The sequence below is a fragment of the Vicia villosa genome, linkage group LG6 (assembly GCF_029867415.1).
Source record: "Vicia villosa cultivar HV-30 ecotype Madison, WI linkage group LG6, Vvil1.0, whole genome shotgun sequence".
In the NCBI taxonomy this organism is placed as follows: domain Eukaryota; kingdom Viridiplantae; phylum Streptophyta; class Magnoliopsida; order Fabales; family Fabaceae; genus Vicia; species Vicia villosa.
The window spans coordinates 19,033,274-19,101,207 of record NC_081185.1 but is presented as its reverse complement, the minus strand read 5'-3'; the positions used below and the strand labels follow the sequence as shown (position 1 = coordinate 19,101,207).

General features: G+C 32.6%; 1 pseudogene; it reads right to left on the bottom strand.

Annotated features, from left to right (window-relative positions):
• Nucleotides 1–36,291: 36,291 nt before the first annotated feature.
• On the bottom strand, nucleotides 36,292–40,786 carry LOC131613312 (uncharacterized; annotated as a pseudogene).
• Between the last annotated feature and the right edge of the window lie 27,148 nt (nucleotides 40,787–67,934).

Sequence of the window (67,934 nt, the reverse complement as noted above, 5' to 3'; positions counted from 1 at the left end):
GTAAGTCATCCAAGATTCAGATATAAAAAGGAAGTCAGGCTTATTTTTAATGATCAACCTTCTAAGATCCAATTTCGTAGGATTATTGGCCAAACCCCTAGAATTTCAATATAAACAAATCATTTAAAAGTTATCGTATGACCAGCCTTAGATCTGGTTATGTATCCATTAGCTAACTTGACTTTTTTCGTCTTATTCTTGCTCCTGACAAGAGTAAAATCGGGAGATTTTAAAGGAAAAACCTCCAAATCAGCCCTATTTTGGTCATCACTAATGTCGTTATCCGCCAAAGCCTCCCAAGAATTCTGCAAAAAAATTTAGTTTTTGATATTGCAAGTTAAGGAATTTTTTATTGTATCATTGTCATCTTCAATAATTTGACTCGTATCAACAAATTCTTTATCCAATGAATTGTCATCCGACTCTAAAGAACTCTGTAATGTGCCGCAGAGCATTGATTTTGTTGTTTAAAGGAGGAGTTTTATTGATCTCACTTATACCAACATTGCCAAACTCCATTTGGACTTTGCTGCATAACACATTTGGTTCCAAAACACCCTTTTCAACCAAGGGTCTCTTCCCACAACTAACCTCCAACAATTGTTATCCACCATGTTTATGGATTCTGAAACTTGCCCATGGACCACATTAGCCTTATCCTTATTCACCTGAACATAGAAATAACTAGGTTTTTGTTGTTGTCTTGAGCATTATTCAAGTGATCTCTCTACTGGTTTTCCCATAGGAATCTAAAGAATGACCAACAACTTTGCAAACTGAATAAAACAAAGACATATTCTCATATACGATGTTGACAAAAAACGCAAAATCTTTTATCTCCACAAGGACATTGAAAACATGAGGGGAAGCAAGATCAGTGTCAACAAGGACACGAGCAAAATGGCCAAACGGTAAATCGAACATAGACTTGAAGGCCACAAAGTCAGTGCAAATCGGCGTGCCGACACTACTAGCAATAGAAAACAGTATGTTGGAACACCAATGCTCTTTTGAAAGACCAAACAAACGAATCCAAACTTGGGAAGTGGTTGATATCTGAAGATTTGGATTGAAGTCTTTTGTCCATGAAAAAAGTTTCATAGTGCCCGACGACAAGCTCCATCCTCCGGAAGACATAACTCTCTTCGCATCTTCAAGAGAATAAAAAGACAACTCGTAGATGCCTTTCTTGAGCGATGTAGTACCCAAGCGAACCAGATTATTCCATATCAGAGATAGCTTGTTTCGAATCGCTGCAACAGTTAGCAAAGAGGATCCTTTGGGCCAAATCACTTGGCCGTGGAGATTATGCTTACACTCCTAAATCCCTGCTAATACTCATGATTTGGGATGGAAATGGCTAAGCAATCTCCCTTGTAACAAGGTTAAGGGAGATGAGAAGATGAAATTGGACACACGTTGGATTTTTGATTTAGGGCTTGAACGAAGCTTTTTTTTTGGAAATTTCTAAATTAATTTGTTGAAAAGGGTTGGAATTGGGCTTAGGAACATCAAGACATGCCCAAGTAATTTGGAAAGGGTTGTTATTCATGGTGGATGATCACCAAAAATGGAAGATACAAACACCGATGTCGGAAAAGAAGAACGTTGCTAAGAGGAGAGAGAAGAGAGCCAAATTAAGTTTCATCTATTTACATATTTTTATTTGGCTAAATCATCTCTAGGGTCCTTTAAGTTATTTAATTGTAATGATTTGGTCCTTTATTTTTTCTACAAATAGGTCCTTTAAGTTACCAAACGTCTTCAGCGTTGCCCTTCCTCACAGATTTCGTTCCAAAAAGGATGATGTGTTACTAACGTTGCTGAGGTGTCCATTAACGTTGTTGAGGTGGCACTAACGTTGCTGACTTGGAATTTTTTATTTAATTATTTTAAAGATTGATGACATGGAAATTTTTATTTAATTATTTTAAAGATTTATTTCAAATAGTTAAAATGAAATTTTTGAGCCTTTAGCCCATCCATTGCAAAGCTACTTCATTCTAGTCCAGAACCTTTTTAATCATCTAGTTTGTTTAATTAATATATACACCTAACTTTTCTATACATAAAACGATGTGGGACTAAATGGAAACTAATTTTTCCCTTCCATCTCCACATATACCACAGGTATCATCATTTGGATCATTACCATCAACATCTACTGAATGTAAACTGATTTTCCCAAAATTTTCTTATTTTTCCCACGCATCTATCTGGCATTGTAGAAGAGAAACTTCAAAATATAAATATATGTTTTGATATGGTTGTGGAAATTTGCTTCCTGCATGAAGCTCGAACTTTGAAACTGTGAGGATCTTGCTACAGCAGCCACATTGAATGCCTTCTCTTGTGATCCATCCCTCCAGCATTACTCGCTTCCTCCTGCGATACTGAACCTTTTTACTTAACCGTATTACCCCCGAGTCAACTAACCAGGAAAGCACTATTTGCTTTCCCGTATATGGAATAAAGTCATCAGATTCAGAATTCAATCCCGTGTTAGAACTACGAACTAATAGAGTGCACCTTTCAGGAAGAACTGATCGAGCTTTTCTAAGTGTATTTTTATCACCTATATCTTGTGTATTGCTATCCAGCTTATAGATGTGAGTTAAGGCTGAACATGACAAGCTAAACCCTATTCTCCCTTTGCTCTCATCCAACCACTACTACGTCAACACTTAGGGTTCTAGTTCGGAAAATCAGCTGTTGACCATGTCAATATTATTTCTGCTACCGCTTTATGACTAAGCACCCACACATCTCTAGGAGTTGTTACCAATGTTTTAAAGCATTGATTCAATACAAAACACACTATAATTTGTTCTAATCAAATGCAGTGTTACTAATTGTGAACACAACAATGACAGTGAAGGCTTTCAAACAACAACCCAACAACTTCCTTTTTTAAATAAAACCCACTCCTTTTGTGATATATTGGAACTGTTTAAACATTAAAAGAAGCATAGAAGAAATGAAACCCCTTTCTAGTTAATTTTGCTAGTCTTTTGTTCATGGCTAACGAAAGTCCCACATCGATTTTATTAGATGAAACTTAATTCTTTATATAAGTTTAAACAACATAACATTGTACATGATTTGTGGGCTATAGCAAAATTAAAAATATACGGGCTTTAAGTTCATAAAAATTCTTTTAAAATTTATATTAAATAATTTCAAAATATATTAACAAACAAATTAAATAATAAAATAGACACTTGAATTTGTTTAATTACTTAAATTGAAGTAAAAATATTCCACGTCGGAAACGTTAGTGCCACCTCAGCAACGTTAGTGACACATCATCATTCTTGGAACGAAATCGTAGCAAAAATAAGATAAAAGACCAAATCTTTACAATTAAATAACTTAAAGGACCCTAGAGGTAATTTAGCCTTTTATTTTAAACCAACTTTTCAAAATAAATCCCCATTTTTAAAAACTCTAGTACCTTTCAATTGCATTGTTGATATAAAACAATCCCCGTGGAGATGAACTTATTAAAAAAATACTATTACTTGATGATGATTTAGTACACTTTCTAAATAATCCATCAAATTTTTGGCACCATTGTCGGGGATTGTTGAAGTATTTCAACAAGACAATCAAATTGTATTTGATTTTTTATTTTATATTTATTTTAATTTTCTACTTTGAATTTTTAGTTTCTATTTTGATTTTTATTTTATTTTCACTTAAATTTTGATTTTTAATTTTATTTATTGTTATTATTTTATTGCCTGTTATTTAATAATTTTTATCTAGTTATGTGCTATTGAGGTATTTTTCTTCGGATTGTGTATGCGAGTAAAGAAGGACATGTATGATGGAGCTGACTTTCAAGTTACTCTGTTAGTCCAGTTGAAAATCATGTAGGGAATTTATCTAAACTAGTGACAACTCGATCAAATGGAGGTTCAAGTGGGAATATGTTGGATAGTCCTGAGAATGATAAAGTTGAGAGAGAAGTCAAAGATGAATGAGAAATAGTTGATGAAGGAGAAGTTGAAAAGAAAAAAGAAAAAAAATGCATACCATCAAATAAAAAAATTGAGTCCATAATTGAAGAATTTGAGGTGAAAATAGATATTGGAGAAAAGCAAGAATACTAAGTGAAGATGATCTAGTTTTGGATTCAATAATTTGTATATATATGCAAATATCCTAGAATAAAATCTTCACCAAAATAATGTCCCTAAAAGTTATTTTAGTACCAAGGAAGATGGAAGAGAAGAAACAGATAAAGTATTATATGCCATTTATGCCATGGCGGCACACATCTCTGCCTAGGCGTTGGCTTCACCGCTACTAATGGTATCCTCTAGCGTAGGAAATGAAGCCATATTGTTAACCATGATTGTGAAAGCTTTAGTATATGAATGGAGGATTACAATAAGTATGGTGATCATAACGAAGAAGGTGTAGCTCAGGTTGTAACGACCGTTTTTCTTTAATTATTTATTTATGTGAATTAATTGTGCATTATGTGTTAATTATATGTTTAATGGATTTTATGTTGTTTTATTTGGGAATTGTTAGTGAATAATATAAGTTAATAAATTAGGAGAGTTATTGGGCCTAAGTCGGTATTAGTAAGTGAGGGGTGTTAGTTAGAGCCCATTAGTAATTTAAGATAGTAAGGGTTTAACTAAAACAAGGGTTTTAGAGGAAATAGAAATTAGAAGTTCATTTTGGGGTTTTTGGTGAAAGAAGAGAAGAGAGTAGAGTGAAGAGAAAGAGGAGAATCTCAAGGTTGAAGCTAGAGTTGTCTTCAATCCAAACCTAAGGTAAGGGTGGGATTCTTTCATGCTAAAGGGATGTATGATGATATTTTGGGTGGGATATAATTGTATGTTGCATCCATGGAAGTTGTGTAGAAATTGAATAGAGATTGTTAGGGCTTATGAACAATTGCTTGATTTGATGATTTGAAATGTGTTTAAATTGATGTTATGATGTTATAAGACCCATAATATGTGTTGTATTTGTGTTTGTACAATGTACTCTGTGATTGTTCGTGATGTTTGATGTTTTCCAACTTGATTGGGTTGAGTTTAGGGGTTTTGGGATGGGTTTCGTATGCTGTTTTCTGTGTTTGGGGTTTTCTGAAAATCGCCAGTTCGCGCCGCGAACCCTTGTGCGCGCCGCGAACCCTTGTGCGCGCCGCGAACCCTTGGCGGAAACTTTAGAAATTCTGGATCTGCTCAGTTCGCGCCGCGACCCCTTGTTGGCGCCGCGAACTGCTTGGCAGAAAGTTGGGAATTTTTGGATTCGCTCAGTTGGCGCCGCGAACCCTGTTTTGCAGAATTTTTCCTAAACTTTGAAATGATGTATCTTTTGAACCGTAACTCCTTTTTAAGTGCCGTTTGAACCTACGTGAAGCCCTAATTGATGTCTTTCCATTGAATATGCTTAGTGTAACTTTAAATACTCTTGGAATCTTCTTGCATTGGATTTTGTTGACATTGGATATCCGGAATTGATTATGTCGTTTAAGTTGATCATGTCGTTTACGTGGATTGTGTTGTTCGAGTCGATTATGTCATTAAGTGTGATTATGAATGTGCATCATTGAGTCACATTCATTGCATTGTTTGAGACGGCCCTAGTGGCAAATGTTTGAGACGGCCCTTGTGGCGAATGTTTGAGACGGCCCAATGGCAATTGTTTGAGACGGGAGTTTTACTCCAATGGTACCACATGCATTTGCATTGTTCGAGTTGCATAAGTAAAGTCGTGTGATGAGTCGTATTTGAATATTTGTGTGTGCATAACATGAATGTTATCTTGTGTCGATTTGATGGTTATTTCGTTGAGCATATGTGATAAATGCCTATGTATGCCTTAATTGAGATTGATATTATTGTTGTTGGTAAGATGTTGAATGATGTGAATAGTAGTAAGTGATATATGTTGAGAAGTGGTGACCGATGTATGATTATTTCTCCGCTTTGAATATTATCATACGCTTCTTTATAATGAATGATATCTCACCCCTTCTGTTTGAATGTTGCCCTCCGTTGGTAACGTGCAGGTAATGACGCGGAGTAGTCGTGTACCTATAGCTCGAGTCGGTGTGTGTCAATGCTCTGATACGTAGCACTCGGGGAACGTTGGATTACTTGTTTACGTCTTGTTTCTTGTGTTTATCCTTGTTGAACTTTGTCCTTATGTTATGCTAAGACTTGTTAGATGTATTGAGCCGTGTTTGGCCTTGACATTATGAGTTGTATTGTTGTTGACTTATGATTTTCCGCTGCGATGCAAGTACTTGATTGGCTGACAATGATTAATGATTCCGGTATTGTTCTCCTACATGTGTGTTATGTATCTAAGTGATTGAGCATGATATACGTATGCGATGTTTGTTGTTTAAATGTGACGCTCTGAATCGTTATGTTCTAATTGTTTGGAATTTTGTACTCTGATATTCCTCTTTAATTGCGGGGTAGATTTGGGGTGTTACATTAGTGGTATCAGAGCAGGTCGGTCTTTTCCGGCCATGTGTCGTGTCGTAGTGTAGTCTAACAGGCGTATATTGTTGTTTGTGCTGATTGCTTTTGTGTCGTAGTGAAGACTTGTGATGGCTGGGAGGAATGATGCTGCAATAGATGCTGCTTTGGAAGCAATGGCTCAAGCTTTGGAGAACCAACCGAATGGTGGAGAGAGTGCTGCTTCTCGGAGTTTGGCTACCTTCCAAAGAGAGAACCCTCCTGTGTTTAAGGGAACTTATGATCCTGATGGCACATTGACATGGCTTAAGGAGATTGAGAGGATTTTCCGTGTCATGGATTGCACTCCTCAACAGAAGGTTCGGTATGGGACTCATATGCTAGCAGTTGAGGCGGATGATTGGTGGCTAGAGACCCGTAGGAGATTGGAAGCGAGTGGTGAAGAGATCTCTTGGATTGTGTTTCGCATGGAGTTCTTAAGGAAGTACTTTCCTAGAGATGTCCGTGGCAAGAAGGAAATTGAATTCCTTGAGCTAAGTCAAGGGAACAAATCTGTTGTGGAGTATGCTGCTAAGTTTGGTGAGTTGGCAAAGTTTTACCAACACTATGATGGGCCGAATGGTTATTTTTCCAAGTGCATTAAGTTTGAGAATGGGTTGCGTCTGGAGATTAAGAAAGCAATTAGTTACCAGAAGATTCGTATCTCTGCGGATTGTGTTAATCGATTGGGTCTTGTGTTGTCTGCCATGAACGGAGAGATGGTTGTCGATACTCCGGCTAAGGGTTCGGTGACCACTTCTCTTGTGTGCTTGAAGTGTCCTGTGTCGATTTTTGACAGAGACTTTCTTGTTGATTTTGTGTGCTTGCCGTTGAGAGGTTTGGATGTGATCTTGGGGATGAAGTGGTTAGAGCATAACCGTGTTCACATAAATTGCTATGATAAGTCTGTGAGGTTTTCTTCTCCTGAAGAGGAAGGCTTGGAGTTGTTATCGGCCAGACAATTTCGTTTGTTGATGAAAGAAGATGTTCAAGTGTTCGCGTTGGTTGCTTCGATGTCTGTTGAGAGTCAGGCTGTAATAGAAAGGTTGAAGGTAGTATGTGAATTTCCTGAAGTTTTCCCTGATGAAATTCCTGATGTACCACCTGAGAGAGAAGTTGAGTTCTCTATTGATCTCGTACCTGGTACTAGACCTGTGTCTATGGCACCGTATAGGATGTCTGCATCTGAATTGTCTGAATTGAAGAAGCAGTTGGAAGAATTGCTTGAGAAGAGGTTTGTGAGACCTAGTGTGTCGCCGTGGGGAGCTCCAGTGTTATTGGTTAAGAAGAAAGATGGAAGTATGAGACTTTGTATTGATTATAGTCAGTTGAATAAGGTGACTATCAAGAACAAGTATCCACTTCCAAGAATTGATGACTTGATGGATCAATTGGTTGGTGCTCGTGTGTTTAGCAAGATCGATTTGAGGTCGGGTTACCATCAGATTAAAGTGAAAGATGAGGATATGCAGAAGACGGCTTTCAGAACACGTTATGGACATTATGAGTATTCCGTGATGCCCTTTGGTGTTACTAATGCACCTGGAGTATTTATGGAGTACATGAACCGCATTTTTCATGAGTATCTGGATCGTTTTGTGGTGGTGTTCATTGATGACATTTTGATTTACTCTAAATCAGAATCAGATCATGCTGAGCATTTGAAGTTGGCATTGCAAGTCTTGAAAGAGAAGAAGTTGTATGCTAAGTTATCCAAGTGTGGGTTCTGGCTGAAGGAAGTTAGTTTTCTGGGGCATGTCATTTCTGGTGATGGCATTGTTGTGGATCCGTCTAAAGTTGATGCCGTGTTGAGATGGGATACTCCTAAGTCGGCTACCGAGATTCGAAGCTTTTTGGGACTAGCTGGTTATTATAGAAGGTTCATTGAAGGTTTCTCTAAGTTAGCCCTTCTGTTGACTAAGTTGACTTGTAAGGGTAAGGCTTTCGTGTGGGATGTTTCTTGTGAAGATAGTTTTACCGAGTTGAAGAAAAGGTTGACGTCGGCACCGATTTTGATATTGCCTAATCCGGAAGAATCGTTCGCGGTCTATTGTGATGCTTCTAAGATGGGTTTATGAGGTGTGCTCATGCAAAATGGTAAAGTTGTTGCTTATGCATCGAGACAGTTGAGAGTTCATGAGAAGAACTATCCTACACATGATTTGGAACTTGCTGTTGTAGTGTTTGTGTTGAAGATTTGGAGACATTATCTTTATGGTTCTAGATTTGAAGTCTTTAGCGACCATAAGAGTTTGAAGTATCTGCTTGATCAGAAGGAATTGAATATGAGACAACGAAGGTGGTTAGAACTGTTGAAGGATTATGATTTCAGTTTGAATTATCATCCAGGAAAAGCTAATGTTGTTGCTGATGCCTTAAGTCGCAAGACTTTGCATATGTCGGCAATGATGGTTAAGGAGTTGGAATTAATTGAGCAATCTCGAGATATGAGTTTGGTATGTGAAGTGACTCCTACGAGTGTTCGATTGGGTATGTTGAAGATTAACAATGATTTTCTGGATAGTGTCAGAGAGGCCCAGAAGTTGGATGTGAAATCGGTTGATTCGATGATTGGAGTCGATCAAGCTGAGAATGGTGATTTCAAGTTAGATGCGCACATTGTGTTGAGCTTCCGTGATCGGATTTGTATACCTGATGATGTGGATTTGAAAAGATCTATTCTTGAGGAAGGTCATAGGAGTAATTTGAGTATTCATCCCGGAGCTACAAAGATGTACCAAGATTTGAAGAATTTGTTTTGGTGGCCTGGAATGAAGCGTGACATAGCTCAGTTTGTGTATGCATGTTTGACTTGTCAGAAGTCGAAGGTTGAACATCAGAAGCTTGCTGGTTTAATGCAACCGTTGGAAGTCCCGGAATGGAAATGGGATAGTATTTCCATGGATTTTGTGACAGGTTTGCCGAATACCGTGAGAGGACATGATTCGATTTGGGTGATTGTTGATAAGCTTACGAAGTCGGCTCATTTCATACCTATTAACATCACTTATCCGGTTGCGAGGTTGGCAGAGATTTATGTCCGTGTGATTGTGAAGTTGCATGGTGTTCCTTTGTGTATTGTTTCGGATAGAGATCTGAGGTTCACTTCAGATTTTTGGAAGAGTTTGCAAGAGGCGTTGGGTTCTAAGTTGAGGTTGAGTTTGGCGTATCATCCTCAGACCGATGGTCAAACGGAGAGAACGATTCAATCTTTGGAGGATTTGTTGAGATCGTGTGTTCTTGAGCAGGGAGGTACGTGGGATACTTATCTTCCATTGATAGAGTTCACATACAACAATAGTTACCATTCGAGTACTGGGATGGCACCTTTTGAGGCGTTGTATGGTCAGAGGTGTAGGACTCCGTTGTGTTGGCATGAAACGGGTGAGAGTGTAGTACTTGGACCTGAGATTGTTCGAGAAACTACCGAGAAGGTTAAGTTGATCCGTGAGAAGATGAAGACTTCGCAAAGTAGGAAGAAGAGTTACCATGATAAGAGGAGGAAGGATTTGGAATTCCAAGCTGGTGATCATGTATCTCTAAGAGTTACGCCAACGACTGGTGTGGGAAGAGCCTTGAAGTCGAAGAAGCTCACTCCTCGTTTTATTGGACCATATCAGATTTCTGAGAGAGTTGGGAATGTGGCATATAGAGTGGCCTTACCGCCTAATCTTTCGAATTTGCATGACGTGTTTCATGTGTCGCAACTTCGGAAGTATGTTTCGGATCCTTCGCATGTGATTCATATGGACGATGTGCAAGTGCGGGATAATCTCACGGTGGAGACTATGCCTATAAGGATTGAGGATCGCGAGACGAAGACGCTTAGAGGCAAAGAGATTTCTTTGGTGAAAGTCGTTAGGTCGGGTGCTACCGGTGAAAGTATGACGTGGGAATTGGAGAGCAAGATGCGCGAGTCGTATCCTAGGTTATTCGATTGAGGTAATTTTCGAGGACGAAAATATTCTAAGTGGGGGAGAGTTGTAACCACCGTTTTTCTTTAATTATTTATTTATGTGAATTAATTGTGCATTATGTGTTAATTATATGTTTAATGGATTTTATGTTGTTTTATTTGGGAATTGTTAGTGAATAATATAAGTTAATAAATTAGGAGAGTTATTGGGCCTAAGTCGGTATTAGTAAGTGAGGGGTGTTAGTTAGAGCCCATTAGTAATTTAAGATAGTAAGGGTTTAACTAAAACAAGGGTTTTAGAGGAAATAGAAATTAGAAGTTCATTTTGGGGTTTTTGGTGAAAGAAGAGAAGAGAGTAGAGTGAAGAGAAAGAGGAGAATCTCAAGGTTGAAGCTAGAGTTGTCTTCAATCCAAACCTAAGGTAAGGGTGAGATTCTTTCATGCTAAAGGGGTGTATGATGATGTTTTGGGTGGGATTTAATTGTATGTTGCATCCATGGAAGTTGTGTAGAAATTGAATAGAGATTGTTAGGGTTTATGAACAATTGCTTGATTTGATGATTTGAAATGTGTTTAAATTGATGTTATGATGTTATAAGACCCATAATATGTGTTGTATTTGTGTTTATACCATGTACTCTGTGATTGTTCGTGATGTTTGATGTTTTCCAACTTGATTGGGTTGAGTTTAGGGGTTTTGGGATGGGTTTCGTATGCTGTTTTCTGTGTTTGGGGTTTTCTGAAAATCGCCAGTTCGCGCCGCGAACCCTTGTGCGCGCCGCGAACCCTTGGCAGAAACTTTAGAAATTCTAGATCTGCTCAGTTCACGCCGCGACCCCTTGTTGGCGCCGCGAACTGCTTGGCAGAAAGTTGGGAATTTTTGGATTCGCTCAGTTCGCGCCGCGAACCCTGTTGGCGCCGCGAACCCTGTTTTGCAGAAATTTTTCCTAAACTTTGAAATGATGTATCTTTTGAACCGTAACTCCTTTTTAAGTGCCGTTTGAACCTACGTGAAGCCCTAATTGATGTCTTTCCATTGAATATGCTTAGTGTAACTTTGAATACTCTTGGAATCTTCTTGCATTGGATTTTGTTGACATTGGATATCCGTAATTGATTATGTCGTTTAAGTTGATCATGTCGTTTACGTGGATTGTGTTGTTCGAGTCGATTATGTCGTTAAGTGTGATTGTGAATGTGCATCATTGAGTCACATTCATTGCATTGTATGAGACGGCCCTAGTGGCAAATGTTTGAGACGGCCCTTGTGGCGAATGTTTGAGACGGCCCAATGGCAATTGTTTGAGACGGGAGTTTTACTCCAATGGTACCACATGCATTTGCATTGTTCGAGTTGCATAAGTAAAGTCGTGTGATGAGTCGTATTTGAATATTTGTGTGTGCATAACATGAATGTTATCTTGTGTCGATTTGATGGTTGTTTCGTTGAGCATATGTGATAAATGCCTATGTATGCCTTAATTGAGATTGATATTATTGTTGTTGGTAGGATGTTGAATGATGTGAATAGTAGTAAGTGATATATGTTGAGAAGTGGTGACCGATGTATGATTATTTCTCCGCTTTGAATATTATCATACGCTTCTTTATAATGAATGATATCTCACCCCTTCTGTTTGAATGTTGCCCTCCGTTGGTAACGTGCAGGTAATGACGCGGAGTAGTCGTGTACCTATAGCTCGAGTCGGTGTGTGTCAATGCTCTGATACGTAGCACTCGGGGAACGTTGGATTACTTGTTTACGTCTTGTTTCTTGTGTTTATCCTTGTTGAACTTTGTCCTTATGTTATGCTAAGACTTGTTAGATGTATTGAGCCGTGTTTGGCCTTGACATTATGAGTTGTATTGTTGTTGACTTATGATTTTCCGCTGAGATGCAAGTACTTGATTGGCTGACAATGATTAATGATTCCGATATTGTTCTCCTACATGTGTGTTATGTATCTAAGTGATTAAGCATGATATACGTATGCGATGTTTGTTGTTTAAATGTGACGCTCCAAATCGTTATGTTCTAATTGTTTGGAATTTTGTACTCTGATATTCCTCCTTAATTGCGGGGTAGATTTGGGGTGTTACACAGGTTAGTTTTACCTAGGCTCCACGGTGGGCACCACTGTACTGGTTAAAAAGTATAGGTGTGCATGTTACCCCTACAAGGATCGGGGTACTCAGAGGTCTTAGTAGGTTTATAACACTTTGTGATGGTAAGAGCTTGCCCACGACAGCGAGAAGCTCTGTATGGTAATTTTACGGTGGTTTTAGAGGATCTCCTCACATGAGGTGAAATGCTTTGTATCTTAGTATGATGGTTAGGTATAAGTGTGTGAATTAGGATATTTTATTTCCTCCTATTGGAAGAGAAGTATTTATAGAGGCCTTTTAGGCCTAGTGTTTAGGAAACTCTATTGGAAGCAAGTGTTCTTCCATGATTAAGGAAGACTGATGACTACCTATTTCTCATGGAGTCTTTGTATGACTCCTGCTCACATAAGTAATGGGAGATAGTGGTACTATACACGTTATCTATCCCAAGGGTGAGCCCCACATGTTCTGTGTAGATGTCACCTGAGCCACATCATTCTAGGTGGGGACCCTAGAGTCATCCTTGTTTGGGACTCTCACAAATATACCTCTACAACACCATTTCTTGGCCTATAAATAGATAGATCCTCTATCATTTCAAGTCATTCAAATGATCCTAGGGTGATTTTTTTAGTATTTTCTATATTTAGGTTGTTGGATTAAGCTTAGGGGTGAGTATCTTTTGATTTTCCGCATTGTTGTTTGGCCCATCTGGAAAGACCGTAATGATGTTATTGTTAACAGGATCACAAAAACAATGAAGGAGAGAAGTAATTTTTTGCTCTAGAAAAAACTTGTAGGAAAATCAGGAGTGAACTCTTGCACCTTTACTGAATGGCTTCAAAATCTTATCCTCTACATGCACCTATAACGGATCAAGTGTTTGTCATTGCTTTGAGGTAGGTTTTGGTATGTGGTTTTTTCTTGGTGCACTTTTGTTGTTATTTGATCTATCGATGATAGATCTAGTGGTTTTAGATCTAACGTGCTGCCACCGAGGTGAATTTTAGTAGTTTGATTTTTTTCTGTAGAATTTGTCTTGCGTGATTTGTAGGCAAGATTGGTTATGTTGTTCCAATATCTAAAAAGAAAAGTTTTAAAAAACCAGAAAATTTTATTCTTTGCCCATTTTAAGAGAGGTACTCACTCGTCTTAGTAATTTAATTTTCTTTTTTTTTTTTACTTTTTACTTTTTTTCTTAATTTGGATTATTCCCTTTAGACTTTTTTTTTATTATCTAATGATATTTTCTTTATTTAAAAAAAAAACATAAATTAATTATTACTTTTAAAAACTACAAATTTATGATGATACGATAGTTACATTTTTGCAATCATAAAATATTTATGATTATTTATAATATCACAATTTTACTATAGTCTAAAAACATATAATTTTAATGTAACCTTATTCATACAATATTTATGTATTTGCTAAGCATATAACTTATTTATTTTATATGAATCATACTATAATTTTAAATACAAAAATAATTGTTACAATTTTTTTTATAGAAATAAATCCAAACATTTTTTTGTATAAGTAAGAGTTTTAAGTGTTCTTTGTACTTATTTTGAGTTTGTTCTCTGAATTTTGAAATATGTTTAGCTAAATATATATCAAATTTCAATCATATTTATTTCAAGAACATTTCACATATTTATCACATATAAATATAATAAATAAAAAACTAAGTTCAATTGTCTAAAAACAAAGATTGTTTATATTTTTTTAAATATTGAACTTTTACATGAACATTAACATAATGTATTATATAAAAATTAAAACACCAAATGTTTGGAGAATCCTTAAAACTAATGTATTTTTTATGTATTTTTTTTTGTGTGTACATTTTGGTCTAAATTAAATCTCACTTGAATCAAATAACTCACTTTTATTTATATATATATATATATTGTAAATACAAGATATGCACAAATTAACACCAGACACAATTTTAAATATATTGTAATGAAGAAACATTGTAAATTTTTTTGAAACAAATTTTTCTCCGAGTTCTTAAAGAGGGTACAATCTTAAACAATATATATCGCTTGTCCTTTTGTTAAATTAATTGTGTTTATAATTTTAATTTTTGAAATCAATCTTATAATTAATTGATCTTTAAGCTAATAGTTTAAGGAGATGTATGTCAACACTATCCATATGAAGATTATTCATAAGTTACTAGTCAATTATTATTTTGATGTAAGATTTCTTCGATTTGATTTACAAAGAATATTGTGTGAAAGAGACACACATTGAAATATTTGAAAGAAATTGCATAAAGTATTCGAAACGTAGTTATTTTGTTAAATAAAATAAGAGAAGAGAGACGAATAAAAATTGTTTATTAGTCTACCATAAATATGTATCAAAAGGAATATGGAAATAAGAGAATTAGAAAGTGTAACTATAACCAGTGTTTTAAAAACCGGACCGGACCGGCCGGTCGGACCGGTCGAACCGGGAACTGGCCAGGTAACCGGTCTGGTTCAATAGTCAGATCGGGAAAACCGGAAAACCGGCGGTCTAATTGCTTTTTTTTTGTTTTTTTTAAAACTTTTTTTAAACTTTTTTTTTTAATTTTTTTTTAAACTTTTTTTTTAACATTTCTTTTAAACTTTTTTTTTATTTTTTTTTTAATATATTTAGTAGTGTATTACTTAAATAGCATTCTCACATAGTTTTTTTCGTTAGTGACAAATTAAAAACTTTATTGTCTATTTGTTATCTTTGCTAATAAATTTTCTTAAATAGCATAAATATATTAAATTTTATTTGATTTTCTTTTTAGGAGGATCCTATTTTGAATTAAATTTGGTACACATTGGAGATATTTTGTTATAAACTATTCAATTAGATTATGTTGTAATTAGACTTTGTTTGCAATTAGACTTTGTAATTTTTTACTATTTTATTATGTGTGATACCTTTGTTTAAAATTTGAATTTAAGTTATGAATTTGTGAATTTATATATGATATTTTTAAAAAATTTAAAAGCTAGTTATATTTTTTTAGAGACTGAATCATCCGGTTCGACCGGTTTTATACCTATATAATGACAGGTCTATTCAACCGAGTTATCCGGTTTAATCCGGTTTGGTCGTGCGGTTCGACCAGTGACCCAGTGGTTTGACCGATAAACCAGTGACCCAGTACCCTCACCGGTTCGATGACCGGTCCGGTTTTTAAAACACTGACTATAACTCATAGAGTTGATCGATATGATTCACGGCTTTGATAGTGATGGAGATGAAAATATATATCTCATTGATCTTTTTGAAGATGGTTGTTCAGTTCAACATGATAACTAATCATTGTTAAATGTACATTTCTAATAGAATATTATAGATTGTTAGTATTTTTTCTATATGATATCTCAAAATTGTTCTTCAACTTCTTTTTGGTTTGACAAACTTAACATTTTAATATAATAAGTTTAAATTTTAGTTTGTGGTTTCTTTGAAAAATAATATCAATAGAAAGTTCAATATAATTATTTTTGAATTATGATTTTTTGAAAAAAAGAATAAAACAAATTAGAACACATTTTGTATGAATCAATCAAACTAACCAATTCTATTGTCTATTCCAATAAATGAAAAAATAGATTAGATGGACTTTAACATTTTTTTCCTATCAATATTATTGAGAAATTATAAGTAATGATATTACTAATTTTCTTCTTAAAGTCCTCAACCATGGTATTAATATTTATTGTATTAATCAAACCTTCGTCTATCTTATTCCTAAGGTATACCTGCAACACTGCCATGCCATCTGATTATTGCCAAGTCTCCATTTTTGTAATGTTCTTTTAGAATTTGTAAGTAAAACTATAGTCAACATTATTAAACATTATCTGAATGATATTGTTCATCCTTTTCAAAGTGCTTTTGTATTGGATAGACTTATAACTCATAGCATTATTCTTGCTCATGACTACTTTCACACCCTCAACAATAACAAGAATAAGTCCAAGGGTTATGTACGCCTCAAACATGACATGGACTCCCCCACAAACTTAATTAAAACTATTATTCATTTATAAAATATGGATAAAAATAATTGATAGGGGTAACAACGTGTAGAAATCACACTTAGTTTATGAGACTTTCCACCCCTATGATATCATGAGGATTAACCAACTTCCTATAGGAAATTCTGATAATGAGGATACTCTCATATGGATGAGAACAAAAGATGGCATATAGAGTGTTGAGTTAGAACATAGCTTTATCCATGATAGGAAAACTAGCAACGACCTTAATTCTTCCAATAGAAGTCTTAATGATAGTACTTGGAAAACGTTTTGGAATCTAAAGTCTAAACCTAAAATCAAGGCTGTTATTTGGTGAATCCTAAAAAGGTCCATCGTGATTAGAGTTGAGTGAAACAAAAGAGGCATTAATTATCCTATATTATTTCCTATGCTTCTTCTCCACTCTGAAACAATGGATCACATTTTCAAAAACTGCATTTGGTCGACTTAAATTTGGTTTAAGTCTAGCTTATCCATTAAGTTTTTTTATTGTCCTAATGTTACTATTGTTACCCATATGATTTCAAACACGGGAGAGGGGTGAATTGATATATATATATATATATATATATATATATATATATATATATATATATATATATATATATATATATATATATATATATATATATATATATATATATATATATATATATATTTTAAAGATTTTAAAAATTTAAATCAATTTTAAAGTTATTTTGAAGGACATGGATAGAAGATGAAGATGTGGGTCTATGTGCTTGCAAGTATAACTAATTGCAAGCCTTAGATTATATTGTTGGTTTTAATGATGACATCATTTTATGTCAAATGAAATTCAAGTGAAGTATTTATCTATCAAAGCAGTTTAACAATCAAGTTATTCTTTAAGATGACAAATGTCAAGCCACGTCAATGATGACAACACCTTAAGTCAAATTCCATTTGGTGAAGTCCTTGATGACAACTATTTAACAATGTCTAATAATGACATTAGATCAGGAAGAAATATCTCAAGCCTCATCATTTAGAAGAGTCAAATTCCAATTAAAGTGCTAAGTCAACTTTGAATCTAGCAAAGGAACATGAAGCTCCAAAGTTACGAAAGAGAGGAAGTATTAAACCTTGTTGGGTCCTACGTTTAACGCATGTATGAGTGATCAGTTAAATGTAAATGAATAAGAGTAATTTTCGAGATACTAAGATAGCACACATACATACATTCAAAGTCTTTTAAAAAAACGTCTCTTGTTTTATAAAACACCTAAAAATATTAGCCTACGTGTCCTTAAGGCAATTTGGGAGACCGGGGAGTGTTGGAAGTGTCAATAGGCCAAATGTTCAGGATCCAAGAGACCTTGGCACTACATATCCATCCAAAATACTAAAGCAATTTAGGTATGGTTCACCTATCTTTTAAACCCAACATTTCCTCCATTTCTAGTCGGTGTGGGACTTTATCACTTACACACTTGAACCCCAACAATCTTTCTCACAAGTGTGAGCCACCCACATCACTAGCCTTATAGGTCTTCATGAGTGATAAGTGCCAAAATGTTGTTATTTTGAGTATATGATTGTGGCACTTATCGATTCTATTCATTCCGTTTTTTGTAATAAAATCCCAACTTTTGTGTATATATTCACATTATTTAGTTTTTATATGTTTTATATACCGTTTAATAGTTTTTCCTTTGTTTTTATAGGTATTCATGCTTATTGGAGCCTCGAGGAATAAAGTGTCGAAGGCACGGCTCCGATTGCGCGATTTTGGATCAAATAAGCAAGTTTTATGCAGAGAGCACCGCTGAGCGGCGTGTAAGCGCGCTTTCCAGGGGCGAACCAATTTTCCTGGCCGCTAAGCGGTAACTCTGGCCGCTAAGCGGAGGCCTGTTTACTGTTCTTGATATTTTTGTAATCCGTGTAGTCCGCTAAGCGAGATTTGGCCGCTAAGCGGCCGTAGCAGAAATTATGTTTATATTCTTTCATTTGAACCATTTTAGGGTTATGGTTTTGGGAAAGTTTTAGTTCCAACTCCATCATTTTCATTCTTAGATTAGGATTAGCTTAGAAAACAACACCGGGTCATGCACTTGGAAGATCAGAGGTGGATTTCTCATCAACCGGAGCTGACAACCCGCGAGATGTTTGGTTTATCTTCTCTATTCTCTGTGTATTTCTTTGTGTTGGGTTTGTTTGTATAGTTACTTGAATCTTATGTATATTTACCGATTATAATGTTATGTTTAACTTGCTTTACAAATCTGTGTTGATGTTATCCTGGATTTTTGCTCTATGCTGGGGATTTGGGGTGCTTTAGAGATAAACTCCTTGAATCTTTATCTAGGATGATTATCTGTTGATTCTGAACTCTAGAGATAGATTTAGAGCTAGCATTCACTGTGGGTATCTGTACGTAATGCTTTCGTGTTTGAGCGGCGCGCGAGAGATCGCCGACGCGAGAATACGGATGTTCTCGTGGCTTTGCGTTAGAGATAACCTTAGTTGTGAGATGATCTCGTTTGTGCTCCAGAGATGGACGCTTATGTGAGAGATACGTGATGACATAGATGAGTATCGTAGGTTAAATATAACGGGTTGGTAAGTGTATGTTTGTGAAGAGTGAATATATTTACATTCCTGATAAGTTATTTCTCTTCTAAGAATGTGTTTATTCTTTTCCTGTCTATATCTTTGTTTACTTTTTTCTCATTCAAACCCAAGCTTGAAACCGTAGAAACTGTTGAATGGCATCTCTCCATCTCTGAGGACGATAATTCCCGGATCAATATTTCCAAATCTCTTTTGTTGCTTGCCGCTATGCCTGCTTCAACAAAATGGCGCCGTTGCCGGGGATGGTTGTGATTGCATCGCAATAGTTTCCGTGGTCTTGAGCTTTGTATATAACGTATATATTGTATAGTTTCACTTGTATATTTTCACTTGTATATGTTTACTTGTTTACATTCACCAATTTTCTCTTTTTGTATGATAATAATTGTATTTGTTCCATACTTGTACATATGTGTTTGTTTGTGCATATAGTTGTATACTTTTGTTTTTATGTTCGTTTAATCATTATATATATTTGTACTCGTAATGTTTGTTGAGTGGTTGGTTAGGACATTTTCTTTAGGCTTGTGCGGTGAGATGTCACCATGGCATGGCGGGAGGAAGCTACTTTCCAAACACCAAAACAATAAAGGCGTCGAGCTAACGACGTAAAACAAGCGCTTGTTGGGAGGCACCCCAACGGTTGTAAATTTTGTTTATTTTTATGTTTAAGAGGAATTTAGGTGAAGTGGAAGAAAATTTGAACAGCTGGTGCAGTTCTGATTTTTCTGGTTTTTCTGTCATCCGCTAAGCGAGCCTAGCTCCGCTAAACGATGACAGCAAAATTCTGTTTTCTTGCTTTGTACCAGTGGGGTTCCCATTCCACTCGGTTCACTCCTTTTTCCCACTTTCACCAAGGCTATTTAGTAGTAGATACTAGTGTTATTTTTCTAATTCTTTTATTGGTTGTTTGTACTTGAATTTTGTCGGTGATTCGAAGATTTTTGAGGTGATTTTCCAAAGCTTGAGTGTTTCAACTTGCGGATGTATGGTAGGATATTATTTTTGAAGTTGTATCATTCAAGGTACTCATTTATCACTTTCTATAACATAACATGTTTAGGAAACTTTTCATTTGTACAATTACCATACCATTCATTCTTTTGCATTACTTGCTTGTTGATTGAATCACATTAGTTCCCAAACCATTAATGTGAGGAAGCTTTCCATTGTTCATATATGCTGGAGGCCACAATCTTTGTTTTAACTGGATTTTATTATGCTTAATCTTTTTTTTTATGTTGATTTTATGAAAGCATGAAAAGGATCAAGGCATTTTGTTTCATTTTGAGCACAACCACCATAGCCAAATAGTTAAATTCACCTTGTGAGTGTGTGATCATTTGTTAACCATTTTGAGCCTTTTTGTCAATGTCCATGTTGTTTTTGCTAAATGCTTATCTTTGAGTGTTTAGTTCTCATTTTTGCATGGATGGTTGATTCTTTGTTTTCTTGAACCCTCAACCATGATTTTTGGTATGAATTTTTACCTTGCCTTAGAAAGTAGGGAGTATTCACATGATGATGTGGTTGAATTCAAGTTGGGGAGAAGAATGATTATGTACTTATTTGGTTGTTGCTATGAGGTTGAAAAAAAAGAAAAAGAAAAAAAAAAGTGAAAAAAAAGTGAAAAGAAAAAGAAAGAAAAAATGTGAAAAAGTTTTGAAAAAGAAAAAGAAAAAGAAAAGAGAAGCGAATAATTGTGCTAATAAGTAGTATATATTGGTTTGAGAAACTTGTGGTTAAGGAAGAAGTTTAATCGAGATTTTGTTGCTTAGGACTTTGGTGGATTGATCACTCCCTTAGGTTTAGGCAAGTTTTTGTTTCGATTAGCCTTAGGATATATCCCTTGTTTGTTAACCAAGCCACATTACAACCTTGAAAAGTCCTTGTGATTCTTGCTTTTGTATCTTCAATGTGATTTTTGGATGAATGCATAATTTAATCTTTTGTTTGCAAGATTGTTGGATGAGTGTTAAAAGTCCTTCACCTTTGTGTGTTCTTCATCCATTGATGAAATTTTGCTAGGTGTGATTCATGAGATAGCATGTATTGGTTTAGAATGTTTTGTATGCTTTTTGTGCTTAGGATTCGTTTCATTTACATGTTGTCGTTGTAGTATAGTGGTAAGTATTTACTTTGTTTATATGTTTTTGTATTGAGCCATACATTTGTTTTTGGTTTTCAAAACTTGTTGATTCACAATTCTTTGGTTTATTACTTTTGATTCTTTGATTTATTTGACATTGTTTGAGGACAAACAAAGTTTTAAGTTGGGGAGAGTTTGATAAGTGCCAAAATGTTGTTATTTTGAGTATATGATTGTGGCACTTATCGATTCTATTCATTCCGTTTTTTGTAATAAAATTCCCACTTTTGTGTATATATTCACATTATTTAGTTTTTATATGTTTTATATACCGTTTAATTGTTTTTCCTTTGTTTTTATAGGTATTCATGCTTATTGGAGCCTCGAGGAATAAAGTGTCGAAGGCACGGCTCCGATTGCGCGATTTTGCAGAGAGCGCCGCTGAGCGGCGTGTAAGCGCGCTTTCCAGGGGCGAACCAATTTTCCTGGCCGCTAAGCGGTAACTCTGGCCGCTAAGCGGAGGCCTGTTTACTGTTCTTGATATTTTTGTAATCCGTGTAGTCCGCTAAGCGAGATTTGGCCGCTAAGCGGCCGTAGCAGAAATTATGTTTATATTTTTTCATTTGAACCATTTTAGGGTTATGGTTTTGGGAAAGTTTTAGTTCCAACTCCATCATTTTCATTCTTAGATTAGGATTAGCTTAGAAAACAACACCGGGTCATGCACTTGGAAGATCAGAGGTGGATTTCTCATCAACTGGAGCTGACAACCCGCGAGATGTTTGGTTTATCTTCTCTATTCTCTGTGTATTTCTTTGTGTTGGGTTTGTTTGTATAGTTACTTGAATCTTATGTATATTTACCGATTATAATGTTATGTTTAACTTACTTTACAAATCAGTGTTGATGTTATCCTGGATTTTTGCTCTATGCTGGGGATTTGGGGTGCTTTAGAGATAAACTCCTTGAATCTTTATCTAGGATGATTATCTGTTGGTTCTGAACTCTAGAGATAGATTTAGAGCTAGCATTCACTGTGGGTATCTGTACGTAATGCTTTCGTGTTTGAGCGGCGCGCGAGAGATCGCCGACGCGAGAATACGGATGTTCTCGTGGCTTTGCGTTAGAGATAACCTTAGTTGTGAGATGATCTCGTTTGTGCTCCAGAGATGGACGCTTATGTGAGAGATACGTGATGAAATAGATGAGTGTCGTAGGTTAAATATAACGGGTTGGTAAGTGTATGTTTGTGAAGAGTGAATATATTTACATTCCTGATAAGTTATTTCTCTTCTAAGAATGTGTTTATTCTTTTCCTGTCTATATCTTTGTTTACTTTTTTCTCATTCAAACCCAAGCTTGAAACCGTAGAAACTGTTGAATGGCATCTCTCCATCTCTGAGGACGATAATTCCCGGATCAATATTTCCAAATCTCTTTTGTTGCTTGCCGCTATGCCTGCTTCAACAATGAGGAGCATCCACACTGGGTCAAGAGAAACACAAAAGTGAATGAGACACCATATATTCACCTAAAAACTTAAGGTAATGGGGGTATGGGTCACCTTTCTTATATATCCAACATTTCCTCTATTCCTGGTCGATGTGGGGCTTTAGCACTTTCAAACTTGACCCCCAATATATGGATATCCCATAACCGAGCAAGGTGATGTATTAATCATGGATCAAGATGAGTATGTAACCTACCAAGAGACCATCATTGTTCGTGACCTGAGAAGTACCAAGAGTCCATGAAATCTGAAATGGATTCCATGTACACAAACCCGATTTAGACCTAGGTAGAGCCTCCTAGAGGAATCGTTCCTATAGATTGCAAGTGGATCTTTAAAAAGAAGTCTGGCATGGATGGTAAGATAAATACCTATAAGGCACGACTGGTTGCTAATTGCTAAAGAAAATTCATGTTGTAAATTATGATTAAACCTTTTCAATATTTGCAATATTTAAATTTGTTCAGATTTTTCTCGTTATCGCTGCATATCATGATTATTAATAATGACAAAAGAATGTCAAGTCTGGTTTCTTTCAAAGATATCATGATTATTAACATATTCTGAAGGTTTGGCATTGCAAAATAAGCCAAAATGGTATGCAAGTTAAAGTGGCCAGTATGTGAATTGAAGCAAGCTTCCAAAAGCTAGAATATGCATTTTGATAAAATTGTAAAACCAGGACCGTCTTTGAGGGCAGGCAAGACGGGCTACCTCACAGGGCTTCAGATTTTCCAAGGTTAAGCAATAGATAAATAGGGCCTCATAAAATATTTATCAGGTTAAATCAATATTAAATATGGCCTCTATTTGTTTTTCCATAGTTAAATTGTGGCTAACCTACACGGAGCCTCCAAAAACTTGAGACGACTCTGTGTAAAACTAATTGGATTCATAAAAATTAATTATGAACATTGTGTCTACAAGAAAGTTAGTGAGATCATGATCATGTTTTTGATATTATATTTAGATAATTAGAAATGATGTACATACCTTGAAGTAAGTGAAAATGTGGCTAGGGAAATGATTTTTTTTATAAAGGATCGGGGTGAAATAGCCTATATATATTAGGAATCATGATCTATAGGGATAGATCAGAAAACCTATATGGCCTAAGTCAAGGTACATACATTGAAAAAGTGTTGAGACTCTTTAATAAGTATGATTTCGAGAAAGGATTCATTCATATGAAAAATAACTTGTTTCTATCGCAAACACAATCCTCTTCAACTAAGGAAGAAAAGCACTACAAGAAAATGATGATTTACAACACATAATCTGCAAAAATTCAATTAAAACCGCCCTCCCTCATATGTTGCGATAGTTTGCACGATGACTTTCTCCCGCTGCCTCAAATTTTTGAAATAATTGGCAAAAACTATTGACGGTTAACTTTCCAACCACCCTAATAATGATTTGCGACGGTTAGCCTCGAACCTACCCAAAAAATCTTCAATTTTGGTTTTCAATTGTCTTTCATTTGTTTCCCTGAATTGTTTTTCGTCATAATAAAAATTCATTCTTTTAATTTTCTAACACTTTGCCATCTCACTTTTCAACACAGACCTTAAACCTTACGTTCATTGTCATTATCCCATTAAAATAAATAAAACATGGAGACAACTTCTCTACCCATCATAAAAAGTTGAGTAGTGTATCTTCGACCAATCACAAGATTCCATTTAATTTTAACATATTTAATTAATTCTAAAATATTACAATTATTTATTTTTTCCAAGACATTTTACACTGAAGGCAACTTTACCCAACTTTTTGAGTTGGATAGATAAGAATTCATCATAAAACATTTCATCACATGTTTCTCCCTCCCCTATCTTTCTCGTTCTCACTCACAGCAACAACACCATCACTACCAACATCGTCATTATGATACTTCGATGATTATTTATCATTGAAGCCACAGATCTCGTCATAGTAATTGAAATAGACAATAAATGGGGGATCTGATAGGCATAGATCTATTAACATGATATATGATTATAATAACATCAATGTCTCTCTTTTCTCACACGTTATCAACTACATATCATCCTCTACTTCTCCATTCTTCACTAAACAATTTGCATCCTCATCATGTTTGTCGAAGTCATCAACATAATATCATAATATGTGGTTGTTGCTTCACTTTAGTGGAGCATAGTCAAATACTACATCCATGTTATTCAAGTATTGATAATGTGACGGCGCCTATCAATCGATGCAAGCTTGAAAAATCAAAAGACGAGAGCATTTTCATTGAATGTGGATTTGCTGGAACTGTTGAAATTGTTAGAATTGTACTATGGAATTAAGTTATGAAATGATACATACATCCTAAAGATGATGGAGGAAAGAATATTGACCAATTCACAATGAATCTTGAGAAAAATAAAGCTCTTAAGTTGCATCATAAAGCTAGAAGTTTTCTTATGATAAGATGACTTATGATGAGTAAAAAAAAGTATATCTTTGATTCTTTGTGTCATAACTATGAAAAAAACAAACTAATAAAATAATTCAAAGTGAATGCTTTGATAAAGAAATTTGAGATGTTCCAAAAAAGTGAAGATGAATATGTGGAAACTTTGTTTTCTAGATTTTAAACTTTATTCTCTAGACTTAAAGTTTTGAATAAAAGCTACAATATAATAGATCATATTAAGAAAATCCTTAGGATTTTTTCAAAGAAATTGAGACAAAAAATAATTGATATTTGTTTAAGCAAAAGATCTCAATACCATGGCTCTTTAAGATCTAATTAGTTCCCTTTGGTAGAACTAAAGGGAAATGAACCTTAGAGGAAGTCAAAATCTATTTCTTGTAAATATAAAAGCAAGACGGCCAAGGTTAAGGCCCTCCATGATGGAGAATCTATTTATGACAATTATGATGAAGCAAGAGATGATGATGAATGTCTATGGAGCATACATAAAGAAAAAAATTCCTCAACAAGAAGTTCAAAAATTTAATAAACAAAAGGAAGTTGACAAAAAGGTTTTTTGTTATGTGTGAAAAGAACCATGACACTCAAGAATGAATGTCCAAGATGGAGAAAGAAATACCCATGAAGATGAAGATGATGATAAGGTAATTTCTAACTTATCTTGTGATGAACTTGTTAATACCTAGAGATAGTTATTTGGTAAGATAGTTACTTGGTAATTTCTATAAATCCAAGTCATCTCTCAAGTACTTGAAGTTAATACGATGTTGACACTATAGATCTCATAAGGGACACATCACCCGAATAATATTGATAGATTTTCTCACGTGGAAGTTCCAAAACTGTTGCACATTTGTGTTCATAAATCTATATTCTCAAGCATGACAAAGTGGTTTATTGTAAGTAAAACTCCATTATATCCATACCTCATTATTACTTTCATTTATTGTAGTTATTAGTTTTCATGAATTGGTTTATAAAAAAACTCATCCACTGCTACACATATTTTCACATCTTCCCACACTTTGAATAGTCTATCTTGTAAGACCCTAAAACTCAATAAACATTCACCTTTTGCAAAAATGGATCTTCAAAAAAGAGTTCCAACTTTGAATAAGGATTCCTAAAAACTCGTCATTCTTTGTGAAGGCATTGTGAATTTCAAGAATCTTGATCTTGTACGTTGATAATGGCTATGATGTTATAGTCCTATATTCAGTAGAATGGGATGGGAAAACTACTTTGAATATGTAAGGAAACTTTTCTACATTATATATATATATATATATATATATATATATATATATATATATATATATATATATATATATATATATATATATATATATATATATATATATATAGATAGATAGAAGGAATATTGAAATTGATTCAAGAGCTTGAGTCAAAAAGGATATTCTTTGAGGTAGATTGTCGTCAAATTGGTTTGAAGATTCAAATCTTGTGGGAAAACTCCGAAAAAATTCTAATGCATTGATTTACTACAAGAAAAATGATGATTATCTGGGTGAGTTTGTCGAGTGACAAATACCACGCAAATTATTACTGTTGCGGGGTGCAAACCGCCTCGCAACCCAGTTTTTTTTTTTAAAAAATATATAAATATTTTTCCATCTCGCAATGGAGGAAGCGAAGTTTGAAATTTTGGAAAAATATTTACAGATGGTTAAACACCCTGCAACAATGTTTTAAAAAAGTTATTGGGAAATTAAATATTATATTTACTGAGAAGTCATCATGGCAGGTGACCGTTTGTTGATTTTATTACACAAAAGTTGCGAAGTATATACCACCCCGCAAGTGTCAACACCTTTGTACGTTGCGAGGTGAGGAACACTTTGCTAGTTTTTTTTTGAAAATTTTGAAGAAAAATATATCTGACAATTAATGATGGCACAATGTAGCAGGGGTGGTTTGTCAGTCACATATGTTACGGGGTGGAATGCACTATGCAACGTGTAACGTGTCTTTAAATTGCGGAGTGAGGACCACTTTGCAACTTTTCTAATAAAATTGGGGGAAAATAGATCTGGAACTTAATGATGGTACAAAGTAGTAAGTACATGTGCCACACACGGAGGTTGCGGGGTGAGAAGCACGCCGCAAGTGTCAACGACAATAATGTTTGCTGGGTATTTCTCATCTCGGAAAATTTCTTTAATACCACGTTTCCATTTCCATTTCCCACACTCAGTACACACCAACACCACCGCAAATCTCATTCTCTCTCTCTCTTTTTCCCCCAACAAGCCACCGCAAACCACCCAAAAAAACCCTAAAAATCCCATTTTTTTTACAAATCAACACATCAAGACTCAAAGTAAAGTTGATGGGTTCAAGTTTCCTTTTGTTGTTGGGTTCAAACTATAATAGTTGCTGGATTTGTTTTCATTTTCTTCATCCAACCCATTATTAAGGTACACATATGAATTAGTTTATTTGTAATTGATTGTAAGAAGTAGTTTAAATTATTCATTTTTATTGAAGTTTATATGAATGAACTGGTTGTATGAACTGATTTGGGTATGATATTTTAGAAATTTGTTGATGAAATTTGTATGATTTTGTTTATAAATATGTTAAAATGTTAGAATATTATCACTATTTTAATTTAGGGTTTTTTAATTAGAAAGGTGGATATGATAATTTTGTTTAAGAAGTTAAGAAGAGCAGAAAAATGTCTGGTAGAAGTAGAAGGATTGTGAATTTCTTCAACCAGTTCAGCTTTTTATTTGGATTTTGTTTAAGTTTGCTTCAACCTGTTCACACTGCCATTTTGGTCAAAAACCTGGTTTATGGAAGCTTTATTTGCACATACACTCTTGTTAAGATGAAAATCTATAACAAGGGTAGCATTTTGAGTCTGACAGGAATAAACAAGATGTTGGATCCTCTTCACAAGCTTTTGATCGACATGTTATTGATGAATATTTCCTAACTATTACTCAATTGAAAAATGGTGAAGTAATAAATAAATATATCATAAACCAAACGGAGATTTTCACTGACAATCTCACAAATCAAATAAGAGTTCTAACTGGTTTATCTCACGAACCATACAATAATTTCTCATAAGGTATATTACAGAAGATATAATTTATTCTTGCATAAATTACAACACTAACCCCGACATCAGAACAAACAAAACAAACTCTCTTGATATTTTTTATTCTCAAAGCACTAATGCAATATAATGAAAAAAAGAAAGAAATGAAAATGGAAAGAGTAAGAGTAAGAAAGTGAGAAAGAATGTTAGAATACAATTTTGAAGTGTTTTGAAAGTGAAGGGAAGCTCTCTATTTATAGGTGAAAATTTTGTCTCAAAAAGAAAAAAGATGCATGGATTTGTAAATGTTATAATCAATATACCATAGAGTTAATAGATTATGAACTCCAAAAAAAATGACAACCCTAATTTCTAAAAGTAAACCCTACAACAACTAGTGTCTTAATCGATTATGAGTGTTCTTAATTGATCATGAAGTTTTATGCCTTGCTTTAATCGACTAGTTAAGGGTCTTAATCAATTAGACAATGTATATAAGATTCTTAAATGTTTAGGAACATATTTGATTAGTCCCAAAAAGCACTTTAATGGTTCTTCTAAAGTTTTTAAGGTATTTTAAGCAAGTGCAAACCCTTAGAAATTTAAGAATTACTCATATATCTTTACAATACTTATATCACTTAGACACAGACTAAGCAAGCTTTCACATTTCCTATCTTCACAATATTTGAAGCTTCGATATCCCTTGCTTGATTCAACACTTCATTAAGAACTTAACTTTTTTTTATATGATGAGGCTTGATATAGCTTTTTTGGTAGACACCAACATCAAAGGTTGCTTGACCATAAACTTTCAATGACTCCACCAAACATCAGTTGCCATCAGGTGTTGTCATCAAGAAAGATAGGATTTGACGTCTTGATCTCACAATCAGAATCATCTTGATCTTCTTAATCATAACTTGAGATAAAGACCACATCATAGCGTTGTCATCATCAAAATCATTGAGATCGTATGAATGTTGCAGACATTGTACCTGCAAGCAGATATATGCATATCCCCCCTTTATGATGACAATGAGGATCTATGTGCTTGCAGATATTGTCAAGATGAACCGAAGTTGTGGAGTTTGTTGATAGAAAAGTTGCAATCAATTGTTTGGTTTTCATAATGACAACACCTAATATCCCATGATATCTATTTAAGGCCTAATTTCTTAACGATATATATTGAAGTCCTTATTATCAAGCTATTACTTTATCTTTTTGAGGTAAACTTTGTGAATCAACAATTTTCAAGTGAAGACTTATGTTTCAAGGTTATCTGGTGGTTTGGTCTCTGAAATCTATGATGATGGTAAAGAAATTGAAGACATATTAAGCATCATCAAACTATACGATTAAAATTATTGTGTGATGTGAAAGTCAAGATAATGATATAAAGACTTAAAGCTTTTGAGTTGTGAAAGTGAGGAAGTGTGAAAGCTCGTCAAATCATGTCTATTTGAGTGAGAATTGTCTTGAAAAGCCACAAGGGTATATTTGGAATCACAAAGGTAAAATCACACACACACACATACACACACTTAAAATCATTGAGAAACCTTTCTGAATTTGTTAAAACCAATTAAAAATATTTTTAAGACCTAACTAATTGGTTAGGGAATTGTATGATCAATTGGATGCACATTCTACAAAGTATAATTCAATTATCCTTAGTGTTATAATCTATTATTTCAATTTGTAATGCTCACAATTGATTGGAACAAGTCTTTTAATGGTTGGTAACAACTAGAAATCAAAATATTTCATTTTTAGATCCAATAATTGATAAGCATAATCAATTATGAGAGTTATTTCACCCATGGAATGTTTCCAAATTTAAACCTTATTTTGGCCTATAAATAGAGAGATTTTATACCATTTCAAATAACTCAAATGCGATCTTTAATCCTACTTTCTCACTCTCTGTTTTTTTCACTTGATATTTACCTTGGTGCTTAAAGAATGTTATTGTACTTCGTGAGGATAGTTTTTATGATTGAAGGGAATATTTGTAATTTATGCAAGAATTTATTGTATCTTTAGTAAAATAGCTTCTATAAGAAGTTGTTTGGTTATGAGCTAAACCAATAAAAGCTCTTGTTTGGTTTGGGAATTATCATAAGGAGTCTTTGTTTGGTTTGTGAGTTAAGCTTGTTGCGGGAGATATCTTTTGGTTTATGAAGATAAACCATTAAAATATTCACAAAGGTTGCTAAGTTCATCCTAGTGTAAAAGCTCTGTCGATTTGAGATCAGCTCGTCTTAAAATTTCGGCTCAGTTAGGATGTTAATCTACGTAAAACCTCAGTTTAATTTAGAGGATAGCCAAGATAAAACTCCATTTAAGTTCGGAGGATAGAGAGTATAAAAGTATATCTCGATTCAGAGGATAGCCACTCAAAACTCTATTTTTTGTTTGGTTGGAAGTTAGTCATTAAAAAACTTTAAATCCTTGTAAAAAGAGGTTTATGGGGATATCCTGCTAAAAGCTCTCAAGATAGTGGAAACTCTCAAGAAGAATTCCTGGAGAGAGGATTAGGTAAGATTCCCTTTGACCAAATCTATATAATTTGTTGGTATCATTATTTTTCCCTTATCTCTTTTTCTTTCCTCTGTTTTTCCATTTGTTTTCTTTATTCAACACTTATTTCTTTATTTGTTTAACAAATGAATTTAAACTTTGATTTTCCCAAATATTTTATTTTTAATAAATGTTTTTCAAACATCCACAATTCAACTCCCCCTCTTATTCTTGGATTCACATGTCCAATAAATGGTATCAAAACATAACTCCTGTTTAAAGATTAATTTTCTTAGAAGGATAATGAAGTCAACAAATTCTTATAACTTGGGGACTGTCCTAAACACACTTCCATTGTTTAATAGTGATAGGTTTGATATATAGAAAAATATTGTCCTTAATTATTATTCCACCAAGGAAGTGTGGAACACTATACATGATCTACGGAGTCTCTCCAAGTATCAAAAAAGAGGGAATATACACACGAGTTCAAGAAGTTGAAACACCAAATAACTATGGATGTTATCTTCATAGATGGTATTCAACCATTCAAGTTTTGGAGTACATGTTAGTACTTTTATTGCCAAAAAATATCTTAGAGTTAGAAATTGAAATCAGACACGTGATCTAATCCTTAAATCGAGAAATGTAAGTGTTTGTGAATTTCATGAAAAATCTAGGAAGGCAGAAGTCCTCGAAAAACTTAACTAGTTAATTCAATTTTTGAAAGATAAAGAAATGAGCTCAAAAAACCTAGAATAATCATTAGCAACATCAAAAAATTATTTTGAAGAAGAAGAAAAGTCAATTCTGGTAATTTCATTTTAAAGAAAATTATAGGTAGACAGGCGATCCATAGAAAATTTGTCATATGATAACGAAGAAACTTCATCAATAAGAATATTTGCTTCAATCAATGAAGAAGATGAATAAGCTTCATCAAGTGGAATCTTTGAAAGAAGATATGAGGATGAGGTCTCAATAAGCAAAATCTTAAGAGACTCAATTTCAAGAAGAACTCTTGAAAAATCAACTTTTGGAATAATCTTTAGAGATTGTTTATATCTAGTATCTGGCAAAGAGGATGAACATATTTTCTTAAAAGTCTCTGACGAAGAAGATGGTTGTGAGGTAACAACTTTGTCATACAAGTAATTATTTAACTAAAGGCTAATTTAATCAGGTACCATGATAAGATTGAAAATAGCAATGCAAATCTTAAAGATTATATTAAGTTTCTAGAGAATAGTAATGAAATGCTAAGGTATGAAATTGCTAATATTAAAAACCAAACTAATAATTGTGAAACTTGTGTTTCAATGAAGAGGGAGGTGAAATATTTTCATGAAAACCTAAGTAGATTTACTTAGGGGAAAGAAAACGTAGATTTAATTCTATCAAATCAAAGGTCTTCCTTAAATAAAAATGGATTATGGTTTAAACCAAATAGATAACTTAATAAAGGCTTCAATAATATGAAGAAATTGAATCTTCCTATCCATAAATACTCTATTTATAATAAGTTTGGTCACATATAGCCATTTTTCTATGATATACTAGAACGTCTAAATGGGATAACTCTAGACCTATTAGATCTACTAATGCACCATGACCCAAAAGTATTTGGATATCAAAGGTGAAATCCTGATTTGTGTTTGCAGGAATTATTTGTAACTTTAATTAAGCCTTAGTGAAATTTAAATAAAGATATTCAAATCAAGGTGTATACCTTGTGTTTACAAGAGAATATCTTTCTTGATGTTGTTTGATGATCATGATGCCTGTGGTCAAATTTTTCTCATTGATAGTGTTTTCAACGGACGTGATCAAGGTATTTTCATTGAGGGTGTTTCTCAACATCTATAATGATATTGGTTTAACCTCTTGATAGGTGGATATGATAAGTTTGTAATGGATTTAACAGACTTCAATTTTGAACAAACCCTCGTGTCAAACAATTTACAGGCCTCAAAAGAGGGAGTTCTCTTAAATTGACTTGAGGTTTAAGGTAGTACACTTTGTAAAGGTTTAAAAATCACAATATTGTTACTAACCCTTTTTATAAGAAGTTTATTAATTTCCTAGTCAATTTAAAATATTTTTACTAATGTTTTTGTTGAGTTTTGATCATGAATGCAAAGAAATGGAGAAAGGGGTGTTGAGAGCAAAATGCTAAAGCCAAATGTGAATCCAAGGACCAAAATACCATGGATGCTAAAAATACAACAAATAATCGATTATACCTAATGGAATAATAGACTAGATACGTTTAAAAATTCAAATGTTGCACGCTCTAATCGATTAGACCTAAAGAGATAATCGATAATAGTCTTGAAACCAACAAGTCGCCCACTATAACATCACCCAACTCATTACATTTATGACATAATCAATTAGAGGCTCATATAATTGATTATATGTTTCCTATTTAAAGGTAATCCTTTGTCCTTGCATCTCATATAACATTCATCTCTTACTTGTGTGCTTCTTTGTGAGTGTTAGAGCAAATACTATTATTTCTCACCGTCATCTTCAATAGATCCCAGAAGATCTCGCACTTTTGATGGATCCTCCTTATATTACTACTCATATTTCTTCTCCTTTCAAAATCAAGAGGATCATTGCAACCAAAAATGTTAAACAAGGGAGATTCTTAATTCATATCACTTGGAAGAAAAGGTGTACAAAGATTGCGTCTTCCTCAAGTTGTTTTCATATGCGCAATTGGAAATTTTCATTGACGACATCCCTGCTGAAATATTTCCAACTTTAGTGAGAATTTTCTACTTAAACCTCAATTACGAGGTGGGGTGCTCACTTTCAAAGCCAGTAAACATCTAATATGATTGTTTCTTGAAGAATGTGTCGGCATCTGCTACCTTCCTTCCACTCACTCCTACTATAATGGCATCGAAGAAGGTGGTGACTTTTGTTTTTCAATTGTTGCTTCCTTATTCCTGTCAGATATACACTTTGGCATTCCTACTTCTTTCATTGTTGGCTTGGTGCACCAAGAGATTTGCCTTATTCACTATGTGGCCAAACACATTATTTTCCCAAGGAAAAGAAACTTTATTCTTTTTACCAAATTTGATGTTGTTGCAGTAAGTTTTCTGTCTAATAAAGTTGAAAAGAATTGAGTTAGAGTAATGATTCATCACATGATGGAGAACAAAAATAAAAATATGAGTTTACTATATAGTGGAATAATCACAAAAATCTTGGAGCATGTTGGCTTACACCTAGAGGAGGATGAATCATAAAATGGATACACGAGAATAGGAAACAACAACTTGGGGATGATGAAGTTGAAGATCAACAATGGAGTGTTGATTCAGATACATCCAAAAACAAGAAAAGAACTCCTACAAGTAAGGACATATGCAAGAGTCCGTCACTTGGCTCACGAGCTCGCTGAAATTGGAATTGAATTTATGACTTCTCCATAATTGTTCAACAATGATGATGAGAAAACTAATTAGTTTTGCTTGCTTTTTTTTCTTGCTTTGATGTTTCCTTATCCCTGTTGCGACTTTTCCCTTACTACTTTTTTCTTAAATCAATGAAGTAATGTTTATCTTTTTCTAGTAAATTATGTGTGAATAATGTGAACTATGTGCATTCTTATTTATCATTCTATTATTGCATATTTTTCTCTCTTTTTAATTATGCCAAAGAGAGATAAGTATATTCACAAGGGGATTAGAATATACTCTCTACTCATGTGAACTCATGTGAGGGAGAGTTTAAACACTCCAAATTTTACCATTTTGTTATCTCTTTTACCACTTCTCAAAGAGATGTGTTGCATCATCAAAAAAAGAAGAATGTGGATCTATGTACTTGCAAGTACTGTCAAGGTGATAATAAGTGTTAGGGTTTGTTGATAGCATATCTACAATTAACTGTTTGGTTTTGATTATGCAAACATATAATATCCAACATATTTAGTGAAGTCCTTATTACTTAAAGTTAGCTCAAGAGGTCAAAGATGTTTTTATCAAGATATCAAGTTATCTCTTAGAAGTTAATTTTATCATCCAACTATGTTCAAGTGAAGACTTCTGTTTCAAAGTTTTCATGTGGTTTGATCTCTCAACTCTCTGATGATGGTAATCAATTTGAAGACACTTAAAGCCTCGTCAATCTAGAAGATTCAAAGTTATTGTGTGATGCTACATTCAAAGTTAATGATGTCGAGACTTGGAGCTTCAGAGTTGTGAAAGAGAGAAAGTGTGAAAATTCTCCTGGTTGTGTCTATCTGAGTGACTAGTGTCTTGTAAATGCACAAGGATATTATTGGAGTTACTAAGGAAAAATCATACGCAAACACTAAAAACCTATCAGAAACCTATTTTGATTTGTTAAAACCACCTAAAAATGTTCTTAAGGCTTAGCTATAATCGATTATTTCAATTTGTAATGATCACAATTGATTGGAACAAGTCTCTTAATAGTTGGCAACGACTAGAAATCAAAACATTTTATTTTTGGGACAAATAATCGATTAGCATAATCGATTAAGTGAGTTATTTCGCCCATGAAATGTTTTCACACTTAATCCTCATTTGAGCCTTTAAATATAGAGTTTATCAACCATTTCATACAACTCTGAAAATGATCTTTGATCATACTTACTCACTCTCTCATATTTTTCTATAAATATCTCTTGAAATTTTACCTTAGTGCTTTTAAGAGTATTCTTGTGCTTAGTAGGGATCTTTGTTGTGAGTGAAAGACATATTTGTAATTTACCCAAGAGTATATTATCTCTTGAGTGGATGAACTTGATTACCTTTAGTTTGAAGATGCTAATGAGGACAAGTTCGTTGGATGTGGAAGAGAACGTTGTTAGGGTTTTGTTAAGATAATGACGGTTATTCTGAGGGAAAGGTTGATAACTTCACTTATATATATATATATATATATATATATATATATATATATATATGTATATATATATATATATATATATATATATATATATATATAAGTAAAACTTATCATCACGATTGTTAAAATAAATCGTGATAATATGTAGGTGTTAATCACAATAGTTTCTGGTATTAAACGTGATTATAAGTATTTTTTATTTTAATAAATTTATAAGAGTATAATGACAATCCCTTTTTGTAACGAAAAGAAAAAAAAATTATTAGTGTTGAGAGTCAAAGCAAGTAACCTTTAATATATCATAAGAATTGTGTTGAATGACTGTGATTAAATATATTTTAATAAAATATTAAAAATTAATGTGAGCAAATATCAGTTATTACTACAGTTATTTAGAAATCGGTAATAATATATATTTTTATCAAATATATATTTTACTAGATTACCGACCCGTGCTTCGCACGGATATGTTAGAAATAATTATTTAATAATAGTTGATATTTATTTGTTATTTGCATAAAATTATTTTATACATCAAATAGATTATATTTGCAAGTATACTATTAATTATTTAGAATGTATAAATTAGAAGAAAGAAAAATTAAGTAACTAAAGAATATTATTAAATATTTCTTTGTAAACTACATTTGATGTTGTATCTATATCTTCACCTTCATCATTAGTCACCAATATCTTCAACCCTTTTTTTGAAGTGACCCGTGATATGGCAACATATAGTTGTCCATGAGAGAAAATTGGTTGTGGTAGATATACTCCAACATGTCTGAGTGACTGTCCTTGACTTTTATTGATAGTCATTGCAAATGAAACAGCTAAAGGAAATTGGCGCCGTTGGAATTTGAAAGGGATTCTCTTATCAGAAGGAGTCAGTGATAACCTTGGAATATAAACTTTTTGACCAATATTGCTTCCTGAAATGACCTTTGCTTCAACGACATATTTTCCCATTTTTGTAATTATTAATCGTGTTCCATTACACAAACCTAAAGATTGTTCAATATTTCTCAATAACATTACTGGTACTCCAACTTTTAATCTTAACTTGTGATTTGGAAGTCCAGAAGAAATAATTGTGTTCAAAAATTCAGGAGTGTGTATATCATTTGGGATGTCAACATCTGAGTTTTTATAATACGGAGAATCAAAACTCAAATATATTATTTCTTTTCCACTTACTAAATCCAGCATGTAATCATTGATTGAGTCAACAATTGTATTCTTAGGAGCTAATATAGCCCTATCTTGAAAAAATGTCTGGTCACTCATATTTTGGAAAAGATTTGGATATGTGTTTTGAACAATAGCGGCAAGTGGATCACCAAAACTTGGAATTAGAAAATTGTTTGGTATATTGATTGTGATATTTTCATCATTAGTTTCTCCAATACTTCCATCACCAATTCCCAAAATCCACCGAGAAAATTCCGTTCTTTCTTCAATATCAGACGTTGAACTTCCAGTTAGAAGTCTCATGTTTGTAGTTAATGTAAGAACTTCACAAAAATTCCAAAGATAGGAAGAATTGATAGTAGCATGAACAACGTCTTATCTAGTTCCTTTAGGTATGACAGGAAGGATTTGGCGAAAATCTCCACCCAAAACAACTACTTTTCCACCAAATGGGATATCTAAACTTCCATTATTATAAGATCGAAGAATATCCCTTAAAGTGCGATCAACAACTTCAAAACAATGCTTATACATCATTGGTGCTTCATCCCATATGATCATCTTTGCCTTGGCTATTAAATCGGCCAAATCACTTTTTGGAGTTATTTCGCATGTTGAGCATTCATCAACATTTATAGGTATGCAAAACCTTGAGTGTGCAGTTCTCCCTCCTGGAATAAGCAATGCAGCTATCCCACTTGAAGCTACAGTTATAACAATCTCACCCTTTGATCTTAATGCTGCAGACATTGATCTCCAAATATAATTTTTTCCAGTTCCTCCATATCCATAAAGGAAAAAAAATCCTGGTTTATTTTCATTTACCCTTTTCATGATACGATCATATATTCCTTTTTGTTCAACAGTCATTGTTGACATTAATATACGATGCTCCTCAACCAAAGATTTTCTGTCATAGTTCAACTCATCATAAATCAATGTATTATTTCTCTTGGGTATTAATGACACATCTGCTTGAGGCATTTCAGGATAATCTTCCAAACTCTTGTTATTAATTTGTAAGAATGTCTCTATTTCAGCTAAAGCGTAGCTTTTCAGTTGATCGGGAGTCAAGACCAGATATATAATTTTAATGGAATATGTAATTAATTAAAAGAAATTAATTATTAAGCACAAAACATAATACATACAAAAATAAAAAGTGCAGTTTAAATTAATATGCAAATTACCTTCAATGTGCAAAAGGCGTCGTTGCTTATGTAAAATATCATCACACAAATACTCCCAAGTGTTATTCCAAACAAAATCTGGGCGAGATATTTGCTTTGACAATAATAAAGTTGCAAACAATAGGCGCAAATATTCTCCTGTACCCTATTGGCTTGCCTCCACAATTGCATCTATGTATTCCTTATCATCATCCAAAAATCCCAATGCATAGCAAGCCTCCTTAAAAGTCTTCTTTGTATCATTATTAACTGTTTTTATTTCTTCAAAAGATGTAGGACCCTTCACATAATTTAGCAAAGTTCTCAAATAAAATATCTCACCAGATCCAGGGGGAACAAAATGAAGTCTTCCAATTGCAAATCCTTGTTTTCGTGGAGCCCATTTATGTTCTTCAACTTTCCACACAAACTTTGTTGGAAATTGACTGTATGTAAGATTTTTTGCTTCAGGATACATTTTGTTGGCATCCATCCATGCCAAAAATTTTGTACAATGAACATATTTTTTGTTCACAACATCCTAAATGCCAGCATAATCATCATATATCACATGTTGCTCATTCTTTAAATGAAAATTTAGTCGTTCCACTGATGGTTCTCTATAATTAATATCAAAAGAAAATATTCTCCAAACAGCTTCACATGCTGACAAATATCTACAGTCGTAGTACATCTTTATTTCATCCAAACAATCAGATTTATTTTGCTCATTTCCAGTGCTATAAAAGGCAACAGTGACTCGATCATGCCCTTTGTTGACATATTTAAAAAGATATTTAATTGACCGTGACTGATTGCACCACTCCACATTTATATGAGCATTATACTTCAATAACAAATGTTTATTATAAGGAACCACAAACCTGTTATCTACAAATGAGTCACCTTTTTGAATAAACACATCATTGTCTCTCCTTTTATATACCGGATATCCATCTTCATCAATAACGGTAGAATCAGCAAATTTTTTTGGAAAATGTTTTGAACAATTTCCATTATGCATGCATGGAGATTTTTTATTTTGAGCGCCGCATGGACCATGAATCATCAATGAAGATACCACTTTAAACAACTCAGGCTCTTTATCTTTATCTGGAATCTCGGCAGATATTATTTTGTCAATATCATTAGGACAGACACACTTATAATTAGTTTGAAGAAAAACCAATATGTGAGCATGTGGGAGTCCACGCTTTTGAAACTCAATAGTGTATATTACTGCAAGTTTGAAGTAAATAAGTTCAATTAATATTAAATGTTAGATAAAAATACATTTGAGTAATAATTATATAAAAAATATTAGATGAGGAATGAAAGTACATATAAGGTTACCTGATTTGACTTTTCCAAAAATAGTGCCTTTCTTCAGTCAAATCCACATTTTCCTCAGTCATCCTATTGAATTAAATTGTTAAATATCTACTTATAAAGCAAAGAATAATAAATGACAGGTGAATTGAAAAACAAATTTACCTCAATTTATAGTCGTTAATAGCAGGTATATCAACATTCAACAACATTTTTGTTCCAAAAAATGAGTTAGACACACCCATTTTGCCTATGTTAAAATAAGAATATCACTTATTATATTATTCATTTATATATAAAGTTGAAATGTATTAAATAGTAAATATATATATTTATAGTCGTACCGTAATATTTCTTCAACTTGCAGATTTGCAGTATGATGATGACACTATGTGAAGAGTCATGTTTTTCCAAAAATTGTTCCATCATTTCAGCAAATTCACTGCACAAAGTACAATGAATTTTATTGTTACTGCATTATATATGAATGAAATTATATTATTTTACATGGTTATAATACACGATAATAAAAAAAAATAGTTATTCTCCATATAAAAAACTCACTCCAAATCTTCAAGTGTAATATCCATAACTTTGCTGCCATTTTTTTCGATTTCTTTGATATTGTTTTTCTCTACGACATGGCCAATAATATCTAATAAACAAATTTTAAAAAATTAATATAAGTTATAATTTAAGGATATGAAAATATTATATCACACAAATAATAATAAATCTCACCTAGTAATTTATCCTCTTTTGTTGAAGACAGGATATCAAGAAATGACATAAATTCAAAATGATGAATAGGTATTTCCGGGGCATTCACTTTGAATAAATTTGTAGATCCCATAAAATTGAGCTTATACTTATGGTTTGTGGTTCTGAATGAAACATCATTCAGAGCAACCAAAAATTTTTCAAAAACATACGTAGAACCTTCTAAAATTTTATCCTTAAATTGTGGCATGAGATTTTTTCGAATTGTTGCATGAATTTTTCCACACTGTTGATAAATAAAAGGAAAAATAAACATGTTAGTATATATATATATATATATATATATATATATATATATATATATATATATATATATATATATATATATATATATATAATAAAAGATTTTTTTAGATCATATAGAGTAATTCAAATAATACCTTTTCATCCAATAAGAGCATATGGAGACTTCCATTCTCTGCTGAATTTATGCGATCCGGTATAATCCAAAGATGAATTACTCTAACCTTCAAATTAATTTCAATTTTGCCACCACAAATTTGAGCTACAGGAGTTATCATGGAAGGGATATCTACAAACAAAAAACATAAATTTAATTAGGTAAAAAATTACATTACAAAATATAGTAAAGTGATTGAAGAGTGAAAAATATAGTAGTGCATGTATAAACCCATATCAAATTTGGTTGAATGAAGAGTGAAGAGTGAAGAATGAGTAGTATGTGTTGTTATTGAAAAAAGAGATTTTGTTTTGTTTTTTAAAGAATTTTAAGTTGCTTATATTATAAAAGAAATGAAATATAGTAATAATTGTTACTAATTTTATGTTTAGTAACTGAAATAATAAATTAATTATAATAGTAACTGAAATATATAAATAATTAATTTTATTATTTTTTAAAGTTTATAAGTTTTGAATTTGCAAATTTGTTTTTTACGGTAAAAAACAAATTGAATGCCTTAAACAAATTGAATGCCTTAAATTGAATTTGCAAGATTGCTAATTTAATGCTTTAATTTTATATTAAAAAAATTATTGTCAATTTAATGCGTTGGTTTTTAAATATCATTCTTAAAGTTTTGAATTTGCAAGTCTGTTTTTTACGGTAAAAAACAAATTGAATGCCTTAAACAAATTGAATGCCTTAAATTGAATTTGCAAGATTGCTAATTTAATGCTTTAATTTTATATTAAAAAAATTATTGTCAATTTAATGCGTTGGTTTTTAAATATCATTCTTAATTTAATGTGTTGATTCTATACATAATTTATATAAAAATAATTATCAATTTAATGCGTTTATTTTATACAAATGATTATGATTTATTAAAAGTAGTAATTTATCTTCTAAATTTTTATTTTGAAAATGTATTATTACTTTAAAAAAAAAATAGTAAAAAATGTGGGTATTTCAAATAATTATAACTTATTTTTATATTAAAACATAACTTAAAAAAGAATAATTGATGTCAATATAGTAAATATTTTTTAATTGTCATGAAATCATAATAGGAAGTTTTTATACAAAATTTTTTTAATCCGTAGAAACCTTCTGTTTCAACCCCGTTTGTTTCAACCCTCTCTCTATCTGATGGTATTCTTGGCGGCACCCACTGAGTGTTTGGTCAATCATAATAGGGGCTGAAGTTAGTTCTTCTTCAAGTACGATCTGGGAACAATTTTGACAGTATTACTCCGAAGGTGCTTTCAACCACGGGAGTTTTCCTTTTGTTTTCACAGGTTTGCTTTAATTTTCGTTTCGGATTGCGGAAGTGGAAGAAGTGTTTGTTTCAACCCCGTTTGTTTCAACCCTCTCTCTATCTGATGGTATTCTTGGCGGCACCCACTGAGTGTTTGGTCAATCATAATAGGGGCTGAAGTTAATTCTTCTTCAAGTACGATCTGGGAACAATTTTGACAGTATTACTCCAAAGGTGCTTTCAACCACGAAAGTTTCCCTTTTGTTTTCACAGGTTTGCTTTAATTTTTCAGAGTTGTTATTATTCTGAATTTTATTTTTTTTATGGTTTAGTATTTTTTTTTTAATATTTAATTTTATTGAAGTGTGAATGTTTTGAAATCAGGAGTGAAATCTATTTTCATTGATCTGAATCAAAGGAAGATAATAGTTGTTGCTGTGAATCCTATGAAATCTATCCTTAGAGAAGGAAGAAGTACTCAAAAAATCAGAAGCGTCAGAATGCTCCTTTCAACATCAGGAATTCGCGCAGAGATCACATCACTAAAGTAATATAGATTGTCCTCAATTTCATCTACAGCCGCCGTAATGGTAGCCTTTGAGTATGGGCCTGAATTTCTGTCTCAGCAACCATAATATTTTATTAATATTATTATTATTATTATTATTATTATTATTATTATTATTATTATTATTATTATTATTATTATTATTATTATTATTAGGTGTATGACATGTAGGTTTTATTCTCATGAATTAATATTATTATCAAGGTTTTATTCTCATGAATTATTATTATTATTATTATTATTATTATTATTATTATTATTATTATTATTATTATTATTATTATTATTATTATTATTAAGTTTTATTCTCATGATGACACGTGGTCTAGATTGTTGTTAGGATGACATGTGGCTAGGGTTGCCATCATGACATCTTTACATTTATATTAAGTAGATAGTAATGGGGGATGGTTTCCATTTTATACATGGGTGTTAATCAATTATTTTTCCTGATAATCTCTTTTATAGAAAACGGTAATAATATACTCTCTCCGTCCCACAATGAGTGATCCATTTGGAATAATATGATATCCCAAAATGAGTGATCCATTTCAGTTTCCAATACATTTTTTTCAATTTTACCCTTTAATTAGTAAAAAGTTCACAATTCCCAATACATGATAAGGGTACTATAGTATAAACAATATTCTCTCTTTTATTTTCTTACACTTTTCTTAATCTGTGTGAAATAGTGTGCTGGATCACTCATTGTGGGACAGATGGAGTATATTTTTATCAAATATATATTTTATAGTAGTGGGGGATGGTTTCCATTTTATACATTGGTGCTAATCAATTATTTTGCCTGATAATCTCTTTTATATTTTCTCATTTCGTTATGTCTTCTCATTCTTCTGACTTTTCTTTTTTTAGTTATACAAATCCAACATTACCAAACGTTTACCAACATAAATAACTAACTAGAAAAGAAAAACACTACAAAATGAAGAAAATAATCAAATCAAATAATGAATCAAAAGTCAAATTTCCTACCATAACTATCATAAACATCCACCATGTATTTCATTATCTAAAATACATTAATTTATTTATTAAGATAAAAAATTAAGGCTTAGATTCCATAAATTCATTACATATCTATGGTCCTTTCCCATACTCTTAATGCTTCCCATTTCACACCTTCTCATATCTTCATAAATATTCATCATTTATTTCCTCTTCCTTCTCTCTCTCTCTCTCTCTCTCTCTCTCTCTCTCTCTCTCTCTCTCTCTCTCTCTCATACATCACAATTTACATATATTTAATATTATATATACTCATCATATAGACCCTTTTCTCTTCCATCCTAAAGTATCAATTTTTTAAAAACTTTTGGTTCCCTTCATAAGTGGAGTGAAGAGTGTTCTTTTCCAAAACACAACAATACAACAAGGTTTGTTTCTCTTCCTCAATCTCTCCACTTCCACATTTTTTTCAATAAAATTTTCTCCTTATATATCTTTCACTCTTTTGAGCAGAAACATCAAGAAAGTGATTATGGGTCTTGGAAGATTAGTAGGCACCTTAAAGTCCAAAATAAAGTCATTGAAATTGAAGAAACCTTACAACAAGGTGGAGAAGAGTGAGAGCATGAGAGTGGAGATAAAGAGCAGAAAAGCAAGAAAGCTTATTGAAGAAACTCTCAAAATTGCTGATTCACCAAAGACAAAATCTTTCAACTTCTGATCCTAGTATCTATCTACCTTAACCTTAATCATGTTTCAAAGTATGTAACAAACCTTTTAAGGTTCTTGTCTTATTTTTGTATGTAATCTAATATAAATTTCAATAAAATAAATAATTAGTTTTCATTTTTTTTCTTCTATTTCCAAATTTTTCCATCAAAAACATGCATCCAACAATTGCTATCTTTGACTTGTTAAAATCAATTTTTGTTACTCTTATTGTGAGATTGTGAGATTGTGAGATTGATGTGAAAGATGAAAAAGTTTGTTTAACATGGTTGAATTTAGTTTGACATGCTTTATGTTTAGATAAAAATGGAAGGTGGAAAGTAAGAGACAATAAAATGGAAATGAAAAGGTAAAAAAAAGTGGAGAAAAATATTTGTTTTTTATTGTGTGGAGAGTGGATATTGATTCAGCACCGATCGTTTTCAAATTTATTGCGTATTAACATCAGGTCTGTTTTGGTTGGACCATCTAGAAAGAATAGGACAGAGGTAATTATGTCACATTAACTCCTTTTATGGTTTATTTTACCGAGTGTGAAATAAATGTGTTTGTTTTTTTTATTAATATTTCTTTGAATTAACCAACGTTATAAAAATTGAATTGAATTGGCTGTGTATAAATGTTATCAAATAACTAGATATATGGCCCGTGCGCTGCACGGGTTTGATTAGCATTTTTACCTTAATATATTTTAAATGAAAAATTTTAACATTATGAAAATACTTAATGATTTATATATAAAAAAATTCAATTATGTTTTTTAAATTTGAAAGATAAGTCATATTTACGTGAATAATGCAATATTTTAAAATAGTGTTATATTAAATTATTTGTATATATTATTTGTCATTAATCATTAAATTTAAAATACGTATAAAAGTAGATAAATTTAAATTTCAATTATTCAATTATAACATTATATTTAATTTTATTTTGCAATTTTATTTTCTGTAAATAATTATATAATTTAAAAGGATATATAGAGATAGTTAATAATTATTATCATATTAATAACAATAGTATAATAATAATAATAATAATAATAATAATAATAATAATAATAATAATAATAATAATAATAATAATAATAATAATAATAATAATAATATAATTTATACAATTTAATTGATGTGTAAAATAAAATAGAAATTATACCTATTAAACTAAAAAAAATTCTTAAATTTTCACTGTTATTACAATATTTTATCCTTTATGTGCAATTAAATGTAATTTTTAGTATATTAATATAATAAATATTTGAAATAGTCAGTAATATGCTTTATCAAAGAAAAGAGCACTGAAATAAAAATTATGTAAATTAAATATATGTCATAAATATTAATAGACTATTAAGTTGGAAGTGTGAAAATTAAAGAGTTTATAATGAATATTTAATGTAATAACAGTTTTCTTTTTAATGAATTTTTAATATTGTTAGAAAATGAAGATTCTTTTAATTAATTTTTAGTACACTAAGTTAGAAATTAAAGAGTGTTTTACGGAATTTTTAATCTTAAATTTTTCATTATTTTAATTGTGAAACACTCAAAATTAATTCAATATAAATTTTTAAATAAGAAATAATTATATTCTAAAATTATATATTAAATTTAGATTTTTATAAACTCTATTTTTATTTTATTAGATACCCTTAATAATTGGAATAGGAATCTAAACATTTTTATAAGTTTTATTTTATATATTAAATTTAGATTTTTATAAACTCTATTTTTATTTTATTAGATACCCTTAATAATTGGAATAGGAATCTAAACATTTTTATAAGTTTTATTTTTCTATTTTATATTTATAATTGGAATAGAAATATATCAATAATAATAATTGTTATTATTCATAACTCATAACTCAATTATAATACATAAAATTAATAATAATAATTAAGATATTTATTAATATTTATTAATTATTTATTAATTATTTATTATAATAAATTAAAAATTTAATTTACTAAACTATATATTTGAAAAAATATTTTTATTATATTTCATAATTACAATTTTAATTATATTAAATTAAATATATTATTTAGTCACTAATAAAATTGAAACAAAATCTTCTTATAATTTTTATAACTTATCAAGATTTTATATTTTTTATTTGTATTTATTATTTTGAAAAACTAAGTAATTCAAAATTTAAATAAAAATATGAATAAGGTAGTAAATAATTTTATTCTTATTTAATTTCTTTTATTTTATACTTTTGATGAATAATAATCATTAATGTATTTTTGATGAAATAAAATTTTAGTGATTATTAAAATAAAATTCATTAAAATAATTTTTATATTTGTAATTTGTATTTATTATTTTAAAAAACTAAGTAATTCAAAATTTATATTAAAATATGAATAAGGTAATAAATAATTTATTTTTATTTAATTTCTTTTATTTTATATTTTTGATGAATAATAATCATTAATGTATTTAATTTTCTATGTTTTACTTTTTATATTGTCATAATTGCAGTGTATTATTAGAATAAAATTGTAGTGATTATTAAAATAAAATTTATTAAATATTTTATTTTTTGAATTAAAATAAAAATAATAAAGAGTTTTATGAATTTTATTATTTTTAAATATAATTGGAATTGAAATAAAAATATGAATAGTATTATTATCATTATTATTATTATCCATAACTCATAAAATATATCAATATTAAGAAATTATAATTATATCAATTTATTAATTTTTTTTTAGTATATTGATATTAAGTACATTGAAAATATGTGAGGTTAACACATAAGCATATTACTAATATTTTATAAATTGTTATTAAGAAGCATATTGTCATGTGTAATTTTTCATTGTTTATGATATCTTCAATTCTAATATTTTCAATTCTAATATTATAATTTGTAATTTATAAATTTTTCATAAAGAATAATAAATAAATTGACAAATCTTATTAAAGTAAATCCGGTGACCGCCTTAATTTAGGTCCTAAGCTTAGACCACATATAGCTAACCTTTTAATGCCTTAATTTAGATTTGTTTCTCTTGTCTTTTGAGGGCTGAATTCTAGCGATCGCCTTGTACCTTTCCTGTTTTTGAATTAATACAATTTTGATTAAAAAAAACTGGTGATTATGAAAAAAAATACATAGATAGAAGAAAATACTATGATATAATAAAAAAAATTAAGATGATGTATTAGTTGGTCATTGTCATGTATACATTCAATCATTTATATAGTGATAAAAACATTTTACTTGAATTGGTAGTAGAATTTACTTCTATTTGAAATAAGCTTTTATAATATTTGTTTAGACCTTCATATTATAGTGATCATAGATCTAGAAAACTCACAAATTGAGTTAGAGAAAAAAGTTATCATTCAATGAAAATATAATACTAATCATTATAAAAGTATAAAAATATATCTTTGCAAACATAATTAGTGCTCATGAATTTTATATTCTAAATATTTTAAATTAAGTTGTACAAAACTATTAACAAAATTAATAAAAATGTAAGAAAAAACACACGTCATCTGTAAAAAGAACAAAAAAATAAATATAAGTATTTTTAGATGAAGAATATAATATTGGTAATAAATGATGTATTATCTAAAAAAATCCTCTACATATCTATTGTAATTATAAAGATGAATGGAAATATACAATTGATTATTATGAAGTGCATAATAAAAGAGAGCATAGAACAAATATATGCTTTCACAAAGAAGAATGAAAGAAACTGGTGTGGTGCAAATGGGTCAATATAGTTGTTATCACTTCTACGCGACTACTTATATAAGATTATGAGAAAATAGAAAATAGAAACGTTTACACATATAGAAAACATTCAATGAATTGAATTAGATATTATCAACAATTATCAATATTTAATTGAATTAAATATATTATGCACAATTATTAGTGTACGGTTACAACTTTATTTTAATTTAACAGTTATAAATTTTTATTAATTTAAAAGTTACAAATTTAACTTGACTGTTACAAATATTTTCAAATAATTAATTATCCAAATTTATTATATCAATATTTATTTAAAAAATAATCTTAAATTAATTTTTTTAAATCAATTTATAAATTAAAATTTATCATTAATATAATGGGTAAATGTATGATCATAGTTAGAAAGCAGATGAAATAGTAGTTAAAAGAATGTTGATATAAAAAAGAAAATACTAAAAACATCTAATATTTAAGTAATAGAAAAAATTACCAAAATTAATAGTTTTAATAAATAAAAAATTACTTTAATAAATGAAATATATTTAGGTTTCTTATACCTGCAAAATTATAGGCAAATACAATTTATCTCATAAATTTATTAGATATTTTATATTTGACAAAAAAAGTATTAGTTATCTCACGCTTAAAATATTTTTTTACTTTTTATTTTTATTGAAATTAATATTAAATTTAATTGCATTGCAATAATTAATAAATAATAATAATTTAGATAAATCATACTATTTTTAATAGTGATTGCTAGATATTATGTTATTATTATTATTTTATTTTATTATTATGATTAGCTAAATATGAAATTATTATTTATTATTTTTTTATTATTATATTATATTATTAATACAATGTTATTAAGTTGTGATAGTAATATTATTATTAATAGTAGTGGTTGAATATTATATTATTATTATTATTATTATTTTATTATTATGATAATTATTATTAATTTTCAAATATATAATTTATCCCAAATTTATTATATCAATATTTTATTTAAATAATAAACTTAAATTAAGTTTTTAAAATCAATTTATAAATTAAAATTTAACATTAATATAATGGGTAAATGCATGATCATAGTTAGAAAGTAGATGAAATAGTAGTTAAAAGGATGTTGATATAAAAAATAAAATACTAAAAAATATAATATTAAAGTAATGGACAAAATTACCAAAATTAATAGTTGTAATAAATAAAAAATTACTTGGTTGAATATTATTTTATTATTATTATTATTGTTATTATTTTATTATTATTATTATGATATTAGTTATATATTATATTAATATTACTATTATTAGTGATGGTTTAGTTTTATTATTATTATTATAATTATATTTATTTTATTATTTATTTTAATATATAGTTTGTATAATTAGAATTTGTATTTAGAATTATTACCAAATGACATGTGGCGAAGACTGTTACCAAGATGACATGTGGCTAGGGTTGCCATCATGACTTCTTTGGATTTATATTAAGTAGATATATGATTTAAATAAGTCTTTATATAAGAGAGCAGCGTTTTAAAAACTGGACCGGACATTAAATCGGTAAGGGTATTGGGTCACTTGTTTGTTGGCCGAACCACTGGATCATTGGTCGAACCGCATGACTAAACCGGATTAAACCGAATAACTTGATTGAATAGACCGGTCGTTATAACAAAACTATATAGGTATAAAACATGTAGAACATAATGATTCAGTCTTTACAATACATAACTGACACTTAAATTTTTTAAAAATACCATATCCTAAATAAATTTACAAGTTCATAATTTAAATTTAAATTTTAAACATAGGTATCACAATAATAAAATAGTACAAAATTATAAAGTATATATTTGCAAACAAAATTTAATCGCAAAATAATGTAATTGAATAAATTATAATAAAGTAACTTCGTTGTTTATAAAATTTAATTTCAAAGAAAAAATTATTTCAATGTTGGTATCTCCTTCTTCAATATCAAAATCATCTGCAACAAAATTAATCGTATTTGAAACATCTTTATTTTTATTTAAATTTTCTTTTTTTTCTTTTTTATTTTTTACTTTAATTTTTCATTAAAATAATTAAAATAATGATGTTTTAAGTTTTTAAAATAAAAAAAATTAAAAATGCATTTAAACCACCGGTTCTGGAAAACCACCGGTTTTGACCGGTTCACACCGGTTTAATGACATATTCGATCCAGCAATCGATTCAGACCAGTTACCTGGCCGGTTCCCGGTTCAACCGGTCCGACCGGCCGGTCCGATTCGGTTTTTAAAACACTGTATAAGAGGAATAAAATATAACGAAAAATAGTGTTCTTAATTCAAAAATTATGAATTATTGGGTATGATGAATTGTGGGTCCTCTATTCTACAGTGCCTTATGTACTGCAGCGTCTCTCGTGCCTCCTTATTATGACATTTATAACGTCCCTCACTGAAAATAGTTTGTGGTCTAGATACGTCTGCCTAATATACACAATACGGTAACATTTAGACAACATATTAGTCATAGCATGCTCCTCATCTAATATCTTCTTATGAGCTGGCCAAGGTGGATTTTCCAGAGTACCTGGTACCATATAAGGATGTGACACCCTGAAATACAATCGATGTAGCCGAATACAACACTCCACTCACTAGAAGCTAGGGTACTCTATGCCTCATTCGGTACCATATGAAAAAGATAATCATGAGACATGGTATCCATATCTCGACGTCTCATACTCGGAAGAGAGACTGTGAAGGGTCTATGGGAACAAGATGCATGTAGCTAAACTGCCTCTTGACACGCTCAGGCAAATGAGGATACGTGAAACGTGAACCGCAAGCCAACCAACTAGAGTAAAAAACAATGTCGTCCAAGGAACACGTCTCACGGTGAAGGACATACGCGTGGAATTGTATAATATCCGCTACTACCAGGAGGTCAAGATACACTTTGTATGGATGTGTCGCTTCTTTCCTTTAGAGCGAGGCGAATGCCATAGTACGTGGCATATCCTTAGTGTAGGAGAAAATACCATGAGTCAGTTTCAGATATGTATATCCGAAATATGCTCTAAGTCCTTCCTTTTTAAACACAACAACATTACATTGTTACAATCGGAGCGTCATAGTAACTAAAATTAGTACCTCATATTATCCGACAAAATGTTATGGAAATAAAAAATATGTAGACTAGAGTAAAAAAACGATATCATAATATAAAAATATTTGTTCGGATAAGTGCAAAATGTCGAAATATTACAACACTGAAAAAAGTCATAAATAAACATAGACTACTACAACTACTGACTATGTCTAATGTGAACTCCCTGCAACCTTCTCTGCCTCCTATACGCCGTCGCACCATACGCCTCACTGACCATCCTCTACACAATGGCAACCGCCTCTGGACCTCCATCCTCAATGATCCCTCTCTCCAATTCGTCATGCCCAATAAATTGTATCTGCGGGCATATCGGCAGGAGATTAGTGGCATGGTCATCTTTGACCTGTTGATTCTCTAAGAGCTCGTCGTGCGTTGGCCTAGGGGGACACCCTGGAGCATCGAGTGTCATGATAGGATGTGACACCTGATAAAACCATGTCACGTACCCATCTATACAGTTCCAGTTCTGGGTGTCCCGCATGCTCAGATACTCATCTGGCACCATGTGATCCGCCCAATCCTGAAAGATAATAGTGAGATCTCGGCGGGTAACTGGGTCGAGAGTAGCCTCAAATGGAGATCTCGGTATATCTGCACATGTCCAAACTACCTCATGCACCGCTCCAGTATATATATGACCATGGTGTTGGCCCCACATGCCAACCATCTGAAATATAATGCGATGCGATCGAATGGGACAACATCATCAAAATCACTAAAGGGCGTCCTCCTAGTGTCATCGTGAGCAGTAAGGTCGAGGGATACATGATATGGCTCCACTTTCTGATCCCCCCTATGGAGGACGTATCATGCCCCTGGGCATGGCGTCAGTGTACAACGGATCACGATCGTAGCCGTGGATGCAATGGAAGTAAGAGATGATCTAGCTCTGAAATACAAATACGATAATATGTTAGTACACGTCAATAAATAACATATTAAATGTGATATAATTAAAAATAAATGTATCATAAGGAGTGTGCAAAAGCCACTCAACTGTCTGGTCCTCCAGTTGCATGCTTCATTCAGCTTCTGGTATAGGTATACCAGAATGGCGGCCCCCTAGTTCCACTCGTGAACTGTAGTAAAATCAATAAAGTACCGGAGGTATGTTATGTCCATGTAGTTTTCACTTTTGTCGACAAAGAGAGATATGCCAACCAAGAACATGAATCAACACCGCAAGGCGCAAATTCGGTGGTACTCCATAAAAACACCATTACCCTCATCCTCTGACTCCGCTGCCGCCACCATGTGGTTCTCATAAAGCTCTTTCAGGCTTGAGAACCGGATATGCATCCCCATTAGTTGTTTTGCACTTAACATCAGCCTTATATGGATTCATACCCAAATAATCCACCATCCACTCGATGACTTCAACCCTCTGTATTCGAAAATGGTCCAATAACCTCGCTCTAATAGGCAGGTGGAGCAAACAAGCCACGTGTCGTAGTGTGACTGTCAACTCCCCAACAAGAAAGCGGAAAGACGACGTCTCCTTGTGCCACCTTTCGACAAATTCCCCCTGTATGTCGTGGCTAATAGTGACATATCCGGTACAGCATAATCTGCCAAGACCGGATCCGGCAACAACATCATTAAACCACTGAGCCTGCGGTTTAAAGAGATCATATATTTTTCTCGAATGGTTCACGGATTTTGTGGACATCCGTGCCTGTAACAACAAAAAAACAACATTGTCATATCCGCAATAAACCTTTTATATTCATTTCAACTATTTGTAATTAAAACGGTTAAATTAGAAAGTGCGATGAAAAAACAATCTCGACATTCTAAATATGTCGAGCGGCATGTTCATGATAGTATATCAAGATAAACATGTCTGAAGGCCCTCCCGGGTAGCCGCCCTCTTGTGCGTCCTGAGCATCCTCGTCGTGCTCGGGGTGAACCTCAGGTACCTCATCCTCCTCATGTACCACCTCCTCCACCTCACGAGAGAAAGACACCCGAGATAGTCGACTCCTCGGTGCAAATGAGGATCCTGTAGGCGCCTCATCCATTTGGACTCGGACTCGACCCTGTCCCCAAGTCACTCCTTGCTGCGCATAGAGCTGTCAAATGGGTCGGCCCGGCCCAGTCCGCTTCGGCCCGGGAAGCCAAAACATATAAAGGGGCTGAAGTGGGTCGGCCCGATTACTTCATGGGCTGCAAAAAATGAGCCAAGCCCAGTTACTAATAGGCCCGATGGACCTGTCAGTCATTTATTTCATTATTATAGTTTTAAATTTATAAAAATTATGTAATGGATAAAAGCTACATAAAATAAGTAGAGAGTAATAATAAACTTAGTTAAGTTATATTTAAAATATTCATCAAATCAACATCCATATATACGGATCTCACGAAGATATCTATGTAAAGTAGTGAGAAACTGAATATTATCTCTAATACTTATCAAAATTTCTCTTTATCTCATAACTATTTCTTTAACCATATCATCTTAAAACATATCTTCATTCTCTTTAAATTTTCTTTTTCAATTGAAATACTCTTAAGCAATTATACCTTAGCTCAATATTTTTCTCCAAAATTAACTAAAATTATTTTAAAATTTTATTTTTAAGGGGCCAGCCCGAAGCCCGCTTGGCCAGCCTGGCCCGACCCATGAAAAACATAAGCCCGGTGGGTTGGCCCAAAAAGATAGGATTGTGTTTTTTAAAGATTTTTTGCAGCCCGACCCACGATAAAATATAGGGCTCTTGGTCCGACCGAATGAGTCAAGCCCATTTTGACAGCTCTAATTGCGCGGCTCTCTCGCGCCGAGTGATAAGTGCCAAAATGTTGTTATTTTGAGTATATAATTGTGGCACTTATCGATTCTATTCATTCTGTTTTTGTAATAAAATCCTCACTTTTGTGTATATATTCACATTATTTAGTTTTTATATGTTTTATATACCGTTTAATAGTTTTTCCTTTGTTTTTATAGGTATTCATGCTTATTGGAGCCTCGAGGAATAAAGTGTCGAAGGCACGGCTCCGATTGCGCGATTTTGGATCAAATAAGCAAGTTTTGTGCAGAGAGCGCCGCTGAGCGGCGTGTAAGCGCGCTTTCCAGGGGCGAACCAAATTTTTCTGGCCGCTAAGCGGTGACTCTGGCCGCTAAGCGGAGGCCTGTTTACTGTTCTTGATATTTTTGTAATACGTGTAGTCCGCTAAGCGAGATTTGGCCGCTAAGCGGCCGTAGCAGAAAATGTGTTTATATTCTTTCATTTGAACCATTTTAGGGTTATGGTTTTGGAGAGTTTTTGGTTCCAACTCCATCATTTTCATTCTTAGAGTAGGATTAGCTTAGAAAACAACACCGGGTCATGCACTTGGAAGATCGGAGGTGGATTTCTCATCAACCGGAGCTGACAACCCGCGAGATGTTTGGTTTTTCTTCTCTATTCTTTGTGTATTTCTTTTGTGTTGGGTTTGTTTGTATATTTACTTGAATCTTATGTATATTTACCGATTATAATGTTATGTTTAACTTGCTTTACAAATCTGTGTTGATGTTATCCTGGATTTTTGCTCTATGCTGGGGATTTGGGGTGCTTTAGAGATAAACTTCTTGAATCCTTATCTAGGATGATAATCTGTTGGTTCTGAACTCTAGAGATAGATTTAGAGCTAGCATTCACTGTTTGTATCTGTACTTAATGCTTTCGTGTTTGAGCGGCGCGCGAGAGATCGCCGACGCGAGAATACGGATGTTCTCGCGACTTTGCGTTAGAGATAACCTTAGTTGTGAGATGATCTCGTTTGTGCTCCAGAGATGGACGCTTATGTGAGAGATATGTGATAACATAGATGAGTATCGTAGGTTGAGTATAACGGGTTGGTAAATGTATGTTTGTGAAGAGTGAATATATTTACATGCCTGATAAGTTATTTCTCTTCTAAGAATGTGTTTATTCTTTTCCTGTCTATATCTTTGTTTACTTTTTGCTCATTCAATCCCGAGCTCGAAACCATAGAAACTATTGAATGGCATCTCTCCATCTCTGTGGACGATAATTCCCGGATCAATATTTCCAATCTTTCTTTTGTTGCTTGCCCTATACTGCATTCAACAAAATGGCGCCGTTGCCGGGGATGGTTGAATTGCATCGCAATAGTTTCCGTGGTTTTGAACTTTGTATATTACGTATATATTGTATAGTTTCACGTGTATATATTTACTTGTACATGTTTACTTGTTTATGTTCACCATATAGTTACTTGTATATGTTTGCATACAAGTATACTTTGTTGGTGAATATTGGTGAAACACGTTGAGATCGGACCAGTTCGTTATTCAAAATCTTCACTTTTCAACTTGTGAATTCAACATTCACCAATTTTCTCTTTTTGTATGATAATAATTGTATTTGTTCCATACTTGTACATATGTGTTTGTTTGTGTATATAGTTGTATACTTTCGTTTTTATGTTCGTTTAATCATTGTATATATTTGTACCCGTAACGTTTGTTTACTGGTTGGTTAGGACACTTTCTTTAGGCTTGTGCGGTGAGACGTCACCATGGCATGACGAGAGGAAGCTACTTTCCAAACACCGAAACAATAAAGGCGTCGAGCTAACGACGTAAAACAAGCGCTTGTTGGGAGGCACCCCAACGGTTGTAAATGTTGTTTATATTTCTGTTTATGAGGTATTTAGGTGAAGTGGTGAGTGATTAGAACAGCTATTTCTGTTCTGATTTTTCTGGTTTTTTCTGTCATCGCTAAGCGAGCCTAGCTCCGCTAAGCGATGACAGCAAAATTCTGTCTTCTTGCTTTGTACCAGTGGGATTCCCATTCCACTTGGTTCACTCATTTTTCCCACTTTCACCAAGGCTAATTAGTAGTATATATTAGTTTTCTTTTTCTAATTCTTTTATTGGTTGTTTGTACTCAAATTTTGTTCGGTAATTCGAAGATTTTTGAGGTGATTTTCCAAAGCTTGAGTGTTTCAACCTGCGGATGTATGGTAGGATATTGTTTTTGAAGTTGTATCATTCAAGGTACTCATTTATCGCTTTCTATAGCATAGCATGTTTAGGAAACTTTTCATTTGTACAATTACCATACCATTCATTCTTTTGCATTACTTGCTTATTGATTGAATCACTTTAGTTCCCAAACCATAAATGTGAGGAAGCTTTCCATTGTTTACATATGCTGGAGGCCACAATCTTTGTTTTAACTGGATTTTATTATGCTTAATCTTTTGTTTATGTTGATTTTATGAAAGCATGAAAAGGATCAAGGCATTTTGTTTCATTTTGAGCACAACCACCATAACCAAATAGTCAATTCACCTTGTGAGTGTGTGATCATTTGTTAACCCTTTTGAGCTTTTTTGTCAATGTCCATGTTGTATTTGCTAAATGCTTATCTTTGAGTGTTTAGTTCTCATTTTTGCATGGATGATTGATTCTTTGTTTTCTTTAACCCTCAACCATGATTTTTGGTATGAATTTTTACCTTGCCTTAGAAAGTAGGGAGTATTCATATGATGGTGTGGTTGAATTCAAGTTGGGGAGAGAAATGGTTGTGTACTTATTTGGTTGTTGCTATGAGGTTGAAAAGAAAGAAAAAGAAGAAAATGTGAAAAGAAAAGAAAAAAAAAAGAGAAAAAGTTTTGAAAAATAAAAAGAAAAGAGAAGTGAATAATTGTGCTAATAAGTATTGTGATTGGTTTGAGAAACTTGTGGTTAAGGAAGAAGTTTAATCGAGATTTTGTTGTTTGAATCTTTGGTGGATTGATCACTCCCTTAGGTTTAGGCAAGTTTTTGTTTCGATTAGCCTTAGGACATATCCCTTGTTTGTTAACCAAGCCACATTACAACCTTGAAAAGCCCTTGTGATTCTTGCTTTTATATCTTCAATGTGATTTTTGGATGAATGCATAATTTAATCTTTTGTTTGCAAGATTGTTGGATGAGTGTTAAAAGCCCTTCACCTTTGTGTGTTTTTCATTCATTTATGAAATTTTTGCTAGGTGTGATTCATGATGTGAGCATGTATTGTGTTAGAATGTTTTGTATGCTTTTTGTGCTTAGGATGCGTTTCGTTTACATGTTGTCGTTGTAGGATAGTGGTAAGTACTTACTTTGTTTATACGTTTTTGTGTGAGCCATACATTTGTTTTTGGTTTTTCTAAACTTGTTGATTCACAATTCTTTGGTTTATTACTTTTGATTCTTTGATTTATTTGACATTGTTTGAGGACAAACAAAGTTTTAAGTTGGGGAGAGTTTGATAAGTGCCAAAATGTTGTTATTTTGAGTATATAATTGTGGCACTTATCGATTCTATTCATTCTGTTTTTGTAATAAAATCCTCACTTTTGTGTATATATTCACATTATTTAGTTTTTATATGTTTTATATACCGTTTAATAGTTTTTCCTTTGTTTTTATAGGTATTCATGCTTATTGGAGCCTCGAGGAATAAAGTGTCGAAGGCACGGCTCCGATTGCGCGATTTTGGATCAAATAAGCAAGTTTTGTGCAGAGAGCGCCGCTGAGCGGCGTGTAAGCGCGCTTTCCAGGGGCGAACCAAATTTTTCTGGCCGCTAAGCGGTGACTCTGGCCGCTAAGCGGAGGCCTGTTTACTGTTCTTGATATTTTTGTAATACGTGTAGTCCGCTAAGCGAGATTTGGCCGCTAAGCGGCCGTAGCAGAAAATGTGTTTATATTCTTTCATTTGAACCATTTTAGGGTTATGGTTTTGGAGAGTTTTTGGTTCCAACTCCATCATTTTCATTCTTAGAGTAGGATTAGCTTAGAAAACAACACCGGGTCATGCACTTGGAAGATCGGAGGTGGATTTCTCATCAACCGGAGCTGACAACCCGCGAGATGTTTGGTTTTTCTTCTCTATTCTTTGTGTATTTCTTTTGTGTTGGGTTTGTTTGTATATTTACTTGAATCTTATGTATATTTACCGATTATAATGTTATGTTTAACTTGCTTTACAAATCTGTGTTGATGTTATCCTGGATTTTTGCTCTATGCTGGGGATTTGGGGTGCTTTAGAGATAAACTTCTTGAATCCTTATCTAGGATGATAATCTGTTGGTTCTGAACTCTAGAGATAGATTTAGAGCTAGCATTCACTGTTTGTATCTGTACTTAATGCTTTCGTGTTTGAGCGGCGCGCGAGAGATCGCCGACGCGAGAATACGGATGTTCTCGCGACTTTGCGTTAGAGATAACCTTAGTTGTGAGATGATCTCGTTTGTGCTCCAGAGATGGACGCTTATGTGAGAGATATGTGATAACATAGATGAGTATCGTAGGTTGAGTATAACGGGTTGGTAAATGTATGTTTGTGAAGAGTGAATATATTTACATGCCTGATAAGTTATTTCTCTTCTAAGAATGTGTTTATTCTTTTCCTGTCTATATCTTTGTTTACTTTTTGCTCATTCAATCCCGAGCTCGAAACCATAGAAACTATTGAATGGCATCTCTCCATCTCTGTGGACGATAATTCCCGGATCAATATTTCCAATCTTTCTTTTGTTGCTTGCCCTATACTGCATTCAACACCGAGCTGAGGCTGTCTGTGTCTGCCTCCCCTGTCTAAGTCGATAGGTCGGTGCCTGTTTGTCAGCCATTTTCCTGAAAAATTGTCACTAGTAAGAGTATGATAAAAACAAATTTGAAAATTAAAAAAAAAACAACTCAGAGCCAATTTCGGAAGTGCATATCCGAAACTGGTCAGAGGTGATTTCGGATATGCACTTCCGAAATTACATGCGAACGGCCATTTTTGGCAGACTTCCATTTCTTATCCTAACTCATCCAAAATCCAATTTTTTTCCATCTTAAAACTATCATTGAACTACAATAACTTCAACCTACAACATTATCCTAATTTCTAACAGCCATAATAACATTTCGAAGCTAGAGTGGAAAGTTATGGAAACTTACAATTTCTTGAAGTTTTGAGTACAACTTTAATAGAGCTTTGAACCTCTAAGAATGCTTGGATGGGAGTTGTAGAGTAGGAATGCTTTGAATAGAATTTGGTACAAATGGCTTTGAAGTAAAAAATTTGTATTTAAGAGAATAAAAACAGAAGGAGGAGGTTGTTTGTGTTTTGTGAAAAACCCTAGAATATTTTGGATATGCATATACGAAGACATTTTTTTAAAAAAAAAGGTGATTTCAGAGATGCGTATCTGAAGACACCTTTTTTTATAAAAAAAAAAGTGATTTCAGATATGCATATCCGAAATAAAGGGGTATTTTGGGGTTTTCACCGCTGGTATGTGAGTATGTATATGGGTGCAATGAGAATTTCCCTAATATGAATTATGGGTTTAGTTACAGATGTGGGTTTCCCTTGAGTTTCATGTTGACTGGCCACATCAACTTTGACTGAATCCTCTTGTAATGGATCCAGACGGAAATGGGACATAGCTAAAGCGTGTTCTTACCCGATTTCTTCCTTCAAACATTGAGTAAACATGTTCTCCTCAACAAGTAACCTTCTTGTTACCTCCTCTTCATTCTTTGTCTGAGAAGCCGAAGTAACACTAGACTCCTTCACCTTCTCTGCCGCAATTCCAAGAGCCATATTTTGAATATGTTGTTTTCCATTTTTGGCCACGAAAATCAATTGAGACAGATCTGGATTGAAATTCGGAGATAAATCCTTGGTTATAATGGTGTTGTAGTATAGTTGAAAAAAACTACGAGGATGTTTTATAACTTAGAAGTTTGTGAGGTCGTAGAATAAACAATAATTTTTTTTATTAAGAAGAAATATATCTTAAGTTTTAATACCGACAAAATGTACTTTTCAAACAAGAATTAAAAATAAAAAATAGTCAACAACATGTATTTTTTTTAACCAGATGATTTTATAAAATCGGCTTCAATTCTTTAATTCAAATAGATTTGAACTATTCAATCCAATTTTTCTGATTTTACATTGGTTTTGGCCAACAACAATTTTGCCAGGTTGGTCAAGCCAAACTCAGTCTCGATTTATGGCTCAATCGGTCAAATCAAATGATCCGGTCCAATTTTTAAAACATTAGTTTTAATCCTCGACTTTTGGAAAATACATTTTAATAATCAATTAAAAATTAAATAAAATTTGATCATGATTATTGTAGCTAAAATTTAAAAATTAGGGTTTTTTTAGCAATGTGTTTAACTAAAATTCAATAACTACTTATTCTCTCACTTAGTTGAAATGGAAGAAAAAAAATCTGTTTTTTCTCAAACAGGGAAATAATGTTTTTGTTCTTATTATTAGAAAATGAGAAGTGTGACATATTTTCTGCATGCATGTATATAGACGTATTAAATTCAATGGTTGAGAATTTTCTAAGTCTCATCAGTTTTGGTAGTGGTTAATGGTTAGAGATAGAATTAATGATCCTATCAAAGAAAAAACGCATTATAATTAATGTAGAAAAAAATATTATATTAGGATTATCAGATGATTTTACAGCATTCTTAGGCATTAATCTTTTTGTTTATAATAAAGATATTAAAAAAAAATTAGTTAAAATAATTTATAAACTAGGAAACTAAAATTGCCATAATTTAAATTCATAAATTATTATTTATATTTTAAAAAATTAAGTAAGAAAATTCACACATAAAATATAAATTATAATTATTGCAAATTTAAAACTGTACTCCTTCATCACCAAAAATCTCGGCAATCAATTTATGTTAAGTCATGCTAGTTGTAGAGAAGTGTGAGAAATGCATTCTTATCACTTGATAACTACATATTTGGACTTGTTAATTATTATTTTTTACAATTATATGCATTTTAGCCAATCAATCGCTTTATGCTTGACTAGATATTTTTGAATGAAATTGGCTTATTAAAAGAAACCGGCAACTCTTGTCAAAAAAGAAATTGACATTACATGCACTTAGGAGATCGATCTTATATTACTCTCTCCGTCTCAAAATAATTTTTACATTTAGAAAAAAAATTTGTTTTAAAATACTTGTTACTTTAGATTACCAATGCACTTTTATATTTAATCTTCTAATTGTATCATTTAACAAATACTCTTAATTTATTGTTTTTTACTTAACATTAATGTTAATTTGAATACACCAATAATTATTCAGGATAATTTTATAAAGTCACTATTCTCTCTTTTATTTTAATATTGTTTCTTAATCTATATGAAATATTTAATTGCGACAACTAATATGGGACGAAGGGAGTATCACTTATCTTTTGGTTAGTGTTTTGGATCGGTCAAAAGTTCAAGAAAAGTCTAAAGAAGCATGTCCAATTTTTTTTTTGTGTAATCAAGATATATTAACGAGAGAACTAAGGGTTCTCCAGCCTGTTTACACGAGAACACGGGATACCAACCCGACAAAAAAACTAAGAAAAAGCTAGAAATTACCAATCAATTGAATTATGAAAGAAATCCCAAAGGATCCTTAAAGAATTCATAAAAATTATAATTAGATTTGGTAATTTCTCCCATTAACGACCATTTCCAAACTAAAACCTTTACATTTCAAACTGTATTACTAACATTCCAACCTTCATTCCGGAAACAAATCATGTTCCGAATTAACCATATGGACCAAGAAATGGCCAAGCAAAACACACCATATTTCTTCTCCCTAACTTTATTGCTCTTGCAAAACAAAAACCATTCCATAAAATTGGCATAACATTCCTACAACAACCGGTTTGGCATAAACATGTCCAATAACAAGAGTTCAATCTAGGGTGTTATCACTAAACCTGTTAATAAAACTAACATTATATTATTTTAAATATAATACATTTTTAAGTACTATATTATCTCTTATATATACTATAACGTGCTTCTAAATACAATACATGTCTAAATTGTATAAAGTAATACTTGAATATTTAACATAACAGAAAAACTAATATAATACGATGAAAGAATGTTGATTATATTAATGTATAATATTTAAAAGAGAAAGATTGAATAGAATAGAGACAAAATTTAGGGAGGTGAGAAAAATCAATGTGCTATTTTGGAGTAAGACAATATAAATATTAATATATATTTTTAAAATTTATAATTACGCAGGATTAACGGGCAACTCACGGCCCATATGAGCTAACCCTAATGGATAGCGAACTTTTCAAGGTTGGGCTAAAAAAGCCCTGAAACATATGGGCTCTAATTTTAAGGCCTAAGCCTTGTGATTTTTTGGGACTTGCAGACCAGTCTATATAGGTTAGTCCATTTTGACAACTCTAATTATCACGAAAGACAAGTGTTTTGATCCAGCCACCGATACATCAGCTATTGTTAGATTTGATTGGATAAGTCTTCGCATCTCATGTCAAGTTAGATAAAAAGGGTTATAATCGCCTGTCATATATAAGTCTTACAATGGACTATAACATATATTATCTCACTCTCACTCTTACAAATTACATTTCCCTGACTTCACTGACTTGGACGTTGGAGTGTTAATCTTGCATGTTCACCCAACTTCAACACGCATGAGAATCTTACTATCACATTGGAATAACTAAATTTTTTTCGTGACCGATTTAGTGACTCTTAAAATTGGCTCATAAATATCAAATTTTGGTGGCTAATTCGGTCACTACAGTGACCGAAATTTAGGTCACTAAATTTTGGTCTCTAAATCGGTGACTGATTAATTTAGTGACCGATAAAGTGACCTCTTTAAATTGGCTCATGAATATCATATTTCGATGGCTAATTCGGTGACTACAGTGACCAAAATTTTTTGGTCACTAAATCGGTCACTAAAAGCGAATTTTCTAGTAGTGTTATCTAATTCTCGTTCCACCATAGAACAGCGGAGCCGCCTGTGGAAATTAACTTTTGATTCCCTCGAATTTCGGCGAGAAACCATCCCCTCTTCATTTCTATTGGGTAACAGATGTTGCACGCTCGAGGAAAAAAAAAACCTTGAACAACAGAGTCGCCGCCGAACTTTATTTATCCACAGAGTGAAGGGAAACATCGAGAAGACCCAAAAGAAAGGAATGATAAGAAAAAGTGTTACGACCAAAAATCGGGTAAGGAAGTCGGTTATGCAAGGGGAAGGTATCAGCACCTCTCACGTCTATGGTACTCCCCAGGATCCGCTTAAGTTTATTCTAATCTAAGGGTGTAATCTATGAGTCTAAAACTTAACACTAAAAGGGAATGCATGCAAAAGAAAATACGGGGAAAAGAAGGAAGATTTACAAAATTGTGCTTGCTTAGATCCCGCGACCTAATGCCTACGTATCCTTTTTAAGGATTCAGAACACCGTAGTTCGGCTCAAAATTTTCTATTTGTTTGTATTTTTAGTGGACGAAATCACATTCGCATTCTAGCATTAGGATAGCTGCTCATTGAGTGAAGTATTATGCACTATCTGTCTGCTATTGAAATGAAGTAACATGTCCGATTAAGGAAAAAAAATTGAATTGATTGATGTTTTTGGTGTAAATAATTGTGAATTAATTCCGTCACAGCGGAGAAGATAGAATGGTTTGTATACTGATGTATTGGCTATGTATTTTTCTTTTCATGCAAGTGGTGTAATATTTGTATACGTAAGTTTGGAAATTGTTTCCATGCTGAGAAGAAACGTGACATGAGAATATGGCTTTATGGCTCACTTAAAGACAAACAAGGCTTGTAAAATATGGTTTGAAGTAGTCAAATGATTTAGGACAAATGGGTCTGCAAACTTGAACCAAACATGAAATGAAATGGACCTTCAATCTCTTGCACACCTTTTGTAATGGGCACCTATTAAAAATAAAAGAAAAATACAAAAACAAAATATAGCAAAATATATTTAACTTAAACATTAATTAAAATTCAATCTAAAAATTAAATTGAATTTTAATTAATATTTAAATCAAAAAATTAATAAAAATAAATAAAATACATATATATATATATATATATATATATATATATATATATATATATATATATATATATATAATTTTTTATTTCTCTTGAAAGGATGCAAAGTTGTGTTAATGTCCTAATTGAAGTGTGCAAATGAATGCAAAACCTAATCTAGTTAGAAGTAATATTAGGAGGACGAATTTTGGGTTAAGACAATAGTCGATCTTCTTCCTACTCTAATATTCTATAGGTTTTGTGCAAATTATGGAACATCTAAGTCTGATTAACTAACCGCCCATCATAACATTGTCGTTATCGCGATAGTTAATGTTCATGATCTCGTGAGAGAGGCTCGACCTCCTCCAACATGAGAAGTTAATCTACTCCTAGTAACTTCTCCTCTTATTTCAACTTCTCAGGTTCATGTTCCACTAGATATCGCCCAAAGCACGTTCTTGGTTCTACCATCCTTTCAGCCTTTCCAACAAATGCTTTAAGGTCAAACTTCCAAATAGCCGCCACCGCAACCATAGATCCCTGGACTAGAGATGCTCCATAACCTCCAACAACTCCAACCCAATCTAGGCATGGAAGGTCTGAGTGACCTCAACAAGCTTTTAGAGAAAATGGCGATCAATCAGCATAATGGAGGATCAGCATCTCCCAACATGTACAACATGAATTGTTCCAAATTGGTGAATGCGTATGAGATGGCCAAAAAATAGTATGAGGTTTATTCTTATAGAAGAAATCAACTAACAACACTGACACAATATAGAGCTTGCGATAATAGACCAAGCCATGACCACTTAGACTAATAAAACAATTACTAGGTCGTTTTGGTTATGTACTTTTAATACAAAAGCTCGGGTTATCATGTAATCTTTTCTTCCAACAATGAATAAAATTTTCATTAAATTTTCTTCTTTATTGTTATGCATAGATATTTATCTCTAAGGGGTGTTATCATAAACTTAGTGAGTGTAAGACTAAAGCAATCAAAACCCTGCAATGAAAGTCACGCGAATAAATACAACAAACCACACAAAAATGGTGATTCAGGTTCTCTGACCTCTTGGTAGGTAGCCACTCCAAAGCAGAGAAGGTGAGTATCCATTACGTCAGTCTCAAACATAGTGTAAACTTGGGGTCAAGGAAGAAGAGTGAACCCTTGGTCAGGCGCACTTCTCAGAGACGTCTAATAAAACTTCTGAGCACAACCTCGGGCAGTGGTTAGATCCTAGAAAAGCTAATATGGGAGCTGCATTAGCAATCTTTGAAGGTAATACCATGATAACCGAATAAATAAATATAACCTCACAACGAGATAAATACAATAATGCGCATTCACAAAATGCACAATCATTCCTTCAAATAGTACCCATACAAGGATAGCCCATCATAAAAAAAAACTACAAGTTTGGCTCTTCGCCAAGATTCACATGATCTTGTCTATTATATCTTGCTCAAAATGAATATTATCCATTGGTATTTGCACTCGATGGTGGAAAAACTACACCTACTTCTAAGCCTTCTCAAAAGATGCTTGCATTATAGAGTGACCATGTTCCACTACCTTAGTATACTCTATTGACAGGTCGACATTTTCATATAACATCTCCCGAAGGTCATGTTAAGGCTTCTTCCAACCTCTTTGGGTATCATTTAGGGACGCCTCCAGATCCCTTATTATCTTATGAGAAGAATCTAAAGCGCAACTTACATTTTCAAGGGAGGTCTCAGTGTTGAGCAATTCCTTCTAAGGCGATGATAACACATTATCCTTCACCCTTATCCCTTGAGTTAACAATTTCACCTTTTCAACCAATAAGTTAGGATATTTGAAAGCTCGTACCTCATCACCATTATATCTAAAGAACTTACTCGTCTTGAGAAGTTCATTAAGAAGTTGATCCATCTCTATAACGACAGTTCTAATATGGTCCTCAAGCGCCTCTTGAAGTTGCATGTCTTTGCTATATTTAGAGAGAGATTGTACATGTCTCTATTATACGGTTTTTTTCTTGTCCTTTAAGCCTTGTTTTGGTTTTTGTTTATATCATTGAGTCACCTCTTCAATTGCGTATTTGAGGATCAAGTTTTAGATCTTAATATTTTAGCATGCATAATTCAAATTGTTTGTGTTTAAGTATGAGCATTATGCTTTCAGTTAAATAATATATATATTTTGGATCAAGAACCATATTTAACATTAGTTCAAGTCACTGAAGGTGAGTGAAACACAAGAAAGGGGGTTTGAATTGGGTTTCAAGATTTAAAATCAAATTCTTCCTAAGTCAAAAACAAAGAACACAAGAACAAAAATAAATAACACAGTTATTTTTATCTTGGTTCATTGTTAACGAAATTACTCCAGTCCACCCGCCAAGGTGATTTTGCCTTATCAACAAGGACTTAATCCACTATAACCAAATTAATTATAGTAGCCACAAAAAATACTAATTGTCACTTGTTGTAAACCATAAATACTAATTGTCAATGTCTTCTTGAGAATTCTGACTAAAGCCCTAGTCTCTCGAGGAACTATCAACTTCACTCATTGAATACAAAGGTTTGTGTTTGAAAGGATGCTTCTTGAAAGCATATTACACAAGTTTGAAATAGAATCAAATAACACGACAGTGTTAAGCAAGTATCGAACAAAAGCTCACTTGCTGCAAGTTAACGAACAAAAGTTCACTTGCTTACAAAACTATACAAAGAAATAATCAAAGAGATTTATGCAGCGATTTAGCGTAGTTTTGTAATGTTTTTCGTCAGTTTCTTCAATCTTCCAAGTCTTACTTTTATATCCCAAAATGAAATCAGTTGGAGGGTAGAATCGGAATACTCAATTCCAGCTCTTTTGTTCCAACAGTTAGTGAAGGAGTGGTTGATAACATAGTATCGTCCTTGCGCCACCCTATCCGGGTAGTGGAGGCATGTGTACTTTGTACTGTTTCTCTCACATAAACCAAATTTGATCTTTATCTTCTAATCTTCAGAGGCTTCTGATAGTAGATGTTGAAGCGTGTTTAGAATGATCAAAACTTGAGTCACCAGAACCTAAGTCATGAGAGTCTTCAAAACTTGTTCAAACAGAACTATCTTCAGAGTCTTCAGCACTTGGTCTTTGAATATTTATAGCCTAAGGCTTCAAAGTCTTCAAAACTAGTTCATCCAGAACCTTGTCTTCAGAGTCTTCAGCACTTGGTCTTCAGAAGCTTTGTCTTCAGAATCTTCAGAACTTGTTCATGTAGAACCTTGTCTTCAGAATCTTCAGAACTTGGACAATAGAATCTCAGAGCTAGAGGAGGCCCCAAAAGCTCTTTCATTAGAGTCACGATCAGAAGCTCTATCATTAATGTTCATCAGAACCGTTGTTATAGAAGCATTCTAGAACTTGAGTGAATTTTGTAAACACGTTGGTTTCTTCCAGAGTCAGAGTGTGTTGAGTTCAGAACCTAATGATGTCACACGTCCTTTTCTTTAGAGTCACAACCTGTTAGCAAAAGCTACACACTAGACAGAAATGTTAGAGTACTAAATTGTTCTCTAAGATATCATGTAATGTTATCACCAAAACATAAGGCTAGATGCATAACTAAATCTTGTTCTTACAATCTTCCCCTTTTTATGATGACAAAACCATTTATTTTGATGAACAATTTATACTAGGTTTAAATTACATAAAAACGTATTCAGAGTTAGGTAAACAGCTCCCCCTGAGAAGTATACTCTCAAAACTCGTTTAAGTTCGTTCATAGGCTCCCCCTGAGCACAAGACTTACAAAATAATTTTGAAGTATAAAAAGGTAGCATGGAAGGAATACTTCTCTGTTTTCATATCCATCAGAGTCTGACTAGAAATACCTGGATCTTCATCTCAGATCCTGGACTACTATCAGAACACGATGAATTGACATAACATGGTAGAACCTTGTAGACATAACCTGTTTATGAATTTGCACTAAGCTTCAAAACGAGGTTATTCTAGAATCTTTACCATGTTCAGAACATCTTAACTTGTTGGCTTCTCAGATCTTGACTAGTCTTCTGACTATCTTCCAGAGTTTTGCCTGTCTATAAAATTTCAGT